The 72,089-nt window shown below is 37.4% G+C and overlaps 1 protein-coding gene across 4 annotated transcripts; it reads right to left on the reverse strand.

Annotated features, from left to right (window-relative positions):
• Positions 1 to 2,160: 2,160 nt before the first annotated feature.
• LOC145984193 (uncharacterized) lies at positions 2,161 to 58,334 on the reverse strand. 4 transcript variants are annotated; one of them, XM_083117713.1, is made up of 12 exons: positions 58,089 to 58,334; positions 43,318 to 43,426; positions 42,429 to 42,640; positions 37,220 to 37,370; positions 30,783 to 30,988; positions 28,939 to 29,176; positions 20,817 to 24,128; positions 15,225 to 15,398; positions 13,343 to 13,395; positions 8,899 to 8,986; positions 7,228 to 7,461; positions 2,161 to 2,496 (listed from the first exon to the last, which is right to left on the reverse strand). In XM_083117713.1, the coding sequence occupies exons 1-12, from the start codon at positions 58,203 to 58,205 to the stop codon at positions 2,414 to 2,416; spliced, it is 4,977 nt and encodes a 1,658-aa protein (XP_082973839.1). In that variant the 5' UTR covers positions 58,206 to 58,334; the 3' UTR covers positions 2,161 to 2,413. The 4 variants fall into 4 exon arrangements, with proteins under 4 accessions (XP_082973839.1, XP_082973840.1, XP_082973842.1 ...); XM_083117714.1 differs by lacking the exon at positions 15,225 to 15,398; XM_083117716.1 differs by lacking the exons at positions 2,161 to 2,496; positions 7,228 to 7,461; positions 15,225 to 15,398 and adding an exon at positions 15,820 to 15,919 and having other exon boundaries at positions 8,920 to 8,986.
• Between the last annotated feature and the right edge of the window lie 13,755 nt (positions 58,335 to 72,089).

Genomic DNA, 72,089 nt, shown 5'->3' on the forward strand with positions numbered 1-72,089 from the left:
TTTTTTTTATACTTGTCCTATGGTTTTTGTTCGTTTTCAAGAATGCATCCAGAACTGGTTGACCAATTTAAAAGTCAAAGGAAAGAAAGAGCGGTCCACTTCCACCCTTGCCTGTAATCAGCCTGTGTGCACACACGAGCAAGAAGACAATCGGCATTGCCCCCCCCCCCCCCCCATAAACGTTTGATGAGAAGAAAAGCAGAAGTCACTCTGCCGATGGAACACTTTTGGCAAATATTACGACATCGGCACAGTCATGAAAATGTAGAAAGTGGTAAACGGGAGTTATGATGCAAGTAAGATCGAAGTGAACTTTTGCGGAAACCTGGATGAAAATGCATTAAGAGTGTTGACGATCTTTAGTTGGCCTATGTGGCTTTGATTATCTATAACAGTTTCACTTCTTTATGAAGTGTTACAGTGAACAAAGAATATGTTTTGAATGAAAGCGGTTACCGGAAGTTGTACGCTACAAAGTCAATTTAAAATAACATCCAAGCATATTCGATCTCTTCTCATGTATCCAAGAGCAAACGAAATGACAATGGCAAAACAAGCCTGCCGTCGGCTGCGGGTAACATTGGTACGCTTGGGGGAGGGGAGGGGAGGGCAGAGGTCAAGTGCTATTGGATATAACTGAAGCGTGATCTGGTGTTTATTTTTAGATCAGACCCACTTGCGAGCGGTAGAGTGCTTCTGAAGGGAATGAGTGCAAAAAAACGTATTTTTCGCCCGATCTCTGTTCATGACCATGTCTAAGGCGAAAACAATTTTTGTGGAAGTTATTTCTCCCGCGAAAAATACCGCTTGATACGTCTCCCGTGTGATGGGAGGCGCGTGCTTGAATGCCGCCAGAACGGGTGCTGCTTTTCTCCATGTCGCAAAACTTTCCATTACTAAGTGACAACTCATGGAAAACGGCCATTTCGCATTAAAAAGTTATTTTTTAAAATTATTATTGCTAAAGAAAGGCAATCTGTAGATATATACATGTTATACGCAGTGACATAGTGAAAAAAAATGCGTGATTTCATTTTGGCTGTCCGAATTATTCCGTGCATAATACGCACCCCAGTTTTGAAGGGCAAAAATTTTGGAAAAAAGTGCGCATTATACATGCGTAAATATGGTAATTGTTTTCCTAATTGCTGTTCCAGTCCATTTTTATTTTGCATATTTTAGTGCATAATTTTTCGGCTTTCATGGCATATTTGTAAATATATTTTTCTAGTGCAAATATATCCTCAGTCTAATCATTACACTCTACATCAGTGGCGGCGAGGGGGGAGGGCAGTTGCCCCCCCACCTTTCGCCACTTTTGCTCCTGCACTATGCTAAACCTTATTTACGAAGGGAAATATACTGCCTTTGCCCCCCAGTTTTGCAACCCAATCGCCGCCACTGCTCTACATACAAGCAACATAACAAATAAATGAGTAGTCCATTACTTTAGTGGATGGAATTAACTCTTCCCATTCTTAAAATGCAAAAAAATGCATGATTACATAAAAAATTATGTTTGTGAATGAAATGTTTTATTATGAATTAGTTAAATCTTCGTATTATCAAATAAGTGTTCAGAAAATGATGCACGCAGATGACAGAAATGTTTAGGGACTATCAAAACAATCTTACTCTGTCACAAACTAAGGAAAGTACTATCATAGGAAGCAAAAGAGCATAACGAGGTTGCAAGATATAGCATTAACAGGAGAAACAACCCACCAATCAGAATTACATACAAGTTAGCTACTTTTGTATGTCAACATCAATTAAGAGCTTCCTGATATAATTCTAATTTCTTGCAATCAGAAATATTTCATATTCTCCACTTTAGCTGTTTGCATTTTTCCTAGTATTACTATCTTCAACTTTTCTGAAAATGTCACACATTACCATTGTTAACATGCATCACTTTCTAAACATTCTAGAACAATGTGAAACAGCATAAACACAAGTGTGTTAACATCATTTCAGAATTTTTTTATTTAGTAAAATTTTAACGAAAACCACATCAATTTGGACCCTGTATGGTAAATTCTATATATGTTTTTGTTCATTGAGTACTGATTGGTACTATTATGTACAAAAAATGACTCTATACATCTAATATACATAAAATAAATTTTCTATGAAATTACTTGATCAATAAATACAATATATACACAATATAATTTATATCAAAAGATTTCATAACAAAATATATGATTATGAAATATAAACTTGCTTAAGCACATGTTAATGAAATTCAAATAATTAGCTACCACAGAAAAGGCTATTCCTTTGTTTAAAAAATGCAGTGAAATACATGGTAACTAATCTTACTTAAAATGCATCATTAATAAACAACTTAAAAAACTAGGTTTAATATCATACATCAAATATGAATGTTAAACAATCACTTTAAAATTAATTATAAGTACTGTTGCTGTTTCTTGAAATGTTGTGGCATATCTCGAGGTCCAGCAGGTTTTTTACTTGGCCTATTTGGGAAACCTGTTGAAAGACAACATATTTACAATAAATCATCTCTCCTTGAAGATCTGTTACCTCCAATATTCATTTATGGGTGAATGAGGACAGGTACACATTGAAATAAGATTTCTATTCAAATTTTAACAAAAGAGAAAAATACATTCCACATAGTAAAACATTTGTAACTTTATGCAATGAATTCACTTGATTTCAAGAATACCGAGTTGTTTTTATTTATTTAGTTATTTATTTATTTCGAACACACATGCACATACCCAATTACAGCATTCACAGAGCATCATGCAAACAAGAAAGTACTACATAAACAATACTAAATCAAGGGAGTCCACTTTATGCACAGCTTAATTGGGACTGGACCTACAGTTTAAAGTGGGATATGAACCACTACAGGTCTCCACCGATATAGAACCAAGGACCCCTTGATTACAAGGCGACAACGTTACCAGTATGCCACCGGGGAGGCCCTGATTTCAAGAATGTGTCATCAGTAACATGTATTCTGGTTTATGCAAGGCATACACACAACATTGTAAGAGAAAATATGTATTTCTTCCACATCTATTTTTACTCCCGAGACCACTACTATCGCCAAAAAACTTTCTTTTTTCACATGAAGACTCTTCTGCTTTCCTTTGGTACCTTGGGTCTCCCAAAGGCAGTCCCGATTATGATCCTGATTATGACTTTGATACTTCCTGCTTTCACCCCTCTATGGTTTCTTTTCATGATCAAAAGGGCCAGGGTACTCAAGACTTTTACAGAGTTTGAAAGGTTGCCAGGAGTCAACAGATATACTATCTGTAATGCTGAGTAATATTTGGCAGTCATAGATATCAAAAAAGGCAGAAAATTCTTCAGAAAACATCTTATCTTGTTATTTGCCTGGCAATCTAGCCATTGATTGTTTTTGGTTCAAGTCCTGACATGGGTATTCATTTGTGTCTGAAGAAAGCTTTAAGATTGAATTTGGCACTATTTGCAATTGTTTTTGGAAGCACCTTGCCAAATATATTGTGTCATGTGTGTTGCATACCCTGTATAAAATGTCATGGCATGCCACTGTGATCTCTTATACCACTTTCACACAAGGCAATCAAATGCCAAGAATGATTGCAGCAACTTGCATGAGACATTGTTATAAACGAAGGCTTTCACACATTGTGAAATGGTCACCAATAATGGTTCACTCGAGCAATGCATCACTTCAGCTGCCTGTGGACATAACCTGAGATTTTCACATGTATCAACTATAACACCATTAAGCCTTGTTTCCATGATATGAAAAACTCAATATGCTGACCAAGGCAGAATTTTATTTTATTATAAAACATAAACTAAACTTAACGTTTCAACCTTCTAGAAAGGTCTTCTTCAGACTCTGCACCAAGTACAAATGTAACAGGACGATATATATACACACAAAAATTACTCCCCTCCAGACTATTAGAAAGTTGTTCTGGAACATTCTAGCAGGTGGCTTTCCCTTGTCAACTGTACTTTCACCTGAAAGGCTAAACATTTTCTTCCATCTGGAATGTGGTTGGACTCTTTTATCTCATGCTCTTTTTCCTTCATTCTTCTTCCTTCTCCTCTCCTCTTTCTCTCTTGTCCTTTCCACTCTTTCTAACACCTTCCATTCTTTGTTTATCTTCAGTCCCCCATTCCAGTTCATTGTGTCTTCTTCACCTTTCTTCTCTATTTCCTTGGACTCCTTCCATTTTCTCACTAGTATTCTCTTCTCCCTTCCTATCTGCTTAGCTCATCCCACTCTATGTCATGTCTTGTTTCTCTCGTGTGTTTAAATATTGCATTTCTCTCTCTCTTAAGTCGTACATCATCCCTATGTTGTTTCAACCTGTCTTTCAGCCTCTTTTCCGTTTCTCCTATGTACACATTCTGACATTCTTTACATCTCATTTCGTAGATAATCCCCTCCTCTTCCTCTTCTCTGTTTTCCTTTTTCTTGTTTGCATTCTTCGCTATTCTTAAGATGCTTCTCCCTCCCTTCCTATAAGTTTTAATGCCCGCTTTCCTAAGCACTTTGCATAAAAAAGAGGAAGAGAAAGGAAAAGAGAGGAGGTTTGGAGTAAGGAGTATGGGGAAGACCACAGAAAAGATATGCAAAGTGCTTAAAAATTTGTTGTCGCATTGGTCCTATGGATGCTAATCACTGCAAACATCTGTACACTTTTTGTCCTGATTCCTGAATACCATCATGGTGGCCAACTTTAGCTAGAAGTTGCTAAATGTGATGAATATGTAACAGCAGTTGGTGACAAAATTCATGAAAAGTGCAAGTAATACATGCAGCAAAGTAATGTAACACAATGCTATAATGCATTGACCATTAGAATATAAGCACATGTTTCACTGGCTGTGAAACTACAGTGCATTCAGTTTGGCTCAGGGGCGAGATAGTGCGTGGCTGCAGAAGGCAAGGCATGGCACAGACAATTTTATTTATATTAAATAAAGAGTGCTACAAGAGTTGCTCAAAGTCGTGGCCAACTACATTCACAAAATCCCGGAATCTTTTGATGAAATTTTGATTGACATGTTTGTTCTTTTCGCAAGTTGTTCTCTTGCCACTAGATGCAAGTTGTTAGTGCAGTTACAGTGTTATTCTTGACCATTCTGTGAAAGAAAACTTCACCACATTGTTGATTCCTTAGGCATGGGGAGAAGACACCAAGCGTCGCACTGTCTGAAGCTCATGTTGCAGGTGTAACTGTTGTTGCCTGCTTATCAGTACAGTTCTGTTCATCATAGCATGCAGTGTAATTTCTTTGCTTAATTTCAGTGCGTGTGTGTGCACGTTCTTCCAGTGTGATAAGTTTCTCATAGATCACATACGTTACTTTTAGTGTTGGTTTCGTCTGTGTAATTTCAGTGTGGGTTTAATAAGTTTGAGAGACTATTGAAATGCCATCTGAAAAGTTCACATTAGAACAAAGAATTTTAATGTATGACACTTTTGTCAAAACCAAACCATGTCGAGACATTTGTAGGCAATTTTCACAAATTCCCTGGCATTGCAGCTCTAGGTAGAGAAACAGTTAGACAACTTGTTCTGAGATTAAGAGAAACTTGATTGTGTTCTTCGACTGGCAGGAAATCAACCATTTGGAGTTTGTGCTGCATGGTTCCACAGTGAATACAGCATTCTACGTTAATGTCATGCAATGATTACAAAAAAAAGTCACAGCACAATAGGCCTCAGATGTGGCAGAACCAGTCCTGGATGGTTAGAGGCACATATTTTTGGTAAATAAAAAAGCAAAATTTTGGTACAAAAACAGAGCCAATTTCGGGTTCAACAGCAGTAAATAAAATAAAATTTCGCTGTTATAGTATTGAAAAAGTGGCATATAAAATTACATTTTAGTTTTAAAAATGTGAATATTATCCCAAATATTATTTAAAAACTGCTCTTACTACACAAAATGAACATATCCCTTCTAATAGCACATCTATGTCATTACCAGAATATTAAGTTTATTCCTGTATAAAGGGGTCCATTTTTGCTCCTCAAATATTTACAGCAGAATTAATCAATTTTCCGTGAATTGCATAACTCTCAGGATAATTCTGACTTCAGAAAGTGTCACATCAGTAGAGGCACATATTTTTGGTAAATAAAAAAGCAAACTTTCGGTACAAAAACTGAGTTAATTTCGGGTTCAAAAGCGGTAAATAAAATAAAATATCGGTGTTATAGCGGTGAAAAATTGGATGAAAGGTGGTATATAAAAAGACATTTTGGTTTTAAAATTGTGAATATAATCCTAAATTTGATTTAAAAACTACACTTATTCCACTCATTTCACTTTTAATAGCACATTTATGTAGTTATCCGAGTATTAAGTTTATTTCTGTGGAAAGGAGTCCATTTTTGCTTCTCCAATATTAACAGCACAATTAATCAATTTTCCGGGAATTGCATAACTCTCAGGATAATTCAGACCTCGGAAGGTGTCGCGTCGGTATATAAACGGTAAATTTCGTGTTTAAGAGTTAATTTCGCTTTTTGCAGTTCATTTCGCATTATTTCGTGACAAAACATGGTCACAAAATGCATCTCACACCTTTCCAAAACATGAAAAATTAACACTACAATGTGTTTTTTCAAATTTCGTTTTTTCGTCAAAAACGAAATATGCATGCCCCTACACATCAGTAAATAAACTCTAAATTTCGTGTTTAAGAGTTCACATTTTGCAGTTCATTTCATATTATTTCGTGACAAAACAGGGTAAAAAAATGCACCTCAGATCTTTCAAAAACATGAAAAATTAACATTACAATGTGTTAATTCACATTTAGTGTTTTCGTCAAAAACGAAATATGCATGCCTCTATGGATGGTTCATCATGATAACACATGTGCTCATTCCTCACTTGTTGTCTGGTTTTTTTGGCATCAGCAGAGTTCTTCTTCCTCAAGTTGAAAACAACCCTCAAAGGTCTCAGATTCCAGACAATAGAAGAGATCAAGGAGAATTCCCTGTGGGTCCTACAGGCCATTCCAAAACTGGAGTTCCAACAGACATTCCAGAACTGGAAGAAATGCTGGGAGAGGTGTGTGCACAGTGGAGGGGAGTACTTTGAAGGAGACAGGTCCAAATAGCTAGTGAATATGACCATTTTTTTAATTTAGTAAAAGTTCGGTATCTTTTTAAACAGCCCTTGTATGCTTTCTTCAACAATGTGTACAAACAAGAACAATACTAACCATACTGTTTTGTTCCAATATCAGATGGTACTTCTGAAGACTGAACACTTGGTGATAAAACAGCTGCATTTGGTCTGCTGCCATGTACTTCCTTCACGTCATTCTTTTGAGAAAACTTTGTTCGAATGTTTGCTGCCGTTGAATGTATCACTTCTAAGGCTCTTGTTAAAGGAGTTTGATTGGTAGGTTGACTTAGCACATCTTGGACATCCCTGGTTATAATATTAGTATTTTCTGTAAGAAATAAGAATAAAATTAATGTGTGAAATAATTTAATCTGAATTTTATCAGCATACATTTCACTAACAACACTGGTATATTGTTGTAGAGTTGTGACCTAGTTTATTCCCAATGTATATAGAAATATTGGAATACACAGAAAATCAACTTTTAATCTGATTACAATACCCAGCTCTTTAAATAGTTCAAATTAGCTCAAGATTTTCTAGTCTAGTAAATACAATGGAACCTTGATTCTATGTCTTTCAGAAGGCTGAAGCACAAATGCAAAATCTAGGAGGATGTATAACAATTGCATTGGGCCAGCAGAATTCTGTTGTTATGTGTAGGAAAATTAATTATCTGGTAATCTAAAATCGATGCTCTACCACATACAGGAACTTACGATTTCTTTGTTTTCTCTTTATTTATGAATTAAATACAGTAGTTAATGTTCCTTATAGCAAATTCAGCCACTGCTTGAACCCTATTGTATGTACAAACTGTTTACATATCATGTAAAATTACTAAAATATTAATTATGCTGCTAAATGAGAGAAAATTTGAGTAAGTATCAAACTTTGCTTGGAATGTGTAGTCGAGTGAAAGATGCCAAAGGCAAGAAGATTGGCAGTGAATCACGTTACTACTACCTAGATTGCAATGTCCCTTATGAGTAGCTCCATGTTCAGAATTCACCACACTGTGCCTATACAAATTGCAATTCTGATTCTGAAATTATTAGAATCAGAACTGCAATTTGTAAGATTTGAAAAACACATGTACAATATTTACAGCCAAGATATTATGCTTACATTTATTATGATAAAAATTAATAGCTTTCATTAATGCAAGTATACTTGGGATAATAAAATTTGTTCATTACACACACACACACATAATGTTTATAAGTTAGTGAACTGATTTGTTTAAACTTTCATTTTTATATACACACAATATTTAGAGGCAGTATATTATCAACTTTTTGTGAAAATAAGTTTTCTTATATTATGTTCATGAAAAATGAACATTTTCATGCATATGTGTGTAGCCCGAGTTAACTCGGGATAATAAAACATAACTTTTATGCATGTAGATATTCTATCTTCTTAGCTATATTTCAGGTAAAATATGTATTCTTAGTAATGAGCATACAATATAGAACAAAGAAACAGGATTTAAAAAAATCCAAAATTTGGGACTGAATTTTGGAAATTGATTTGTAAGGCAAGAAATTAAAGCTGAAAAATAATACAAATATAAGGCAATTAACGATTTTATCTATCACAGGTGCAGAAAAATCACAAGATCTAACACTTAAAAATTTGAAACTGTAACACCCAGTATTCATGAACAATGGTATGCAGTTGGTTAGCTCATCAACATGTGAAAAAAAAAAAAAAAGGATTATGATATGTACTACAAGGATGTATGGAATCAGAAAATCCCTACCATCTACTTGTCCAATAAGCTGACTCTTCATGTTAGCTGCAACTGTATCTACATCCACTCCAGGGGCACCCTGCCATGTCTGAACACCCTGTAATGTAATATTTAGTGATTATTAAAGTATGAAATAAACGTATCATAAGAAAATATTAGTGCTTAATTCACTGATTCACACTGTATTGAATGGTACATCAACACACATGAAGTGGTATCCAAAATTTCAGGACTGGTGCTAACATCTGGTCAAAACTCATCATGTTGACTCATATTGGCCAAAGACAGTTATCACACACAAAGTAGTCCCTTTTGCACATACACATCAGTCCAGTGGTTCTGTCATGTCATAAGAGTGTGTCCAGTACTGCCTGCATTTCTACTTGAACAAAAGCGACAGCCTTTCAACTTGATCTTCAGTCGGGGAACAGGAAAAGTCACATGAGGCCACATTAGATGAGTAGGGTGGATGGTGGGCAACAGTCATGTTATTTCTGGTCAAAAAAGCCCCTGATGAACAAGGAAGCATGGGACAGTGTGTTGTCATGATGTAAAAGCCAGATATTTTGTCGCTAAAGTTTGGGGTGATGTCTTTACACATTCACACACATCTGCTGCAAAACATCATCGTAGTAGGTGGAATTGACTGTTTGGCCTGCTGGAATGAATTCTTTATGCACAATCCCCTTGATGTCACAGAAAGTGATAAGTATGCTCTTGACTTTGGTCTTCCCCTGTCTCGCTTTTTTGGGTCTTTTGTGAGATGGGACTTTTCCACTGGGAGGACTGATGCTTTCTCTCATGATCGTAACCATAAGCCCAGTTCTCATCACCAGCGATCAGTGATAACTCTGAATGAGGGATGCATCATTGGAGACAACCTAATGAAAGCTCCTTGTAGATGTCAACATGATGCTGCTTCCAATCAGCTGTCATGATCCTCAAAACAAATTTGGTGCTGGCATGATGCAGACCCAATTCAGTGGTCAAACTCCATTGGCATGCCCCATAACCAATCCCTACCTTATCAGCAAGGTAATGAATGAAGCAAGTCTTGAAGCTTTCCTGGCGACGAATGATGAATAAATTCTCTCAGGCTATCGACCAGGTCAATTCTGGAAAAGTTTCCAAGCTTTCAATAGCTGACGTCACATCATCTTCAGGGTAGAAGTGCAACCTCTGGGAAAGCATACATTGGGCAAACAGGCAGGACAATTGAACAACGCTGCAGAGAACATCTGAGTTACATCAAGAATTTCCACCTGGAGAAGTCAGGACTAGCCGAGCATTCAATCAATGAAGGCCATAGAATAGATTTTAACAACAGAAATTATCGTTACATCATCAAACTATTGGGACAGAATTATTAATAGCCATCCATGGGGAAAAGCAGAATCTGAATCACGACACAGGGCTCAAACTGGATCCAGCCTGGCTAGCGATAGTCTGCCAGCAGTGGGAACGTGGCAGACACGGCTCCCGATTGGTCCCCCATCAACACCGGAAACAGCCACATCCAGAAATATATAAACTGGGTTGATGCTCTGCACTTCTACCCTGAATATGAGAGTGACGTTAGCTCTTGAAAGCTCAGAAACTTTTCCAGAATTGACCTGGTTGATAGCCTGAGAGAATTTATTCATCAAGGTAATGAATGGTTTGATGTTGATCCTCACAAATGGTCTGTTGAAGATTGGCAACAATGCCAGGCATTGTGCAGCTAAGGAGCCTCCCTGTGTGATCATCCTCATCGGATGTCCGACTGCCCCTGAACCAAGCATGCCATGCAAACACCCATATACCCAAACACTTCTGTAATCATTGCCAGGGTCTCTGTTCCACTTTTCCTGAGATTTGCACAAAATATGATGAACGCACACTGTTCCTTTCTCAAATCCATCACAATTGATTGATTTGCTTTATTTTACTTTGCTATTTGTGCCACTTTTGGGTAATTTGTGAAGATGGGGATGAGTGATGATATGATGAAAGGACACTCACAAACATCCATGTCCAGGCTGGATTCGAACCTGGGACCCCTGGCATCGTAGCACGATGTGCTAACCACTCTGCCATGGGGGACAGCTCAAATCAATCATGAAATCACAGTACACTATATATAGGGTGATTGGTAATTCGACCTATTCCTGGGAAGGGGTAATACTACAAGGGTTGATCAAATGAAAAGGTACGAAACGTCGTAACAACGGAATCGTTTATATAATACCATTGCCGCGATGGGAGAACGTAGCGTGATATGTAGGGGTGCGATTGGAGTCGCCACGCGGCATCGGAGCATGCAGGGGAACGTGCATGCGCAGGAGAGAGGAGAGGTTCCGATACAGAGCGCCGTCCAAGTGACGCGGCAGTGCGTGTTCGGACAGGATGGCGTTAACATTGGCAAATTTGACTGTTGAGGTGCAGCGAGGTGTTATCCATTTTCTGACAGCGGAAGGTGTTAAACTGACCGATATTCATCGCCGGATGGTAAACATTTACGGGGAAGACTGTGTGTCTGGCAAATCAGTGAGGAAATAGAGTGCCCCTTTTTGTGCAGGCCGTGAGAGTTTGCTTGATGACCCGAGACCAGGCCAGACGAACACTGTCATCATGGCCGATCTCCTCGACAAGGTGGACGACCTAGTGCAAAGTGATCGACGTGTCACATTGCAAATGTTGGCGGTAAAGATGGATGTCAGCTTTGGAACAATGTGGACAATTATTCACGACAGGTGAAAAAGCATCTCAAAGGAAAGCGCTTCACCTCAGACGATGAACTCAAGGACACTGTGAAGAACTGGGTTGCGTCACGGCCAAAGGAATTCTGGGAAAAAGGAATCATTCGGCTCATTCATCAATGGGATCAATGTGCTCAGGCCTATGGAGGATACTTTGAATAAAGTATTCATTTACACCGACAGTGTCGTTTTGTACCTTTTCATTTGATCAACCCTTGTAGAGCACATTTGCAACAAATTTGACCCTATGCACCGGGGGTCGGAAATCAATGGGTTTCGAGTTATTGCAGTTTGTAGATTTTCGTGACATATTCTGACTTGCGACCAAAAAACTACTACACCCTGGGCACTTAATCGACACGTTGCTATCAGCTGACGTATGAGTGACTACTGGGAAAAAAATTCATGCCCAAAATCCCCATACCCACAGAAAGAAACAGTCATTGGAGCACACATCATGAAGAAATTTCCACGGGTGTATTTCTCGCTCACATTGTTTGCTTAATTCTTCATGGTCTAGCTACATTATTTCTCACAGATCAATAACCAATGAATCAACTCCTTGTTAGAAAAGGTGCCTCAAGAGTGACATCTACTTAAGAAGAGAATTCAGTCCAGATACAATTAGTTGCTGGTTTACTCAATGCAAAATTATCTATATTGTGGTTGTTTCAATTAAATGTTTAGAGGTATAATAAAAACAATTCTTTAGAGTTTGCCGTACTGTTGTTGTCCATGGAAACGGAGATTGCTAGGGAACTTAAAGAAAGTTTATTTTCACCCCGAAAACTACTGCAAGTGAATTATGCTCGACTTTTGAATTTCAAAATATGAGCATCAGAATTTATTGCAGAGGAGAGGTAGGAATTTGAGGGGAATGACAGAAAACAAATATTTTTCAATTACGTTTAAAATGTGAAAATGTCAAAAGACTTAAATATTGCTTTTCCAATTGAATCTAGTGTCACTATTGAATTAGTTTACATAAAACATCCAACTAACTATCTTGAAACGGTTATTACTTACTCAGTTTATTATTAAGAAAATAGACAATAATATTTTGAATATTTGTCCCATACTCGAGCCCATACACACATAAAGTTACATTCAAAACTTTCCAAATTAGCAAGCCAAGTTGGCGAGCGTACGAGACGTGGCCAAAGACCACATTGAAAGTGCACAAAGTCTATTTTAAAGGAGTATGAAATCCCTGTAGAGGCACGGTGCACAGTAGTTCAACCCCAATTATCCTATCTGAGCATAGAGTGGACTTTAAAATGGAACTTTGATAATTCACGGGGTGAATTTTTACCTCTTTTTATGCTCTGTTTTATCATCCTGTGAAACAGCTTACCAACATGGCTACATTATCTTTAGCAATGTAATAACACAAAACAAAATTGATAAAATGGAACAGATTAATTGGTACTCATCAGTACTGCCTGATAAAGGTACATTGGTGTATCAGTTTATCTGTGAAATTTTAGTAATCTGATATGTCTATAATTAGCCTATATGTAATTTAGTGTTGAATTCTTTCATTTTGATAAACACATAAAAGTTTTGCAAAGCATGAATTACCTAGTCTTCACATTCTATGCAAAACTGGATTCATTTTCAATTATAGTTTTCTTCTTCTTCTAAGCTAACTTCAAAATATATATTTTTTAATAATCTACTGTGTAGATAAGAATACACAAATTACTGCAACAAACCTGTTGATTTGAAGTGCTTGGAGATGCTGTGGAAGTTCTTTGCTCAGTATTACCTGGAAGCAAATTTTAACAGTTATTGCAACTTGGTGTAATCAACATTATTTTGTAATATTTTTCCCAAAGAAAGTTTGTCATACAGCTACATACATCAATAAATAAATGTAAAGTTTTTTTATTTCTTGAAGGCACATAAAGGTAAGCAGTGAACAAGAGAAGTTCCACACTTTCTTAACATTAACCACAATGGGGACCAAGCAAGAAGCATAAGGCTACAGTCACCAAGATGTTTATTTGACAGAAGGTAGGTGTGTGTATACGTACAACATACAAAAGAGAAATAATCATCGTAATTGAGTATGGAGGGGACAGTGGAGCAAGCTTCCATGTGGGCTAAGCTGAATGGATGGTAGAAAACTTCTTGCGAAAGGCTAATTTGTTTGTGGTCCCTTTATAGAAGCAGTGCTTCCAAGAGATTGCGCTAATGTCTGACAGAAGGAAGACAAAAAAGAATAGAGTCAACCTCCATGGAAGAATGGTTAGCACAGTATACTACAATGCCAGGGGTCCCAGGTTTGAATCCCAGCCTGGGCATTGGCATTTTTATGAGTGTCTGTCCCTTCAACAATTTCATCACTCATCTTCATCTTCGCAATTACCCAAAAGTGGCAGAAAAGTGAAGTAAAATAAACCAAATCAATCAATCAAAAAAAAAAATAGAGGAAAAACACTAATTTGTCACTCAGCACAGGCATATTAGTAAATTATAGAGAAGAGACAAAGGGTAAGAGCAGTCAAATTAGAGAGAGAGAGAGAGGAACATTACAGCAAAGGCATTTTAGACATAGAAATGATTGAATTGTAACAACTAGATATAGAAGAAAAAAGGATATGATAGCATGGACAGATGAAGATTTGGAAGACACTATGACAGTAGGGAATAGAGTAGGAGATAGTGTGTAGAGTAGAGAAAATACCACTCGGGGCTGTGTTAAGACACCAGTATGAAAAATTAATGGTTCAGCATCATTAATGGACTAATGCAGGAAAAAGTACTTTTTATACTGCTTTTCAAAATCATAACAGCTGCAATTAACACAGAGTTGGGGGTAAAATTAAAAGAGATGAAGGCACTACTATTTGCTGATGATTGAGTAATATGAAGAAAAGAGGAGAAACACAGAAACAGCAAAAAATTGAGCCAGAAACATACCAAAAAAATAAGGCTGGGAAGGGAGGAGTTGAGGGTCGTGGAGAGTTAAAAGAAGATAACTGGATTCTCCCAAAGTGTATGGAAACTGATATGAAACAAGGACATGTCTATAAAATGAAAGAAGTTAATATACAACACATACTATGTAGGTACATATAATTATGTATTGGGCAGAGAGGGGCAAGCATAAGATGAACTTCTAAGAAGTCAGAATAGATAATGCATGGTTGAGATGGTCTGTACCTACATATGAAGATGATGGGGAGAGGAGGGGAGAGAAAAGTAGGAGTGAGAAAGTGAGCGAGTATGTGAACAAGTGTGTAAAAACCTAGATGCTTTTATCATCTGACTAGCATGTTGACAATTTGTGACTAAACACAACACAAACATTAACTGAGATATTTAATGTACTATTCTTCAGTCATTCTAACAAACATATGATGACACATTTAAACAAATATATGGATATTTCAGATCACCATGAATCCAAGTTCAACATTACACGTTTTAAATAACACAATACATAAACAAGACCAACAATTATTTTTTGAGAAACTTCAGAAAATTACATATCTGGCCATGATGTCTGTGCATGAGAGGGCTAGAACATGTAAAAAAGAAAACAGAACAAAAAAATAAAACCACCACTGCTAAAAAAAAAAAGCAATTTACCTTGGTCTTTCCACACTGATAAAGGGGCAACCTGAATTCCATCTGAATTTGTCTCTATTAAACTATGTCGAAGCACAACAACACTTGCATGGCGTTTAACTCTTGGTGGGGCAGCTGGTCTTAAGTCTAAATCATCTCTTGAACCACGACGAAGCTGTACTCTTGCTACCAAACCTGTAATGTTTATTTTCTCACTAAAGGACCAAAAGATACACATTTTCATCCCCAAGCATGCATTGTTAGATTTGAAGTTAGTATGTAAACACACATATACAAACAAAAAACATATACAATAAACAGACAAATATACACTAATTGATTGGGGGGGGAGGTATACTTCTAAATACATAAGCAAAAACTAGCACTTATGCAAAAGAAAAATGGTTGAAAAGTATCAAAAGGTGTGATTATAAACTGAGACACAGAGGAATACAGAAGTCAAATGTACATAAAATGTGTATCACAGGACAAAAGATGTGAGGAGGCATTTCACTATTGGGAATTTTGATTTTAAGTAATTATCCCAGTGTTCTGAATCAACATAAAGCAAGTTTGGAAGGAACAGTTTGCTCACGTTAAGGACAGTAACTCCTACCTCCTTTTCATACTATACAAATCTGATGAAAACAAGTCTCCACTCCACTCCTTGAACATAACATCAGATCTTTCGAAGATGAAGAATATTTGCACCAAAACTATATAATAAAAGCACAAAACATAACAACGTAACACTTGCTAGAAATGTCTTCATGTATAATTATTAATAAATAAACTATTGATCCTCACTCAACACATAATCTGATTTGTTATTTACTTTGGTACATCTGCTTTATAAGAAGCATGCAACTTTGAAATTATAATTTAAAAAAAAATACAGCATTTCTTACTGGCATTCAGAATACATTTGTTGAAATGAATACTAGGGTTGAGCTGATACCAAAGAAAATGTATCAAAATTAATCGCCAATACTGAACAAAACTTTATTGGTGTAAAAATGTTGCACAGCACTTTTGCAAAGTCTAATTATCCCGAAAATTATGCAGGATGTGTAATTTTCATTTAATGCTACACTATTATTGCATGCTAATTTAGATTTTATAATGAAATGATGGCTACTTTAATATTCTGATTATGTTATGTATAATGCTTCAAATAATTTAAACTAAGGCTCTGGAAGGACCATATGGTATAATTGCAATGGAATACTTACACAGTACTATTTATAAATATTATGAACAGCATTTTTCTATTACAATGTTTAGGCATTGGTATTGATAGGAATCACATGGGTGGAAACTAGTGCAAGTGTCAAAATTACTGTTTAACTGACCAAAATAACAACAACAACAAACAAAATACCAAATACTGAGCAATTTAATTACAACCTGGAAAATATTGGCATTTTAAAAGAATTGAAATTTCATTTACAAAATATTATCTGGTCTCAAGATACCTTGCCTTTGCACATTTTTTTATTGGACACAAAACTATTGTCTTTATGAAGATTTAAAAATGTGTTTTTATTGTTGCACAAAAACAATTAATATTCCAGTTTAGAAAAAAAAATTGAGAATAAAATATATTTACTGGAAGGTAAAACTTGTCTTTATTGAACTTTGTTTTTTGTGGATAAAGTAAGTTATTAATGAACTCTTTCATTTCTCAATAGTATATCTGCACTGCATGTGCATTCATTTCTCTTCTTCCATTGTGTCGGTCTCCATGGCAGAGAGGTTAGCGCAGCTTGCTACGATGCCAGAGGTCATGGGTTTGAATCCCAGCATGTGTCCGTTTCATCATTTTCATCATATCATCCTCATCTTCACAATTAGCCAAAAGAGGCAGAAATGCAAAGTAAAATAAGCCAAACCAATCAATCAAAATCTTCTTTCATTGCTCTCTCCATTCCTTCTAGCATTAGTTTAGCCATGTTCACTCACACATACATTATCTGCAATCATAAACTGTAGTCATTAATAATGACTCTGGGAAGGAGTCAATGACATGGAAGTAATTCTAGTGACTCTTTTATCATGCTGTTTTTGTGTCTGAAAAAGTAATGGTATTTTCCCAGGTATCCCCCAAATGCAATGACAAAAACAAACAAAAAAAAAAAATTTCTGTATTTTTTTATTTAGCATTGATTTTCTGCAACATTTCACTACTGCAACCATAAGAACGAGTGATGATTAGATAAAATTTATGAAAGGACCTGGAAAATTTGGTGGCAAGATCGAAAGTTGAAAACTTAATGCACTGGGTCACAGAACTGGCATGACAAATTGAAATCATCAAAACAAAAAATACAGACTTAACTGTATAAGTTTTTTAAAAAACTGACAAATTACCAAGATGAAAAACTGACTTTTACTGATTTTACTAAACATTTTCCTCCCCTGGAATCAGCATGGGTATCAGCTCAACTCTAATACACCCACTCCATGCATGTGTGTGTGTTCTTTTATACATAAGTGTCTAGAAAGACATGCCACCTGAATTTGTGGCCAATCATAGTTCAGTGATGGCCATCAAAAAATGAATGAGACATTACTGGAATTACATGATATCCCTCCACACGTTTATCATTGCAATTCATATGTAGCAAGTAAGAAACAGATGAACATTGAAGATTTGAATTTGAAATATCTGAATAACTGTATTTTTCCTCCTGAACACCTTGCAAATGATCAGATTACAAGAGTAGCTTATCACACCAAAGAATAAAATCAGAGCTATTGTAGCTAAAAAAACAAAACAGAAAACATTTACTTTATCAGTGATTCAATTGGATGCTGACAACACCACAAATATGAGGTGTGATTGAAATGTTCTTAGACAGGAGTTGTCACTTAACTATTTAGGTTTTGCAGGGGTTGGGTGTGAGGAAAAGAAAGCTCGTTTTGTCCTTGAAGGATCCTGAAAAGGTCATGGCTCTATTTTTATTTAGTTGTGAGCTGCAGCCTGTTGAGTGCGGGCCTCTGTAGTGTTGCTGGCAGATTATTGTGTGTGCAGAACAATGGATGAAAAAAACGGAACAACGCGTGTGCTTAAAAGTTTGCTTTAAAACTAGAAAATCAGCTTCAGAGACCTATGAAATGTTGAAGATAGCTTTCAGAGATATGTGTGTATGTAAGGCAAGTGTTTTTAACTGATATAGTAAGTTTAAAGATGGCTGACAATCAGTTGAATATGATCCTTGGTCTGGTCAACCTTCCTTCCACTTCAAAAACTGTTGAGAGTTTGTGACTTATAGACAAGACAGTAAAAAAAAAAAGAATACTACAAAAGTGTTCTTCTTCTTGAGCGGTTATGTTTAAAAAGTGCAGAAGAAAAGATCTGCATTCTGGCAGGACAAGAACTGGATACTGCACCATGATAACGCACCCGCTTATCATGCATTCCAAATCACTGAATTTCTGGTCAAGTTCAAAATTCCTGCACTTTCCCAATCCCCCTATTCTCCAGATCTAGCCCTAGCAGACTTTTTCCTATTTCCAAAATTGAAATTGCCACTCAAAGGGAAGCAGTTTGTGTCAATTGAAGAGATCAAGGCAAATACAGCAACATGTCTTAACACTCTCAAGAATCACTGACAGGAATGCTTCCAAAAGTAGAAACACAGTAGGAGTTGGTGTGTTCATTCAGGAGGGGACTACTTTGAAGAGGATTCATCACAATAACCTGCAAGTACTGTCATTTGGAAATTACAAGCCCAGTCTAAGAACTTTTCAATCAGACCTCATATACATAAAACGTTCACTGCCATGATGAATCCATCGAATAGCATCAGAATGAAAGGGAAAGAATAAAGGACATTCTGATGCAGTGTTGCAATCCAAGTTGACTTATTTCTAGACTTACTCTAAAATATTTTTACCCTTTCCTTTTCATTCAGAGAATTCTTCAATATCATATAATTTATCTGGTAAAAGTTCTGATACAATGAATTTTCTGACATTCTGTACAACTTACGTAACAAGGCAAAGAAAGCTGAAACCTTTTAGTACAAGTAACACATTAAATTTCTTGTGATCTCTTGACACTACATAACATTATTGTTAACACACAACATTATTATTAACACATAAGCAGTACACTACAAGCTACATCAAAGGCATCAGATTATCACTGAACCATGCAGACAGTAGGCATTAGACACTGATAGGTGACAAAGAAACTGTTGTACTGCCTTCCACAACAGTGTTGTAGGATATCTTCATAGAAATCAGATAAATACAATTCATGTCAATGCTGTATGCTAACAGATGAATTGGAAGCATATAGACTATTTGTACCTATCACAAGACATAGGTATATGCTGCTTAACAAAACCTGTTAACTACAATCTGATTACAGTGGGACTTCGATTTTACATTTTTCAGGTAACCAAGCTGAAAAAAACTTAAAATGCAGGAAAATGAAAAATCGAGGAACATTTTATGACATTTTGCTATGTTGAGACCATCAAGTTTAAATGTATAATGTGGGAAAATGTAAAATCCGGGAACTTAAAAATCCACTGTATGTACATTTGAAATCAATTGTGAAACTAATAGTATGAACATATGCACCTACAATCAAAAGCCCTAAAGCCAATAGAATGGAACCCAAATTTTAATTTCCTGGGTTGTACATTTTCCTGCACTATACATTCAATCTTCATGGTCCAAATATAGGAAAATGTCATAAAAGTTTCTCGAATTTTACATTTTCTTGCATTTTAAGTTTCTACTTTGGTCTCTTGAAAAATGTAAAAATCAAGGTTCCACTGTACTAAATTTTAAGGGCTGAAAGTAATTTAACATAAAAACTAGAACAATAAAGTTTAGACAGACTGAAAGTTTAGGTATGTGTAAGGCTATTGGGTTAAGACCTAATATCAAACATGAGTGCAGGCAATGTGCATAGCATGTGAATTTGGATGTACTTCCAGTGGAATAACAGTAAGATTTATAATTATACTTTATCAGTTTTTACATGAAGTACCCACCTAACACTTGAGATCTATGTTCAAAGTTTTCAACACATGATCGATCAACTGCCATGCAAGAAGTGCCTTTAAAGAGAAAATTTTCAAAATGTTGGCAACTACTCATGAAGGAAGTTTCAAATTGTAAGTACCATTTTTACTTAGAAACTGAGCATAAAAATTTGTTTCATCAATTTTGATACTGGTTATGATATTAATTTCCTGCTGATATTGATCGATTTGGTGTTTTAAGTCCACTTTATGCACAGTAAGGCTAATCAGGACTGGGTCTACAGTTTAAAGTGGGTCTGAACCACTATGTGCCTCCACTGGGTATTGAACCTGGGATCCCTTGATTACAAGGTGACAACGCTACCACTGCGCCTACCTGCTGATATTGAACTATCAGAAATTGGCTTCATCATATGCCTATAGATTAGTAAACACTTTTAAAAACTATTAGCACATAACCAGTTTTATCAACTAGTAATCAACATCAGCATGTTCCATCCCAAATTAATGTTTCATCCCTAATTATTATTATTGCTATAATACCATAACTAAACACAAACATATCAGAGGGCTCCCCGAAATAACACAACTGGGTGAAAAATATACATACCATAACTGAGCAAGTCTTCCTTCCCATCTTGTTGGCCACTTTCAAGACCTCTTTTATCCATTTCTGATGCTCTGTCAGCTGGGCACCTAGAGGAAGCACTTGTAAGCAAAGAACTATTGACTTGTTCAGATTTTCCATTACCAGCAACGGACAGTTTCGCTTCTAGCATCCTGCTGTCTGTCTCTTTTCTTCTCGCACCATGGAATGTAAAATTGCCTTCAGTTGTATTATCACACTGTTCCCCACTGGAAGACTCCTTTAATTTCAGTTTCTCCTTTTGAATGCTTTCTATAACCACCTCATTTTCCTTCACAGATTTTGCTGTTGCTTGCTTCAACCCACTAAATGGAAAACATCCACTGCTAACATCTGCGTCTTCAAGTTCCTTAGCTTTTAAATTAGTCAAATGTGATGATGCACTGGTAGTCCTAGTTTGAAGGTCACGAGGATTATGCTTTTGACACTGAACAATACTGGTATTATTATTTCCTTGTTTTTTTGCATGTGTTCCTAATTCTAACGAGTTATCATTTAACATACTGTTCATTCCTCCAACATTTCCACCACTCCTAAATATAGCTTTTGGGTTTTCACTAACATGTCCCACATCAATACTTTTGACTTTATTCATAAAGTTATCGCCAACTGATTCAATCACTTGTTCTGGAAGCATTGTTCCTAATCCATGTCCCTTCCTGTATTTCACATCTACAATTGCAGCTTGATTCGAGTTTCCTGCAACTGCACACATTGGGTTTGCCTGAATATGTTGAAGCTGCATTCTTTTTACATCTCCCGGATTCACACATTCATTTTGTAGCCATATGGGTTCATAATCTTTGATTCTATTCATGATTTGAACTTGGCTTGTTGATGCAGCACCTGCTTTTGATTCCTTTTCTTTAGAAATTGCTTGCCTGAAACTATTCCTTCTCTCACGTATTCCTAAACCACCAGCAAATGTGTTGATTTTTCTTTGAGCTTCTTTTGCCAAATTTTGCAGAAACTGACTCTGTACTTGATTACTGTTACCACTTTCATTATGTAATTTCTTATGACTGGCTTCTTTTTCAACATTGGCTTTCTGTTCAACACTAGGCATGTTTACGAAGTACTCTTTTGAACCTTGTATTTTTGGCGAACCAATGTTTTGGCATGTAAACTGTTGATTTATATCCTTTCTACTTTCACTGGCTGTAACACACACAGTACTTGTTGGTTTCCTTGGATGAGGCTGGATAATTTTCCTAGTCTCTTGTGTAACGGGAACAACGTGAGTATGGGGAGAATCACCACTCTTTAAATATTTTAAACTCTGTGCCAATTCTCTAATGTTGACATAATCTGGTGATTTATTTCCTGTTTGTGCTGGTATATCTTCCACTGTTGACTCCAAACTTCGTGTTCTTCTAGGTTCATTTGGGTGCTCAAAAGAAGTACCACACATAGGTTTTCCCTTTTTGTTACCCCCTTGATCCTTCCTGTCTAGCGATGACGACTGATCTGAAGAAGGTGAAGTATTTAGCCACACTTTGCTGTCATGTTTTTCCAAACATAAAGGCGTTACCGGTGCATTTACATGTGCAATAATTGGCTTTGTTGTTATGCTTGTACAAATTTTACCAGCTTTGCTTGAGCCTTTTTCTTCTTGTGGATGACTAGTTTTCAGGTTACTTATGTCATTACCACATCCCACATTACCCTCAGTTTTTACTATATATTCGTATGTTGGTAATCTGCGTACTTCTACATCTGTACAGGGAGACATTTCACCTATCACGGAACTATCATTTGGACCTTTACTTTTCCCATGGTAATCTTTTTCTCTCACAGATTTTTTAGGTGGTACAAATGGTTTCTTTTCAAGCAGTAACTCGTCTTTCCTGCAACCACTTGTTTCGGTATTTTTCTTCAGCATCTGTACTTGCAAGTCATTGACACAGCCATAATCACTAAACACTTGTTCCCTTTTCTTGCTAGCACTTGAAGCCAAGCTTGCTGAATCAATTACTGTAGCAAATGGTTTTGAATTTGGGTTTGCAACTGGAAAGTTTGAAGACAAAGATAGCTTGTTATAGTCAGAACTGCTTGATACCTTTAATGATTTGCTGCGCTTCACAGGAAGAGCTGGTCTAATATCTTTACTAATAGTTCCCTTTTCAACTGGTTTGTTTTGGGATGATGTTCTGAAACTCAAAGATTTATTTTCCAACAGCCTCGAATGGGATGCGTGTGCCTTATAAGGCACACCCCCTGCAGGTTTCTTTTCTTCTGCTACGTCAGCAATGCTTGAAGTTAATCGACTAGTATGACTAACATCCTGATTACTAATATTTTTATGTTTAATTTCAACATAATTTGATTCGTTTGTATTTCCCTTTGAAGAATCATTACTTTGATTGATTCTTAAATCAGTAGTACTTCTATGTTTATGTACAGATGCCAGAGTACAGGACTTTTGCATTAAATGAGGCTGACTTGCAGTCAGAGGAAGTACTTTTACTTTATCATCAAAAGGAAACTGGTTAAATTTAGGTGGTTTTCTCACAGCACCAAGAGAATGACTTCGAGTAACTTGCTGTGAACTGCGAATTTTGGTAGGAAGACTACCTTGATTATTCTGACTGCCTGAACTTTTATTTTCCTTTGCAATCTGGTTACGTTCAAACAGAGCTTTTAACTTTGCTATCCTTGGCTTGTGAGACACGTTTGCTGGTGGTGGACTGTAATAGGAACTATGAACTTCACTTTTATGTTCAGAAACCTGATACAATGTATCAGACGAAGCATTCGTCTTTGTGTCAAACACTTCCAGGCTATTATCAGAACTATTAGTATGTTCTATGGACCCAAATAATGCTTGTTGAGTTGCTGTGCCAAATGAAGTTTGTTTTGCTTTCATTTCACTTGCTTGAGAACTTTCAGCCATAGGTTTTATATTTTTTTCCAACATGTGTAGAGTTTTCTTTTCTACAGCAGCTACCGCTGTTGTAATCTCTGAAGCATGAATCAAATCATTTTGGATATTTGTAATAGGCCTGGTAGCTGCTTGTGAAGTATTTGCTTCACAAACTGACTTTTCAATCGAGCGCTGCTTCTGAGTAAGGTTCTCAACTTCTTTCTCCTGTTTTGAAGGTGGTATATGTCCTTTCCTTTTTTTATGAGGGAGAGGAGGGGCTTTACCAGAAGTATCCTCTAAATGTGACTCACTTTTTGATGTGCTGTCAAAATTGTTCTCTTGTTTAGTCGTAGACTGCATGCCCTCTTTGAGAGGATTTGAAGAACCTTCCTTTTCTTTGCTATCTTGTTTTTCTGCAAAGGAAAGAACACATTAGGGAAAATGTGCATAGAGAATAAAGTGACAAAATTCTTTGTAAATATATAAGTTTTCGATAAAGAATATTATACAGTGGACTCTCTTTAATTCAAACTTGGATCATTCAAATTACTAGGTAATTTGAACACAAGTTTATTCCCCTTGAAACCATCTCTACTGACATGATGTTTTAGTTAATTCAAACTTTTTGCATGTCCCCCTTGGAGTTCAAATTAAAAAGAGTCCACTGTATTATATTCTGAACCAAGATAAACATTCATAATACTTATAAAACATTACTTATTCTCCCTGAATACATTCTGTGCTTGCTCATATGTTCAGATCTTATACTGCAAGAAAGAAAGGATTTTGTACATACATACATGTTAATCAAAACATGAAAAAATGGTATATAGACAAAAAAAAAACATATGAAATGAGGGAGAACAATTCTCAGTAAAGTATGATTGTTTAGTGTTTGTTGACTCTTTGAAACTTATCAGAATTGCCAATGGTATCACATAGAATATATTCAACTCATGAGAAATTATTTTCAAATGTAACTGTTTGTAAAATACTTCTCCAAGACTATTACTAGCCAACTAACATATTCCCTTTAACCTGCTGCTCAGTTACATCTCTTTGGTGAAGTATTTTAAATAAACTTCTTGCAATGCTGCCATGAAAAGTTAACATTAGGATTTATAGTTGTAAGAAAATTTAAAACTACACATTGTGTGTGCAGCTTTAAATTCATATTAATTAAAATACCCTCTCATTACCATGTCACAATGAGCTAAAGTCAGACAGAAAAGATTTTTTATTACATTGAAATCTCAATTATACATTTTATGATGGACAGAAGAAAAAAAAAAGGGTATAACTGAGAAAAACGTATTACTGAAAGATCATTAAAATGGTAAAATCAGGCACACACAGAAAGATAAAGAGTACCGTATTTTTGCATGTATGGCGCACACCCTGGTTAGGATGGGGAAAAGCGACAAAAAATTATGTCTCGAATATAACGTAGAGCACAATTAAGGTTCACAAAAAACCTTCTTAGATGTAGGTCATAAAGCTGTTGCTATGTCCATCACGAATGAAACACATGCCTATGAAGTGAGTCACTTGTTGCTATGCTGGCCAAGATGGAATATCATCCATTATACCAATTCACACAAGCCTCCCCCTTCCTTCTCTATGTTAGGCATTCCAAACACAAACTGGCTAGGGAAGATATTTTCTATTATTTCTTGTGCGACAAATACTAATGATATGGCTCCCATATGACTGCCACAATGCCCCCAGTTTGATTGTTGATGCAAAATCAATCTGCTGGAATGTGAAAAATCATGAGAAGCTAATGCTAAAAAAATCCAACCTGGCTACCTAACCTACATACATATACAAGAATATAAAAAAGAAGGTAGAAACACCCGACAGTAAATGTTTACACACTCGATTGCTGCCAGGTTTAGCAGATTTGTCCAGTGCCGAAAAAATGTTCCAATGGAAGGTGAGAAAACACCATGGAAGCAATTTTTAATGAAGTTATTTTCGTGCAAGCATTGACAAACTCAGGGGCATAACTTGCATTTACGCCTGTTGACATATGCATGTTATCAGAAATCACTAGCATCTGCTCGTTATAGTTGCTAACCCAGACACAATTTTGAAGAAGTTACTATCCATTATTTCTCGAGCAAAACATTCCGCTGATTTTGCTCCTGTGTGAGAGAAGGTGCACACTCGTTCACTGCCAGAATGATGATACTGCTGATACAAAATGTTCAGATAGAAGATGAAAAACACTGCAAAAGCAGTTTTTAATTAAGTTGTTTACAATATTTTCCTGTGAACATTGACAAACAAACTCATGGGCATAATGCAGCAATTCTCAAAATGTGCTCCGCGGAGCCCCAGTGCTCTGTAGGAGCTCTGCGATGCTTTCCATGAAAAATCAAACTTGCATATTTAGTCGACATATCCAGAAGAAAGAATGAACTTAAGGTAGGTCTACAAGAAAAGCATGGTACTGTTTTCACGGCATATGACAAAATTTGTGTTTTCAAGAGGAAGGTGCAATTCTCGGCTGAATGGTTTCAAAACCATGAGCTTGGTAGGTTCCCAACAGTCAAGGATTTCCCGAAAATGCATGAAGGAAGAATCTGTGAATCTGACCAGATTGAAGAATTAATTTTGCACTTGCAAGAGATAAGCGATGCACTCATGAAGTACTTAAAATCTCGAAAATGATGCATGAGTAAAAGATCCATTTGCAGTTAAAGACAAGCCTCACAGCCTAACTGCACATGAATGTGAAAATCTTATTGATCTGACATATCACACTTCGGTAAAGATCATGTTTGATAAACTACTATTGGGTGAATTTTGGTGCAGTAACATGAGACTGCAACTCTCCTCCATAGAGCTGGATTTCAAAGAACTTTGTAAGGAGAAGAAACAAACCCATTTGTTACATTGAGGTCAGTAATTAAAATACATTTTCTTATGAATGCTTAACATGCAGTGCAGTTGTAAGAGAATTTTCTTCGATAGCATATTATGAAATAATTGTTTTTACTAGATGCTAGAATATAAAAAAAAAAACAAAGCGAATGCATGATGCTAGCTACAACCAATACTTCTCAGAAAATTAATTTTTGAATTCCCATTGGTTCTAAAAATACAATTTTGCTCAGACGGGCATAGAAAAATGTTGAGGCACCATGGCCTCATCTTTAGGTGAAAAGGGCTCCGCAGTTTGAAAAGTTTGAGAACTACAGGGATAATATGCATTTATGCCTGTTGATATACATGTATGTTACATGCAGTGATGTAGTGAAAAACAAGTGTGGTTTCATGTTAGCTGTCGGAATTATTCCGTGTACAACATGCACCACAGTTTTTTCATCAATTCTGAAGTTCACTGTATTGCACTAATCTGTTCTAAATCATTAATGTAAATGCACAAAAACACAAGGAATAAGCATTCAAGGTGCAAGCAAGGTTTTCCTGCTTATTACAATCAGCCATTCAGGTTCCAGCAAACATTAGGACATTTATCTGGATTTTATGTTTGCCATAACTCTTGTTTCCTGCTTCATACATTTTCCAAGCCAAGCTGATGTCATAAAATTTGCAAGAAAAATGTTTGGTAGACACAAGACCTCTCCCTTGCCTTTCCCTCTTCCTTGCTGTTGCAGCAGTCTCGTGTTGAAGGGGGGAGGGGTACAACTTGCCTTCATCACACTTCCCTCAATTGACAGGAAAGGAAAAAAGGGCACTTCTTACACCCACGGTAAAGTAGGAATTCATGGAGCCTTCTGCCTTGTATTGTCTGGGGGTGTGTGGCATGAGACAGCTTGAAAGATATCAGTTTCCAGTGTACTTCATGCAGATATGACTTGCCCAACACAATGCAAAGAACAAAAGCAGGTTTATTTAGCAATGACAAAGCTGGTTTAAGGGTTCATTGTCCCTCTGATACAAGCAACAAAAACAGATTTCCAAATCGAGTCTCTCATTGCCTGGTTACAGCTGATAAGGAAACCTGCATGTGAACAGGTGGCAAATGTTATCTTCATGAAAATCTTGAACTCAAGAGCAGCATTCTATCGACTAAGCAGTTGTTTAAAACAAGTCACTGAAGTTTTTTCCTTGTTGGGACTGAACTCGTTGAATGTATAACTCAAAAAATCATATAACTGAAATATAATAGTTCACAAACTTAGGGGAAATGGCAGGAAAAAAACAACAACGTACTATTGCAAAACTTATAATTGCGATTTCACTGTACTCTGTACTAGTTGAAAACAATCCACCTTTACTATTGAATTAGGTTCCAATATGTCCTGCAGCAACACATGGAAAGAAACCTGAGACTGCTTACACCAGAACTGAGAACATGAATCACTAAGTAACCCTTGTATTACAACTCATACAATTAAATCATGTGTGTTAGAATTCTATCATAAATTATAGCTTTGCAAGAAGAATCAACTTGTGATATTTTTAAAAGGAATTTTGAAATAGCTATGATCTGCAACACAATACAAGAATACTGCATAGGAAAATACATAATTGTCTATTATTATTTATACCAATAGAAATGATTCAGTTTCGAGTCAGGTTATGTAAGGATTCTTCTTTGTTTCTCACTATGGCTATGTCATCATGACTGAGCATCAGCCCCACCATAACCAGATATTATCCCCAATGTAAGGCATCTGGAGGCAAAGCAATCATATCAAACATTGCTATGTTAAAATCCCTAGCACTAACCATCTGGAAAAGCAAAATCATGCTCTGGCTCAAAAAGATTCTATGTGACTAAGTTTGCACTAATACTGGCAGTAGCCATGCTAAACAAGTAGGGCTGAGCTGATACCAATGTCGATGGATTGGTATCAGTTGATACCAGTAGTACAAATACCCACTGATACTTTTCTGGCATTCTGGTCCTATGCTGGCTCCATAAAAATGCCACATGACACTTTTGCAATCTAATTATCCTGGAAATTATGCAAATTGCACAAATTTGTGTGGAAAAACTGTATTACATACACACATTTCATAATATTCAGATATAATTCTTGAATAATTAGAAGGAAAACACTGATAAATTGATGTTTACAATTAGAATTCAATATCAACACAATCAATATTTTGAACAATTATTACAAATTTCAAGCCTCAGTATCAGATAAGCCCTGTGAACAGGTACTTGAATTTTGCTGTTCCACTACAACTGACTCACCCTACACACATGTACACACACACACACACACACATTATACTTACCATCAACTTTATTTTCTACACAAATCATCTCATATAAAGGTTCTTCTTTCATTAAAGGCATTCCATTCATGTCTATATTTTCATAAGGATGTGCATCTATCATTCTCAATTGTTCCTGAAACAGTTCATGAACTGCCTGATGGACTAAAATATATTGATCCTTTGTCTGAACCATTGCAATTCTCTGCTTCCTCATATCTCGTACAAGGTTGTATAGGCTGAAGTCTTTTGTTAATTTCTGGAAAGTATTAATAAATATTAATTATATTAGAAAACAATCATTTATTTATTAAAATTTTAACAAATTTAATTGTGTTTCTTCTTGTATATATATATTTTAAAGATGACTAGTTTTTATAATGTCATTTTGAATAAGTTATATCTAATATCTTAAGATATCATGTCATGTACTTGCAAATATACATGTCTACATGTACAGGCATTGGCATTAAATAAAATTCAGACAGTAAACAACAGAAAGTAAAATAACTATAGTATGAGTGTTATTTCTGGATTCCAATAACATAAGCACACATGCTGTGAACACATATTATGGCTGTGACCGGCTATTTCATGCACCTGATGTAATATGTGAAATATGCTCCCCCTGTGAGGAACAAATATGTTGCTTGTTTCTCTATAAATTAATGCTGCACAGCAAATGAAGGAAAGGAAATGAGAGGAGCACTGTCTGTTTAATTCTGTGTGTTCATATTATTACTTAATTACAAGAGCTGTGCACATAGAAGTATGTACGTACCGTACTATAACTGCACAACTCATGCTAATTAGTAAAAATATGATGAAAACACAGCAGTTGGCCTGTCTTGTATTTTCTCAGTTGATATGCTGTTGTATACTTCCCCACAAGACATCATTATTTCCATGATCCAACAGTTCAGGAAAGCATGTAATCAGTGGTGTTGATTGGGAGAGGTGGGGGGGGAGGCACCTTTTTGGTCTATGGCCTCTTAATGCTAAGCTTTGTCTGCCAAGAGAAAGTAAACTTGTAATGCGCATTATATAATTGTTTGTTGCTTTTCCCCATGAAAAACCAGGGTGCACATTATATAAATACGGTAATAATATCCAAGTTGGGCAACAGCTGGGGACATGTAAAATATGTCCACAGGTGACAGAACAAACCACAAAAGAATACCTATGTCATACCTGGGATATTACAGTGTAACCTTGATTTTACGTTTTTCAGGGGACCAAGCTGAAAAAACTTAAAATGCAGGAAAATTTAAAATTGAGGAAAATTTTATAGCATTTTGCTCTATTGGGACCGTGAATTTTGAATGTATAATGCGGGAAAACATAAAACCGAGGAACGTAAAATCGGGGTTCCACTGTATCCACAATAGAAATATTGGTTTCCTTGATTGACTGAGTTGGTGTTTTAAGTCCACTTATACACAGTAAGGCTATTTGGGACTGGACCTACAGTTTAAAGTGGGATCCAAACCACTATGTGCCTCCACTGGGTATCGAACCTCTTGATTACAAAGCCAAGATGCTACCATTGCACCATCGGGGAAGCCCTTTTGGTTTGTTTGTTTCTGAATTTAAGGATAAAATCTATTTGCAAAGAACATCAAATTTGACAAGTGAAAATTTAGTTTCTATTGACATAACTTATTTATATAATCATAAATTTTGATTTTTCAACACTGATTGTGTGATACACTGAGCATTCAAAAGTAATCATATTTGTGTAATATCATCTTCCTGTACAAACAGACTTTATGATAGTAATTTTGCTTGCCACTTGCTGCATTGAAAACAGCCAATATAAGATATATCACATATCTGCATACAAATGATTACAATAATATACTTGCTCCTGCTCGAAGTAGTCCCCAAACATAGTCAATTGCACAAATTGTTCCTGTCCTACCACAACCAGCTGAACAATGAATTAATACTGGAAGAGTTTCTGATGCTTGAGTGTCTCTAACAAGCCGAACCATGTCAAGTAGAGGGCGAACTAATGGTGGTACTCCATGATCTGGCCAAGCTGAGTAATGAAACTGGCATACAGTTCTTTCTGTAATCAGAGAGAAAGTTTATTCATAAAACTTGTAAAATGTTACATATGTCCAAATTAAATACAAAGTAAGCATTTATAAGAATATAAAATTTCCTCTATACTATGTGCTAGTTTCATATAAATTATGTATTTAAATACATTGCAAAAATTAACATTAAGGGGCACAATTAACAATCTTATTTTGCATATAAATTAATAATAGATAAAACTCAACATCCCTTCAAATGTCAAGGTCTGCCATTGCTTGATGCATGATCAGTACAGAACATCTCTTGTCTCTGGTTGCAGGGTTTTCTTATTGTTTTCAAGTACCTTCCAATTGTTCTTGCTAGGCTGTCAACACTGAAATGTTAAGTGCTTCCACCAGGAATAAAACTAGGGGTGTGTGGTACCTACTACACTAAGGTAGGCTCTACAAAAGTAACTTTCATTTCACATTTTCTAATTTAAAATGGTTATGAAATAATGAAGAAATTTTAACAGGCTTTGACTTAAAGTACAATTGCTTGGATATGATACTTAAAAGAAACAGGCACATAAGCCACACATAAGTGAATGTCAATGACTCAGATTGTTCATGTTTTGTGACAGCATTGTTGGGATTATTTAAGTTATAAAGGGTGTCTCAAAAATATGGGACATTTTGAAATGGAAAATAAAAGAAGATGAACTTGGAAGCAAGTGTATTCATGCACAAGATGGCCTTCATGTTTTGAAGATGACATCAGGAAGATGGCTACCGTTTGTGCGTACACACTCCTGAAGTCCTCGGGGAACATCGTGCATTGCTCGATGTAACATGTCCACAGGAATCTGGTTGATTTCCTCACGGAATCGTGTCTTCAGTTCTGCAATTGTTGCCGGTCAATGTTCATACACCTTGTTATTGCATTCACAGATGGAACTTGTGCATGCCGTTGCAGTTGATATTGTCGCTGGCATTTTTGACGTTCCGGACTGACACTGTCGTTATTCTTATAATACACTTTCACAGCGTATGCACGCTGTGCACCACTGCACTGCTCCATGATAACCGAATGGCATGGCACCTACTTCATGTTTTGTACGTTACGTGGCACCACATTCCTCACAGTGTTACCAAGTTAAGATTTTAAAAAATCCCATATTTTTGAGAACCCCTTTATCTTCTTTGTTTCACACATTCCTGTCATTAGCAAAAAATAAAAGACATGGCCAGCAAAATAATTTACTCAGTTTACAGCTAACCAGTCTATTCACATTGATGACATTAAAATAATGAAAGCATTCCCTTCCCTTAATTATGTAAAAATTTCAAGTTTGGAAGTGCTGACACAAGTTTCTCTACATTTATGATATCAAGTTTCTCACTGACAGTGCAACAACCAAATGGTTTCTTCAACACATCTTCAATTATGTACTCATGTTCTGCCATAGCAGCACAATAACTTTCACTATCAATGCACAGAGAAAATTTTTAAAAAAGCATGTGGTATGAGGGGTTTGTGGATGCAGGAATTTTTCACTTGCTTTCTTTGTGATGGAAATTTAATTGAATAAAATTTTTAGCATTGGACAGAAGTTGAACTATATTAACATGTAATACCAGGTGTGCCGGTTAACAGTTCTTAATTTCGTTGCTGGATGGTGCACAGTCTCAACTGTTACATCAGTGTGTTGCCAGGACAGTACCTGTCAAAATGCCGTGGATGTGCAACCGAGTGAGAGTGATCGTGATATTGTGTTTGTGTGGGAAACATGTTGACCTTCAAACCAAATAAGGATCATGTGAGGCACGTCCTGCTTTTCTTGTTCAATCAAAAGAAAAACGTGAGTGAAAGCCATCGTATCTTTGTGGAAACGTACGGTGACAATGTCCTAACGCAAGACGCGTGTGTGCATTGGTTTCGACGATTCAAAAGTGGTGATTTCGACTTGAAAGACAAAGATCGCCCGGGCCAGCTGAAAAAATTCAGACACCAAATTGCAAGCCCTGTTGGACGAAGACAATATGCAAATGCAACAACAACTGGCAGAGAAGTTAAATGTTGGTCGCCAAACCATATCTGATTGTCTTCATGCCATGGGAAAGATCCAGAAGGCAGGAAAATGTGACCCACATCATCTGAATGGCAGACAAATGGAAAAGCAAAAAACGGTGTGTGAAGTGTTGCTTTCTCGGCATGAAAGAAAGTCTTTCTTGCATCGGATAGTGACTGGGGACGAAAAATGGATCTACTTCGAGAACCCAAAATGCAAAAAGTCATGGGTTGAATCAGGACAACCTTCAACATCGACCGCAAAATTGAATCGCTTCGGAAGGAAAGCAATGCTGTGCATTTGGTGGGATCAAAAGGGTGTGCTGTACCAGGTGAAACAGTGAATGCCGTTCACTACCGTCAACAACTCATCAATTTGAACCATGCATTGATCGAAAAGCACCCAGATTAGGCAACAAGACACGGAAAAGTGATTTTGCAGCACAACAATGCCTCATCACACACAGCGAAAGGCATCAGACACACCATTTCTGCACTTAGCTGGGAATTCTTGCCCCACCCACCATACTCACTAGACTTAGCCCCTTCGGACTACCACTTGTTTTCATCAATGTCTCACTCACTTTCCCAGCAACACTTCAACAATTACGAAGATGTCCAACAATGGCTTGCTGACTGGATCACCTCAAAATGTGAACAATTTTTCTGGAAGGGCATCCACAATTTGAGGGACAGATGGGCACAATGTATAGCTAGCGATGGCGCATACTTTGAATAAAGCATTTGTTACCTTTCTCCCCAGATACACTTGTTTTCTTTCGGATCAATTAAGAATTATTAACTGGCACACCTGGTAATCCCTTCCTATACTGCTAAGGGACGAGTAATGGAAGTATTATTTGGGGGGGGGAGATGATGGTGCCCAGTTCTTATTAAGTTTTACATTGTAAGGTGAATTCTTGTGAGGAGAATAAGCATTATTCTTTTGAGGGAGGACACTATAAAATTCTTGACTATCGATGTTAATACATTATAGCCCATAGATGACCATGGTCGTTTTTAAGGTATGTGTTTGTTTGCCCGTAAACGACTAGGGTTGTTTAGAATTTTTTTCAGTTTTTTCGCCATTTTCTCCCCCCCCCCCCGCCCCTCTCTGTGTTGATTAGCAAACAAAAAGGGGTGCAGCACGTGACTTTGGGGGGAGGTCTGATGATGTACACGAGAGCATGACAGACGTGCCAAATTACCGATCACTCCAGAGGGGCCAACACGTTTGGATCCTTGGAGGACCAATGAGGGGGGGGGGGGGAGGCATTGGTTTTGGACACCAGCATAGAAAGGCTGGGTTCGTATCTGCTGGACTGAAAAAGTCGATGAAAAAGTGCAATTTCCAGCCTCCAGGGTACCATTTTGAAAAACTCGATGGCAGCTACATTTTTTAAAACTAAGTTTGGATTCAGAAAATGCCTGGGCTGGCCATTTTACCCTTAGACACCAAGGCTGATTTTCCAGGTATTTGCACTAATGCCGAGCATGTTTTCAGCAGGAAATTTGAAATTCTGAATGCTTCTAAATGAAATTTTATATTTCCGGGACTAAGAATGTTAGAGATACAAATGATACCTTGTTTTGTTCAGTATACTTTGGGCTATAATCCTGATGGGAAAAAAATCCATAATCAGTTAGAAGAAGAAAAAAAGGGAAAGTAACTATTTTTTTACATGAAATTTGAAATTCATCAGACCCACACACAGGCTACACCAGGACGTAAATTTCCAAAAGGTACGTGAATAATGCCTGGTATGTTTATCATTGATGTGGAAAAAATTATGCACTTATTGCTAATACCTTCAGAGAAAAAAAAATTCAATGCACTAATGCTGAGTGTGTTTTCAGCGGGAAATTTGAAATTCTGTATGCTTCTAAATGAAATGTTATATTATATATTTACTAATTGTTAATTACATATCTCTAGACTCATGCAAAGCTCAAAACATGTATCTCCGATCATTATTCAAGTTACAGTATGTTAAAAAAAGTAACATACTATGAGAAAAAGCTGCTTGTGACAATATGTCACAAGCTGGCATTGGTGCAAACACCTGCTGTGACAATATGTCACAGCCTGTCCTTTAAGGGTTATATATCCCTCCCAGAGCTGTGTGTGAATGTGTTAAGTCTTAGATGATCACAGGAATTATACTACGAGGGAATTGAGCACTACATTGAAGGGAAAATATACAGATGTGGATATCAATGTTAGATTGGAATAGAATTTCCATAGTATGGGGATCGAACTTTGAAGTTGTTTTTTTTGGGGGGGGGGATATTAAGCTTTTTGGTATAAAATTCATGTGACCATCATTATTTAGCTGTCACTTTCCTCCATCATTTGGAAGTAGTAGAGTATCCAGTTGATTTTACTCTGGATTATTCGCCAAGCAAGGTGGCGGTGGATGTCATAACCATCCACCTTTTCCCCTTCACTTATAAAACCTAACATTGGATATATGATTGATTGATTTAGTTTATTTTACTTTTCTTTCATGCCACCTTTGGTTAATCGCGAAGATGAAGGGACACTCACAAATAACACCAATGCTTAGGCCGGAATCCGAACCCAGGACCTCTGGTATCATATCGCAATGTGATAACCAATCTGCCATGGAGGCCGGCTTAACATAGGATATATGAAAAAGTAGCGAAGTAAAATATAGCATCGACTAGTAAACAAGAACTTAAACGCTATTTTGTTATTTTACGTTGCATTTCTGCTCCTTTAGGATAATGAGGATGAGTGATGGTTTCCCCAATAGCTATGAGGAAGGCAAGGGGGTGCCACAAATGCAGACGCAAAGTGGGTGCTGAACGAGTAAGTAAAGAGAGAAAAATTTGGAAGGAGTAAAGGTTCCGTGAAAATATTGACTCCTTTCCACATTGTACAATTGCCCGTTTCATAAAAAATACCCTAAAAATGTTCTTGCTTGCTTTGCTTGCAATGCTGCTCATGGTGTACCAGGGCAGATTGAGGGAAGGGGGCATATAGTGCTGGAAGTGACCTCTCCTGATAACCTGTATAATTTTCACGGTTCACATTTTTTGATTATTACATACAAAAAAAGTTATTGGGAGTTCTTGATTGTCTTACTATTTACTTGATATTGTACCACTTTTCCATCCCATTTCTTAGTGATGCACCCTTGTCATTGTTGGCACCCATGAGCAAATAAAGAAAAATCATCGCACCCTGTGAAAGTATTGACACCAAATTAATATTCTTGTAAGTTTGCAAAGAAGTAGATATAACATTTTTTATGCTCACTTCGCTTGCAATTATCCGGGTTTGACATCTTGATAAGATGATTGTGAACGATTATAGCATAGCGGCATTATGGTTTGATTTGATTTCAGTTTGGTTATTTAGCGTCAATTTTCTTCCACTTTGGGCTGATTGTGACAATGAGAACGAGTGATGATATGATGAAGGGACACTCAAAGAACACAAAGAGCTATGTTGTAATATCTACCTTTACAATTCCTGTCCTCTCTATTTAAAATGTAAAAAAAAATAATAAAAGTGCGTACACCAGTGGTGCGTCTATTTAGATTAAGGTATCTATCTTATGATAAAGTTGTGGGCTTTTTAACATTTATTGCTCATCCAAAAACACTGCTTATACATATTTTTTTTCTGGCATTTCAAATTAATCTAACCAATCACTGTGCTTGCTATCTTTCTACATGTCAAAAATTTACATTTTAAGATATAACTGTCGACCACTTGGTAGGCTATAGCATTCAAATTAAGATCAGTTACTATATATTTGTCAAAATAATTATGGGGGATTGGGTACAGGATCTTGAGAATGGATGGGCACCCCTGTGTGGTATCATATCACACTATGGCCAGCTGACCTGCAACTAGGTGTAGCATTTTCCTACACTCATTGCAGGACCTGAAAGCACTGCATTCAATAATTTCAATTTAGAGTGGAACCCAGACCACTACAGGACTACAGTATGGCTTACTTGCCTCAAGCAACAAGTAACTGGGGCTAAAATTATGGCTAACTTTAATACTGGCACAGACTGGCTTTCATAGTAAAGAAAGGCTCAACATGTGTGCACTAAACAGGAAAGATAAAACAAGTGTTAATAATAATTTATGATTTTACAAACTTGCAAATTTGTACATTACACCTAAAATAACACTGAACTCGTAACAGTTGAAAAAAAATGCAATTATTACCTTGAACAGTTTGACTGAGAGTATACTTCAGCTGCATTGTTCGTACCAGGAAGTCTGGGCATACTTTAGATGCTTTAATAAGCTTGATTGTTACCATTCCAAATTGTTTCTCTTCTCCTTCCTTTTCGACCCAATAGTTCTCACATTTATGCTGAAAAAAAAGAGAAAAAGCTTGAATAAAATCTGGAGAGCCTGGATGAAAGCTTCATAGAACAAAAGCAAGAACAATAACTTTTTCTGACAAATAGTTCATATTTAATGGTACATACAAACAATTCATTCATTAACACAAAATTAAGATGACAATGATAAATCTTAACTTTTATTAGGTAGATATGCTTTTGACTTCATTTATATTTCTATTTTGCTGATTTTAAGTAAGTTTACTACCTCTGTAGGTTAATTGTAACATTGTGGGTGAAGTATTAGCTGTAAAATTATGAACATGCATACCTTCATGCCTAACTCAAGATTTGAAACTAAAACCTCTGGTGATTATTTTAGATCTATTTGTACTCTTTGATATAAAATTAAACTTGTTACTTGCTGAAAATTCAAACTTTCATAGCTTCAAATATGAGCTAAAACCTTCTGGACTCATGCATTTGTCTATATTTTGAACTAAAATGAACACAGACAAAGAAACTCATGCCCACACATGGACTCAAACAAGATAAGATTGTGAATCCAGTATGATAATATACACAGTCTAGGACTTTGTGACAAGCTAATATTTCTAAAATGATAAAATTTCCAATGTCATTGAATAAAATCTCAATACTTAGAACTTACGTGGGCATCTTCTAGGGATGGAGGACACCTTGAAAAACTTAATAGTAAATGGAGCTGGAGTGGTAACCTGATTAGTATAGATAGAACATATATCATAGGTCCTAAAAATGTGGGATTCTCTTTTGTCTTTTTAAGGATAGTAATTTTCCAATGTCTGGCCAAAGCTATAATTTTTCATTTAAAGCACTGTAACATTGCACTGGTTAAGAATGTTACCCAAACACTTCATGGACAGGCAAATGATGTGATAGAAATCATAGTGAAAAATTAGGGCTGAGCTGATACTGATATATTGGTATTGGCCGATACCAACAATATAGGTTGAAATTTTTCCAGTGATACTATCCAATATCATCATTTTTGAGTTGCTAGAAGTGTGGCCAAGACCAACATTTGTTCCTTTTCAAAGGAACTTCCAACTTACCTTTGGATTTGAAAACAAATGAAAAATATTTGTGAAGTGTTAAATGAACATGGACTCAAGTTTCCGTGAACAGCAAGTACATGACAAAGATCCATACGCAAATAAGAGTTGCAGTTCAGTCTTGCAAATCAAGCGTAACATGAAATTATCCCCATAAGAGTTTGATGCTTCTGTTTAGGTCTCCTTCGAAGTCTACCATGCTTTGTTCATACAGGTGTGGTCTTGCTAACACGGCACCTGTGTCTGTTCAGGAATTTCTTGGTTAAGGTAGTGGTATTCAAAATGTACGGAATGCCTTCCTGGGGAGGTGCCGTAGATTCGCAGGGGATGCGAGAGAACTTATGAAAAAATATTTTCTCTTATAGTTTAAAATGTGTTAATTAAAAAATATATTATTTGGTATTATTGCAACTCACGTTATTTTCCATTGGCATTGTCTTCTCCCATGTTTTTGGACTGAGAATGGAAGTGCAACCATACCTTGTAGAGGATAAGCATGCCAATGCTGAAAACTTCATTGATAGTGTCTTGTACAGAAATTGACATACCTTTCTGATATTATTCATAAACTGAACATTATGAATGTATCTGTACAAGGAATTCAGCGCCATTTACTGAATGATTTTAGGTATCTTTACAAAATTGTCAATGGCAAAATCCGTTGCAAGACACTCCTCCAGGAATTCCACTTTCAAGTGCCTATGCGCACAACACTCAACACAAATCTATTTTACACAATAAAGCCTAGACTGGAAATTCAAAAAAAGATCGCTCTTCCACACACTTCCCAGTCAATATAACGACCTCCCATCAAGTGCTCATGTATTTTCCACAGAGTACCGTCAAACGGGGTTACTTTGCACCTTCAGGGGTTACTTTGCACCAAAGCTGAAAAGAGTTGCAGAGTCCTCTGGCAGGAAAAGCATGAATATGAAGCAGAAAGTTTCAACTGCTACCGCTAGATGGGACATGTAACTGTACTTTGATAATGATGTTGGTGTTTGAAATCAGTTCTAGTTTCCCGCCAGGGTGTTGTTGGTGTGGATGTGTGGAAAGCAGCTGCTGTGAAGGCCCGAAAATTTGGAAGATATCATGTACATGAATTTCTAGCAAAGGTAAGTCATTTCCGTAAAATACATGTTTGCATTATGGAACTTGGAAGCAACATTGGAAATTGAAGTGTGAAACTTTGTAAAGTCATAGGAAAAATAAAATGAGGAGACCGTGGTTTCAGCCTGAAATCGGGGTTACTTTGCACCATAGAAAATAGGTACCTCCTACCTTCTAATTTTTGAAAATAAATTACGAAAATAAGCATACTGGTACATGATTGAATCCTATTGACATGGCATTTATATATATATATACCGGTGTATATCAAGATTATTGATTTTCCGTTTGTTTTCTTCTTTCAGATGCCGAGATACTACAAGAGGCCTCCAGGAGCAAGACGGTATGCTGATTATACAGAAGGTGCCTTACGTGAGTGTTTGGAAGCTGTATCAGCTGGGACACTGACGCAACGGCAGGCTGCAAGTAAGTACAATATTTTGCGGCGAACAATCAACTATAAATTGAAAAAGAAGCACATGTTGCGTTCCTGCAAACAACCAGTTTTTTCAAAAGAAGAGGAATCACAGTTCTTGCAGTGCCTACTTGACACATGAAATTTTGGTTTTCCCTTAGATGAGAGTGATTTAAAGCACATTGTTCAAGATTATCTCTTGAAAACGGGAAGGGTTGTCAAGAACTTCAAGAATGGGAACTTTCCAGGGACCGACTGGGTAAAAGGTTTCCTGAAGCACAATCCAGCTTTGACTGTCAGATGTGTTGCCAATATGAAGAAAAGTCGTGCCGATGTTACCAAAACTGTGCTTAAGGAATACATACAAAATCTCTCTGAAGAAATTAAAGATGTTCCTCCTGACAACATATGGAACTTTGACGAAACTAATCTGACAGACGACCCTGGATATAAAAAGTGTCTTGTGAAAAGGGGATGCAAATATCCAAGTAAGATTTGTAATACATCGAAGACAAGCATCTCTGTCATGCTTGCAGGAAATGGAGGTGGCAAATTATTGCCACCTTTCGTGGTGTATAAATCTAATAAAATGTGGTCGACATGGTGCGAGGGTGGTCCCACCGGAGCACGTTATACAAACACAACAAGTGGTTGGTTTGATGGGTTAGCATTTGAAGAGTGGTTCTGTTCTCTGATGCTTCCTTGTCTCAAGAAAATGCAAGGAACCAAAGTCATCATTGGGGACAATTTGTCTTCACATCTGTCGTCTAAGGTGTTGCAATTGTGCGAGCAAAATGGAATTCGGTTCATCTGTTTACCACCGAACAGCACGCATCTCACGCAGCCTCTTGATGTAACATTCTTTCATCCCATGAAGGTTGCATGGAGAAAGATTTTGCGTGCATACAAGGAGACAACGCGTGGTACGCATTCTGGAGTTCTGCAGAAGCAACATTTTCCTGCCCTACTGAAAGAATTGATGCAAGCAATTGAACCACATCAGGAAGCGAACTTGAAAGCAGGATTCAAGAAGTGCGGAATATGCCCAACAAGTGTTGATGAACTCCTGAAGAGTTTTAACGGAAGGAGATCATCAAGTGGTAGTGATACGTCAGTAGTAGAGGCAAGTTTTAAAGACTTTTTGGAAAAGAAGAGGAATGAAGTCATAGGAGAAAAGGCCCCGATCAAGAGAAGAAAGAAGATGAATGTGCCTCCTGGAAAGAGCATTGCATCCATAGATCATGCCACTGGCCAATGCGAACAGATTGCCTCGTCATCTGCTACCGGTAGCCATCCTGGTACATCAAGGAAAACCAGTATCGATTCAGAATCCAGTAATGGTGATGAAGTTCTTCCTTCTTGTGATTTCTCGTCCACAGAAATGCAGTTCAGTGACCATGAACTTCCCATTGGAGAAAATAACATCACTGTGAACCGTGAACTGAATGGGCATGAACCACCACCAGAATGGGATACTGTGAACCGAGAAGTGGGTGAATATGTTATTTTCAGATATGAGAATGAACTTTTCCCAGGGAAAATTGTAGCAGTCACACAGGATGGAGCAGTTGTTCAATCAATGCAGAGGAGTGGATGATATTGGAAGTGGCCACATAAAGTCGATGAACTGGAGTACAGTTGGGATGATATTCTTGGACATATAGAGCAGCCAAACCAAATCAGTTCAAGGGAGATATTTTCTGTTCCTGAGTTGGCATTTTTGTGGGATAGTATGTGCTAGACTATCAGCAAGTGGTTCCTGTGACAGTACCAGCATTTTATACAACATTTTCTATAAAAGTATCAGTGATTCATACTAAGTACCGGTACTGGTACCTTAATTCTAATATCAGTATTTGCAAACGACATACAGTTTTCTGTGTCGTTATGCAGGAAGTGCAATTTATACACGCTGGTGGGTTAACATTGCACAGAAGCATTATTTTCGTGTGTTGAACCTACTTTTTTGTATCTGGTGCAAAGTATCCTCACCCTATGAGGATACTTTGCACCAAATTTCATTTTTCAATAACCATTGTCATACTCCTCGATTACTAATGCACTTGTAGGAATGTTTTCTTTATGTATTCAGCTATTATATGTTTAAAATACAATGTTTTCCATCTTTGCGTTTGTAAAATACATGCAGTTTTCTTTGACATTCCTTAACTCTGGTGCAAAGTAACCCCGTTTGACGGTACGCCTTTCGGTCAACCATCAGAACATATGTTGCTAAATAATATTTAATTGTGTTATCTTGACTTGTTATTTTTATTTTTGTTATTTTCATTGTTACTGATTTCAGTGTAAAATGGCTACTTGCTGTAATCTGAAATTTTCTCAATAAATAATTATTTCCTGTTTTTCTAAACTTAAGAATATGTACACCATGTTCATGCAACAATTTTGCATGCTGCTAGAAATAAACACAAAACAGCAACAATGCAGATTTTTATCTATATACTAACCTTTCCAGACTCCTTTTCATTGCATGCCATTATAATTACTTGAACATCACATTCCACAACCATTCTCCAAAAATCATTGACTGTGTTTGGAAGTGGTCCCTGGCTGGCAATATATGCCTTGGACCCACTTGCACCCTTAATATAATTTGCATTAATGTAATCACTGCCAGGTATTCCACAATATTCAGAGAGAACAACTCGAGTGTGGTCAACTGCAAATTATAAAAACAAACAATGATTATAATACTTATGCAGCCGTTAGAACCACAAGAGAATACTACAGCTAATTTCATAACAGTTAATTGCAGTTGAGTAGTAACTACACTGATGTAAGATAACATAAAAGTAACCATGTTACTAATTACAATGGTCGAATACATAACAAGAAAAGTGTGCAGTAAATTTATCAATATAAATACAAGATTCTTCAAATATACTCTATTTTATCCTGCTTATTCTATCAATAACTTAACTTCTGAACAATTCAAGACACATGAAGATGTATGCACACACACCCAAATTACACAGAGACAAATGTTGAAATTCAACTTCATTTTGCTTACATGTAATGTAAAAAAAATTAATTTGTCAGGAGAACAAAATTATTATACACATTGAGTATGACCAACAGGCAATGATTTGAATGGCTGACTGCAAGGCATCAAATGTAATTGCAGTGGCAACTATCACAAAAAAGTTTATGTACAGTCTCGAGGTCTGTAAAATAAGTCCCTAAAAAAGAAATTTATTCCTGATGGTATAGTCAAATATGCCACTTTTTAACTGATTGGAATGATAAGGATGACTGTGCACATACATATATTAAAAAAAACAACTTGAATAACATTACATCTCAAAGCTACAGAATTCAAAAAAATCTAATACTCACATGGTAAAATATCCTTGTAGCGATTCTTCTTCCTATTAACTTCTTTCTCTCCCTCAGTACATGCATATTCTTTAAGTGATTTCAAATTTTCTGTAAAAAGTTTTAAATCCTGAAAAGAAGAAGCACAGAAATAAACAAATGCAACTCACAGAAGTGAGTACTGTTAGTTCCAGTCATTTCAATTAAACCATGAATAAGCTTTAGATTATGCATTCAAACAAATGTACATCCTGCAATTTAATAAATTCATAAATACAATAAAACATTTTATTTGTATCTATGTCAAACATAAAAGGCAAGTGAATGTTATGAACAGGGTTTGAAAAATCCCGGTCGCCATGGTGACTAAAAATTTCAGCCTGGCGACAGTGATCTCTTGCTGTAATATTGCCATTCCTTAAGTTTGCAGGTACGAAATTTTGAAGATTCTAAGTTCAAATTGCAGTACAGCATAAGTTAGCAAATGATTTTTTTTTTTATCAACGTTGTGAACATTCCACAGAATCGGTAACAATTTCTTACTCTGTCTCCCAACCCCCCATTTCCTGCTTTCTCACATGATTTAGTGATGTTTTGAATACGGTGATGCTCAGCTTCTTATATAGGGTGTTCCGTATAGGATACCGAATTAGAAAATTAAATAAAAATACAGAAAATATCATGAAAATAGTTATATTTCACATATACGAGTATGTAAGCAGTAACATCTCCCATTTACATATGAAATACAATGTCAGGCATACCACCCCTACTGAGTCTGCATGCATTTATATGCTCCACAAAATTATTGATAACCCTCTGGCAGATATCTGTCCCGATGCCCCCAATCACCTATATGATTTCTGCCTACAGTTCCAAAAGGGTTCGTGGTTTGTTTTGGCTGTGTTTGCCAGTGATATGCACTTCATATCTCAAGTGTCCCACTTGTGTATCTGCCAGTACTATTAGCACAGAACTGCAACCGCCATCGTCCTTCACGATAGCACTTGCGTTTGGTACCGACAATCCTACAGTTCTGATGATTTCTATTTGGAAGTACTTCCCTGCAACATTGCCACAATGAAGGGGTTAACCCTCTAAGTGTGCTAGCACAAGGCACATACAGGTGGTGGACAAATTAATATGAACACCGATATGAAATTGGGTCGCAATTCGTCCTCGGAGTACAGCCATGCCACAGGTATAGTTTCTCAGCAGCAGTTGTATGTGTACGTGAACATTCTGCTACCAGTCAAACACTATTATGTCTGAACTCTAAGACTTCCAAAATAGACTAATTATTGATGCGTGCCTAGATGGAGACTCAGTGATGAAAACAGCCAACCTTGTGGTGGTTTCAACTAGCACAGTGTCAACTGTGATGTCAGCTTACAGTAAAGAAGGTAAGGCATCATTTTCAAAACAGAACAGCGGGTGAAAGTTGAAGCTCACTGACAAGAGATAGGTGGGTGTTGAAGTGGATAGTGGCCCAAAAGCACAAGACAATGGTATCCCAGATAAACTCAAAGATGAAATCTCATCTCCAGGACCCTCTGTCAACCAAAACTATCCAAGGGAACTACGTACTGTGAACATTTATGGCAGAGCAGCCATTCCAAACTACCCGTGAGACCACATAATGCTGTGAAGCCTCAAAAATATTGCCAAGAGCAGAGAGGCTGGACACAACAGCAGTGGCAAGAGACCTTTTGGTCTGACGAATTATCTGCATTCCCTTTATTCCAGACCACTGGGCGAGTTTGAAGTGAAGAACTCCTGTTGAAGTCTTTCTTCGTTGACTGCTTCCTTCCTGCCACTAAGCATGGTGTGCAAGCGTTCATGGAGGGTGTTATGTGATGGTGTGGGGTCAGGCACATAGCTGAGGGAAGGGCTAAGGGGGCTGAAGCCCCCCCCCCCAAATCCTACAAATATCTAATTTAAATAGTGTGTAATGCTAATTAATGTTATATCCTTAGCAGGATTAAATATCTTGCATAATAATTCATAATATACTGCGAAATTCATCTTCAAAGCATCTCCTCCCACACACTTTTTTGCCTTTACATGGTGGCTGCTGATAAGATAAGGGATGATATTTTGGCTCTTTACCAATTACACTTGCAGCCTCAGTTAAGAGGTTTGTAATTTCATATTTTGGATCTTGGTGCAGAAGCCAAGACACACATAGTGGCCATTTCTTCTATAGTTACTAACGTAGTTGTTTTTACCGTATGTGAGTTTGTGCATGTGCCTACCCAATGGCATAGCGGCAAGTGTGTGGTACCTGATATGATCCTCACTGGAGACATATTGCATAGTGATTGATTCCATTTTAAAACTGTTTGCCCAGTCCTGATTAGGCTTTTGAGCATAAAATGAACTTAAAACAAACTTTCATATGTTTGTGCCATTGATGTCATTAAAAATTAAACAAATGTTAATATTTGAATTATTAGATGCTTCAAGACAATTCAAAACTTCACTCTTCACAATGCATAGCTATGCAGAACTACATCAGAGTGGCTACTCCAGGACCATGATAAAATTCAAGTATAATTCCTGGTTTTCAAGGCAAAGTTTCAAAAAAATTCAAGGCCACAAGCAGATGTTTTCTGTATTTCAACTTTGCGTATTACCACCTCTCAACACCCACACACATGCACCAGAGGCGCAACCACAAAATTTTGTCTGGGGGGAGAGAAGTACCAGAATACATGTACCAATAATATTAATAATAATGACATTATTATGACTTATTATTATTATCAGTAGTAGTAGTAGTAGTGTCAAAGACTTTATCATCCTCATAAATTACACAAAAAGGGGGTAGAAGTCTGTGTTAAAGCATTTGTGTTGGAACAAACGATTTTAAAGATTTTTTTTAAAAAAACGTCCAATTTCACATTCATTAATAATGGAAAACAAGTACATAAACTGTATTTTCGAATGGTAGAAATGCATGATAAATGCATTCCGAATATTATTCTTTTTGTACATATAACATGTATAACTTTCATGTACAACATATGTTTTACACATATTCAAAATGGAATGATGTACAATAAGAAAATACATGCCAACACTAAATTGTGTACATATTCAAAGATTCTTTAATACATATAGATATACAGCATATAGGTCTATTATTTATATTCATTACATAATCAATCCATCCACCTCATAACAAACCAACAGCAAAAAATTATATAAACTGTCTCTCAAATGTGCACGCTCCTTTTCCTCCCAACAATTGTTTATGCGTTTAAGACAAAATCCATTAAGAGAAGTTTTATTTCTCTCTCTGGTAATTTACAATGCATTGCAGAAAACAATCATATTGGGAGTGAAGCGAACAAGACAATTTTTAATCATTTTTTTTTTTGCAAACTGAAAACGATATTGATTTAATAGGGTGCAAATAATTTCACGACGTGCCATGGCATTCTCTCTTTTACAACATTAATCATTTAGATTGTGTAACAATGTTTTCAAATTTACTTTACTTTATTTGTAATACAGCACTGTTGAACAGCCATAATAATTCTATGTTTAGAAAATAACATATTTATAAAATTAAGTGATACGTATTAGCAATGTTTTATTATAATAAAGAGCACATTTAAATATGAGATAACAATATATATATATATATATATATATATATATATATATGCATGCTTCACAACTACAGTTCTAAAAACGTCAGTAAAGGGACTTAAAAATGGTCTAATCTGACTAAATCAGGATGTCACATAGCCTTGCATCAGAGGTTACAAAAACTAAAATTTCTGAATATTGCAGACTGCTGATTTCTGCAGCTTGCATCTCTCCACAACAAGCCCATTAATTTATGTAAGGGCGAAATCGAAATTATTTAAAAATCTGAAGACTCATCAATGTTATTTTCGTCAGTATCTGTGGGCTCATATTAAATTATTTCATAGTTTGGGCCTGGGTACGGGCCGGATCATTTCCCATTTTGTCCTCTTTTCTTGCTTTTGACAAAATTTTTGAAGGGATACTGGGCCAAAAAGGGTTTATGATATCCACCAACCCCTTACTGTAGTTGCTGGACGCATTGAATAAATGAACAAAGAAACTAGGTTGTTTTTTTTAATTGAACTACATGGATAAGGATAAATTCTTTAATTTTATGACATTAAGCATAATTAGCTTTTACTGGGATTAGTGAAAGAAAGGCTTGTACACTGCAAACTACAGGCACAGTCTGTCTCCAACACAAACCTATATATGATTGGTGTTGTCAAACAATACAGTAATGAATAATCATATGCTGGCGGTGCATTGAAGACAATCGATTCACGCATGTGCAGATCGTTCGTTGCAAGACGTTCATTGCGATACCATATTTCAGGGGCTTTTGTTGTTGTTGTGTCGCAAACCTTTGCAACTTGACTTGAGTCAAATGTTTCATCTGGTGTGCGGCCGCCCATAAGAGCCTTCCCAAAAAGAGACTGTTTGCAACAAAAATTACTCGCCGCATCGTGCACACAGGAATATTTTCGGGAGGGGCTGATTTCTAGGTGGGCGGTATATACAATAACATATTTTTCACTGTGAAAAATGGCAATCATTTTAAGGGGGAATTGCATTTACCACTCTGTTTTCTCCCGAATTATTCACCGCTTTTAATTGAAAATGTTGATTTTCTCAAAATTATGGAGGGGCTCTAGCCCTCTCCGCCCCTTTCTGCATACGTCATGGTGCTGTGTCACATCGGATCCTGTGTGCGGCTGGCAATATCAAACAAATAAAGTCTTTGTTCACTCTGCATAACGTTTTCCACAACTGATAGATGGACATTTTGACAATGTTGCTGAAAATAGTAAACATTTGTTTAGTATTGAAACGATTATTTGCAATGTTGCTATTCGTTTTCTGAAGCAAGTCTTAGTCTCTCCCATGTGGATCAGGAAAATCATGCAAGATGATTGAGGTAACAAATATAGTTTACTTTTTGTAGAAAGCGATGTGGACACAAGAAGTTCTTCAAAATTGCTACAATGATCAACTTTTGATTAATTTCTTTATGATGAAAGCAACCAGGGCATTAATTTCAGGTAACTATCCCCTTATTCGTTTAGTGACATGAGAAAAATTGGACAATGGACTCAAGATCAAACAAGCGACCTGTCGAATAAGAGGTATGTATGACATGGTTAACCTTTTGGGACCCAAGCATCTCGATCGAGATACCCAAATGTAACCCTCCCGGTACCAAGCATCTCGATCGAGACGCTGTGTCAAGGTCGTAGTTTTTACGTTATAACTTTTCTATTTTTGGCTAGAATTTCGATTTTTTTATATTGTTCCTAACACATGTATTGAACAGAAATGTTTTTTCGCATTTTTTTTGTCTTCATGAAAATGGAGGGGAAAGGTGGGAAAATGATCTTCTCTTTTGCATCTCATCTTTTGCATGTCAAATTTTTGCTGACAAAGGAAGACTGGCTTTGTTGTTCTAAAGCAATGCTTTTTCACTCCCTCCTGTTAACTGCATTCGAAGGAAGCTTGTTTATCAGTATCCGTGAGGGTGCAAGCAGGGGGAGGGGGAAGACTAGTTGTTGAATCTGCATTGTGAATATGGAATTTCAAAGCACGCTGAAGGAAACCTTTGTTTTTTTAGCACAAGTGTCCACAAGTTGCAACAGGGGTTACCCCGCATTGTCTAAAAATAGAATTTCAAGCAGCTGCAAGAATCGGCGCTTATTTTTCACTGCGTTCTAGCTTCTCGTCCGTGAATGTTGTGCGTAGGTGTCGTTTTGTGCCCAAGTGCGAGGACATTTTTTGGGTGAAGTGACAATTTTTTAAAATCATTTTTGGGGGGTTTCTCCCTTCCCTCTCCATATATACACCAAATTTGCATAAATTTTGCATTTTGACATTTTTTTCGGGGGGCGGGGGGAAACGCCATTTTTTAAGAAAAGTATTTTTGAGGGGATTTCCCCCTTTCCCCCTCCATATGTACGCCGAATGTGCATAAATTATATATCGTCTGAATCTGTAATTCATTCTGCGTACAATGGTATATCTTTCATATCTCTAGGCCATTTAGTTTCTGAGCTGTAGTCAATTCAATGTAACTCTGCATTTCGCTCAATTCCGAAGTTTTGAGACAGTGGCATACAAGCCATTCGTTTCAGGGGTACAACTCGGATTACATTGGTCATACGGCAATGATGCAAATATTTTTCTGTTTCTTACATGCCAGCGATAATTTCTATGTGCATTTTGAACTTTTCATATCCTTTTTTTCAGGGGGGCGAAACCCCCATTTAAAAAAAAAGTATTTTCAGGGGATTTCCCCCCTTTCCCCCTCCATATATACGCCGAATGTGCATAAATTACATATCGTCTGAATCTGTGATTCATTCTGCTTACAACGGTATGTCGTTCATATCTCCAGGGCAAATAGTCTCTGAGCTAAACTCATTTCAAGGTACTGCTGCATTTTGAAGCTTGAATCAGTGGCGTGCCGACCATTCCTTTTGGGGGTATAACTCAAGTTACATTGGTCATATGATAATAATGCAAATATTTTTGTGTTCCTTACATGTCAGCAATAATTTCCATGTGCATGTCGACACTGTCATGTACTTTTTTCTTGAGGGGAGGGTGGGGGAACCACATTTTTTTTGCCGAAATTTTGGAATTTTGAGAGTTAGCATCCTCCCCCACCACATATACGCCGAATTTGCTTAAATTTTATATAGTCTGAATCTCTGGTTCATTCCACATACAATGGTATATCACTCATCTCTCTAGGGCAATTAGCCTCCCATCTACTCATTTAATTGAAACTCTGCATTTTGCTCAAAATCAGCTTGGGCATCAAGGGGGTTACATGCGAAAATGGCCTTGGGCACCAAAAGGTTAAGGCACCCTGTAAATTACTACTGCCACTACTATCACTATTATTGTTATTATTATACGAAGAGCACCTCCTCGATGGTGCAGTGTTAGCGTTGTCGCCTTGTAATCAAGGGGTCCCGGGTTCGATACCCAGTGGAGGCACAAGTGGTTCGGATCCCACTTTAAACTGTAGGTCCAGTCCCAATTAGCCTTACTGTGCATCAAGTGGACTAAAAACAACAAATCAATCAATCAATCGATGGTGCAGTGGTAGCATCATCGCCATGTAATTCCCAGGTTCGATACCCGGTGGAGGCACATAGTGTTTTGGATCCCACTTTAGACAGTAGGTCCAGTCTCGATTAGCCTTACTGTGCATAAAGCGGACTTAAACACAAGCTCAATATTACATGAAGAGAGAAATTTGTACAACTTAGTTACTTTATAACATAGAAGTGTAAATTTGTAAAAATAATAATTTACTATATTTTACAAATGAGAAACTAAAGACAATTAATGTAATATATTTGTAAGGAGAAAGAAAAGAAATAATTAGATCATATATTGAAGTTTGAGTGACAAGAATTAATTTGTTACACATAGAACAGAGATAAATGACTTTAAATATGAAGTATGTGCGATTCATTTTGCAAATTAATTTGTTACCATATAATAAAAACTATAATAAAATTAATTATACATGGATGTAACCTGAATAGTTACCACTTCTGTTGCTACATCTGCAAATGTTATTTTTCCATTGCATTGCTTATGAGGCGCATGTCTTAAGAGATTAATACAGAGTGGAAAACAGCACGGTTCTGCACTCTCTGGCTAGTTCCACTCGAAAATGATCTGCTACAGGCGCTGGTGTTGAACCCGGTGCTTGGTATTCGACGGCTTATAATGGAAGTAAATGGAGTTTTCGCTGCAATGTCTGATTCTTTTACATGAAGCATTTCTATGAATGTGATAATTGCTATGATATTTGGTACAGTGGTCGCGAAGATATTAACGAACATTCTAGACAGTCTACCACGTCCTGTTATCGTCATACTTTCGTTAATATTACGGGAGAAAAAATACGCATGGAATGCTCTTGGCAACTAAATTTTTGTGTATGAATTAGGTTCATTATTATTATCATCATCATTTCTTTTAAAGATATACACACTGAAGCATTTGTATTTTTGATATTTACTGTCTCTTTTCTTCCGCTTTAAACCAATCGCGGTGATGATGATAATGATGATTCCATGAAAAGACAAGGGGAACCCCACAAAACTTTCTTAGTGCCATCGACATGAGTGTAAGGAAACTTTCAAACCAACGGGACAAGCAACACGGGATGTTCACACTGTTACACTAATAACACACACTTCCAGACTGTAAAATATCATTCATTGCACATGAGGGTCCAAACAGCAAACGCCACGTTCATATGGCGTATTCGCGTGCTACTTGTTACTTCGGTTGGAAAGCTAATTAAAGAAAGGGTGCTGAGACCGAAGCGACGCGCTACAGGGGGAGTTCCCAACTAAGTGACAAGCGACATGGTGACTTCAGTGTATTAGCAAGAGTAGCTTGCGAACAACAGATAGGCGACAAGATAAACCGCACATTACAACAACAGATCTAGGCGACATGATAAGCCACACGTGTCGCTTTGTCACTTCTGCATCGCTCAAACTGGGTAATTTCCTCAATAGCTTGCAACATGTTGCCGTGGTTTGTTGTTCGCGCATACGCAATGCAATGAGTGTCTTGCTTTACTGAGATTGTGCACCAAAGCGACAAGCAGCACGCACCACTTATCGCTTGAGGATTTCACCAACCGAACGCTGGCCTGTGCTTCCAGTCATGCTGCTACGATGTGAAATGTTGCTCTTGATTGGCTCCTTTCCAAGCAACATGTGTCGATTCGGTATGAAAGTTGCCTTGGACCGAATGAATCTTGTCACTTTGGTGTGATATCCTCGTATCGTTTGTCGCATGTCGCGTGGTAAAATCTCCTTGAGGAAACGGTGCAGTCAGAGCTTGTGTCCCTACAGTTCGAAAGGCTGCATTGATTTCAGACTGCTCGCTTTCAAGCGACACTTGTGGTTTGTCGCCTCGGTATGAATCTCTCAGGATACTATTTATATTCTAATAACATAGAAAAATAAACTCTAATACACAGTCCAAGACCTGACGTCCGGAATCACATTGCGATGTTTCTCTTTGTGTTACGCATGCATGCTATTTATTTATTCATTTTATTTTACTTTTCTTTCCAAATTAATGCCATTTCATGACTGCAAATCACTCCACAAATATAACTGTTTCCATCAATTCACGTACCGCATTTCAAGACAAACAAATCTACATAATATATTCAAAAAACTAACTAAGCCGCATTACTTTCATAAGAAAATTAGCACCGACATTGATCGCACTGCCATCTACGTTTCTCATCCGTCTGGGGAACCAGTTTCTTGGGTCGTTTTTCACACTACGTTATTCAAGGCGCTATAGTAAAACAAATCTTAACATTTTTCGTGAGCTCTTTCATTTTGTTTTGTTTTCTGAATAAGGCAAATAAAACAAACACTATCAAGCAATGAACGACAGTTCAAAATCGAAAACCTTGACATTCTCATGTAAAGATATTTAATGGTGCGACATTTAGCCAAAGTTTGTAATTTGAGCATGAAATCTATTCAAGTCAATAAGATCCACGAGTCAAATATGCACAATAAATCCGATCACACTTTAACGAAGTAAGTAGGTCACAAATCCACCAGCCGAGTAATAAATTTTAATGAACGTAAGCGAAAATTTCTACCATATTACTATGGATGATGCGCTACTTAATAATGCAAATGGTAGTATTCATTTTGTAAGGAACTTGCAATAATAATGTCGACCTTTTATTTTACAAAAGTAATAAGGCATTGGCTTGAGAGCCTGCTGTTTTCTTAAGCATTATATATTTACAACATGCTAATTAAATAATGTTACAGAAACTGCAAGTTATCCTGATCCTTTTGGAATTTGTATTTGTAATGTTGGTTTCTTCTTTATAATACACTTCTAGACACTACGCGCAAGCAGGATCTGCACAATAAAATATATTCACCCAGGCAACGTGGGTTTTTGTGCCATGTAATATATTTACAGTTTTAATTAAGAAAAATAATATCTTTATTCCTAAAATACTTTAAGTGTTACTGTTAAAGAACACGTTTATTATAGGTATATTTATATTTAATACCTGCACAATGACTACAAAATAACAGTAATCTCTTAAAAAAGCATAAATTGGAACACAATTTTCAAATATACTTATTCTGCTTTACCGCAGCCGCTTCAAATTTTTATTGTCAACGATAATCACGCACCCGGTGGAGGCAGTTTGGACCCCCCTTTAAACTGTAGGTCTAGTCCCTATTAGTCTTTCTGTACATAAAGTGGACTTAAAGATGGACAAATAAATATGTAGTCAGAAACAAGAGTTTTCGTTCTAATCAAGATGGATGCCCCAGTTTGGCACAGTCCCCCCCCCCCGATGACCGTATACCGGGGTGTCACTCGGCCATGCGACAAGACTGTGTGCAAGGCAAGGAGACAATAAAACAACAATCACTCAAAATCCCGCCTCTTCGCGAGGGCGCGCTTTCCCACAAGTCGCCATATAATCGTTAATGTGAATGAAATGTACATGCTGCATGCAGCAACAAACATCTCACTATCACGTGGTTAAGTCAGCGGTACCAACCTCGTTTTCAGTTGCCACTTTAACGAGATTATGAACGAAGTGCATAAAATCCACATATACGGCGACCGACTGTCTCACTCCAAGCGGAACTAAAAAAAAATACAATCCAGACCTTCTACTACCATTGTGGCAACATGGTCGAATTTTCAATGACAGTTTATTGTACTATTACTTCAAAATTTCACAATCCTGACACTCTGCTATCATTGTGGCATCAATGACTTATTTCTAATGACAGTGTATTACACTATTTCACTATTTCGAGCATCATCAACACAATAAGTAGGTTTCCTTTGTGGCAACCGTATATGGTCATCCTAAACACCCGGTCGTCACATTACATGGAATTTTCAAATTGACGGTAGTCACATTGGTTGTCAGTTAAATATATATATATATATATATTTTAATGTTTTGAGCCAAAAATACAAATGATCACGAACAAAATATTTGGCTTTGTGAAGCCTCTCTCTTCCTCCAAAAAAATGTCTGTGCCACTGCGATGAAGCAAGAGAAAATATTTCTAATTTCTTCTTCCAGTTAATGATCAGAGATTCAGACCATTCTGATTTAGTTTCAAGAAACTAGTACACTGATATATAGACCAGTGGTTTCCAACTTCAAAGGGTCCGAGGGCCAAAATTATATCCAGCAGTTGATTGGCGGGCCGCATTTTTTGGGGGTGGGGATTAAAAATTACAAAAATTGTAAGTACTGAACTGAGAATGTAGTACTTACTTTCGCATGACCTAAATTTCTAAAATGAGGCATTAAAAACAATGGAATCACAAATCAAAATTGTATAATTACAATTTATTTCACAAAAACGCAATACTTACGGATGAATTGAAAGAAATGAAAAACACACCATACAAATAAGAATCCTTCATAGTAAGTGTTCAATATGAAAATTGAGGTCGATCTGCTTCTTTTATTAAAGTTGGAATGTCTACTTCAATTTCTGTATTTGAAAGTCTCAGAAGGTGAAGCAGTGAAGAATGTGCCAGTCGGCTTCTGTAGCGGTTCTTGATGAACTTCATTGAAGAAAAAACACTTTCACACGTGTATGTGCTGCCGAACATCGACGTCATTGTTTGACCAAAACTACGAAGGTTTGGAAAGCGTTCGTTTGAAAGGTATTTGAAAAACTCTGGCCCCTTTACTTGGCTAGTTTGAAGGAACACATCGCCTTGTAAATCACACAATTCAAGTTGGAGAGAAGCTTCTTGTTCTTCGATGTTAACGCCAAGAGTATTGCTAAATAGCTGGATGCTGCTTTTAAGTTCTTCAAAATCTGAAGTCAAACTCATCCATTATTTCCTTAATATTTGCAATGAATTCAGAAAAGTCCAGTATTTCTTCATCTCCTGCTAACCGCCGACAGCTTGGAAAATGGACCAGGTTATTCCTCTCCAAAGTAACGTTGAAAATCTTCAGTTTATTACGAAACTCATTTATGTTTCCCATTGAATCTGACACCAGCTGGTTTCTTCCCTGCAGATTCAAGTTCGTTCATTCAGATGACCTGTGATATCTGTTAGAAACGCCAGTTGTTTAAGGAAGTCCATACTCTGAAATTGTTCCTTCAGTAAAAATAGAACGTATTTTAATAAAAATACATAAAATGTATTTTACAAACTGGCTTCGTGGGCCGCAAAAAAAGGCATCGCGGGCCGCATGCGGCCCGCGGGCCGCCAGTTGGAAACCCCTGATATAGACTATGTCGATGACAAAAATGGGAAGGCGGGGTGGGGTGTTTGCCGTATTTGATTTAAACTGGGGGGAGGGGGTAGCTAACTATTGAGAGTCTCGATATTTTTCTTCACTAACGGGCCCCAATATTATACATGCAGGGGGGCTCCAGAGAACTGCGCTACGTCAATGCAAGGACGCTACAACTGCACCATCAAGGAGGCCCTACCAACCTTTGCAATAAGTCACTGGAAAGAAATACATGTGTCGTTGCACAAGCATCTAAAGAATAATTATATTCTTGTGGTATTGATTTATTCCATCAGCATTATTAAAAATATAGTGCCATACTGAACATACCAACTTAAAAAAGGAACATTGATTGCTTATCAGGCACTGACAGTCCTTGTGTTGCAGAGCAGATTCAGTTTTTGGAGTATGACAATGTTTTACACAGTCGTTCGAAGAATTTTGAGAATATTATGTTTTATCAGAGAAAAAAAAATACAAACAACTGTGGGGATATTTGTTCCTATGAAATCATGGAACATGGGGGAGTGGTTACCACAACACGCTACAACACCAGGAGTTTCGGGTTCAAACCCCTACCTGGACATGGGTGTTCTTTGTGTTTGTCCCTCCATTAATTTTGTCGTATCATCTTTGCGATTAACCAAATGTGTAAAAAAAGAGAATCAAATCAAATCATTCATTGATTGATTGTTTAGTTTCATTTGGTTTATTTTACTTCGCTTTCCGCCATTTTGGCTAATCACGAAGACGATACAATAGAATTGATGAAGGGACACACACAAAGATCACCCATTGCCAAGCCGAGATTCAAATCCGGCATCTCTGGCTCAGTAGTCAAATCAAATCGTTTTTGATTTTCGAAAGTGGGTGGAAGTTATGTGTACAATTTTTTGTACTCATTCCTAACTTTGCAATTTTTCCTGTATTTGACGTTTTTCTTTTAGGAATACTGGGCTCTAAAGAGGGGGGGGGGATTATGACCTGTTGGGCATGCCACTCATTGCTACCCCAAGTGTCGACGTCACTGCACGTCACTGTGTCTGGTAGCTTTTATCAGGCATGTGCATGAGTAGAAGCTACCAGACAGGCGGCAAAATCAATCACGAAAGAAAACTGGATGGATAAATGAAATGTGACCTTATTAAAGTGAAGTATTTTTTTTTTTCTGTAGAGAAAAATCTAATATGCTACATTCAAAATATACCATTCTACATCCACAGTAATTGTGACATTTAAAAACCATGAGACCAGCTTCAGGAAACATTGGTTGTTAGGTACAATGACCCTCTCTGTTAAGATCCCAATTGTATAGTGATTTTTACAAGATTAACAGGTGTGCGAGGAATATATCTAGCATACTGAAAATTATTGTGGAAATGGAAGTTAAGTTTGAAGTTCAAAGAATCTAACTGTTGCATTCTGAATATACAGAAAATATGAATTTGTCAGAAGTCATGTTTGTGAAAAGTAGACTGTGCTTGTGACTCTGTATAGATCAGTATTTTGGAAGGATATTTGTGTAGGATATAATAGGAAAATATAGAAAAATCAAGGTAATCAAGCCTATACTCCTTAAAACGTACAAATAGTAACACCCTCAGAATGTAGCACCAAACCTAACCTGCACTCCTACATTTTATGGAAGAATGGTGGAAAATTGATCTGCACAAAAATTGCGCAGTGAGTAATCCGAAAAACCTATTCATTATGTATCATGATATAATCAGAAAATATTAATCATGTAATTAATAATAATGTTTATATTTCTATTGACACATGCATTATGGTTCCATGTGATTACATATCAGTGATGGTGAGTAAAATAAGGTGCAACTATTTGATGAAAATAACTGTTTCTGCTATTCCCTCACAACCACAGGAAGCACAATCTTTTTGCATTCTCACCACTTAGTGACGGTAATCCTACTTTTACAATAATATCTTGATGCACGTAATGTATGCACCTGAATACTAAATATCGTCTGGTTATGGAATATGACTGCCTGACAAGGACAATGTATTCTACATACAATGATTACAAAGGAAATAAAAATAAAATGTTACTAAAATTAATTTGAGTACCTAAGTGATCATTATTTCCTACACGGCATCGCTTTTACCAGAGCACTTTTCCTCTTGACGAACTGACGCTTATATTGCGTACATTATGTTCAACACATTTGTCAATCACAAATACACATATTTCCGATATTCACACAAGCACATAGTGCACACAATTATATTTTAAACGGTTTTGAAATAACATGGAGAGTAAAAAAGCGTTCTTTGCAGTCACTGATAACGTACTCTATCAACTACTGCTACGAACTGTTAGGTCTCATATAAGGCATGCCTTACAAAGTAGCTTCAAAAAGATAAACAGGGGGTAAATTATGACAGATAATAGCGCCTATTTACTTATATCATACATACACACCTGGAACTCCTTTTCGTAACTGTCCTCTTCGCTCCTGCATATTTCGAGATTTTCTACGTGGTTTAGAAAATTTTGTAAGATTGTTTTTAAGGGAGTCCTTTCTTGGTCTTCTTTCATTTCCTCCCATCACATAAACAATCCTAACACCTCAGCATTTCAATCCCCTGATTCACACTTATGCTTTAATTTGGTACTTCCTTAAATATTCCCAAGGTTTGCTTGCTCCAACAATCACAGAATATTTCTATTTCCTTTCACATATACACAGGTTCTATTTCACGAACATTGTGCGGGGTCTCCCTTATCGCACAACGCTTGAGCAACCTTGCGTTATGACGTCAGACGAGGAATGATGCTTGTTTTAAGGATTAAGATTTTTGGAGGGATTTTTTCCCTTCAAATGATAAAAAAAATAAACATTTATATATTTTTCCAAAATATATGTAAACATTTTACATCTTAAATACACCATATTTAATCCATTCGATGAACAAAAGAAAGCGTTTAAGGGATTATCGAAGGGCCAGGGTGGGAGGGGAATATCCAATGCAATTCTTGTGTATTACTATACTGTTGCGGAAATTCTGGTGTACAGAGAGACTGAAAATTATTTTTTTGGAGGAGGTAAGCCCTATCCACTCTCAATATCAACAGCAAGTCTAAATTTGGAATTGAAATTTTGGTGGTACGATTTAGTATTACATTTAAAGGGGGAGATAGGAAGCTCTTGATACAGTGTTAAATCTTAGATTGTTCAAGGGATTTCTGTAGTGGAGAGAGAGTTCGAAAAGTAAATTTAGGTGACTGTAGCTCTATCCGAAAGGTACAAAGTACAGACTTGAAGTATGGTCTTGGCGGAAGTGACGTCACCTAGTACAGTTCGAAAGCGCCAAGAACAGAAGTACGCAAGTACACACGTGCAGTACAGATGGTTGGTGACTAGGTCACGTGGTTTCCACACTCGTTGTTCATTTGTTTAAAATCACGGAGGTAGAAAGCGAGCAGCACAGGCAGATATACGTTATTGGTCAGCAAGTTGTTGGTTATAGTTCTTCTAATGTGTGGAAATGTATGTGTACGAGCATTTGAAAATGCTGTGATTTCTATTGTGAAAAACAAGTGTTTAAACGGCGAGGAAAACAACGAGTACTGAGTTTTATCTACTGGTCGTATTTAGCGATATGGCATCCACGCGTGCCAAAGGCAGAGTTACAGTTACTCATTTTGAAAAGTCTCTCTCACACACACACACACTCTCTCACTCACTAACACACATACATACATATGATTGAATTAGGTTATTTTACGTAGCTTTTCTGACATTTTTGGCTAATCACGACGATGAGTGATGAACTCATAAAATTGATGAAGGGTCACTCACAGAGAACACTCATGACCAGGGCCAGGCCAGAATCGAACCCGGTGTCTCTGGTGCCGTAGTACGGTTTCCGATGTTTCTGTATTACTTCCTCTCATAAAGTCAAAAAAGTATAGGCAAAATTCCATTGGGCCTGTCAGCCCCCTCCCTTCATTAGGATGTGTGTACCGACATGACACTCAAGCCTACAACAATTAGGGTAATTATTATATAATTAATACAATTACTACATGCCTGCACTTATGTAAACAAGAAATGCAAAGATGCAACATTAATACTTTTTTTCTGAGCTTTAGTGAATGATAAAATATGTGTGCGTAATAATTGGTTCTTATTTGTTATTAATGATGGTAATTTTTGTAGTTATCTGCATACATGTAAACAATAAAGGAAGCAATGAGTAATAAAATAACTCCGACCCCTCCCCCCCTTCTCAGACAAGTAAGTTACTTGAATGGCACAAGTAAACTAGGGTTCCTTCAGAAGCCTCACTCCCCTCCTCCTCCCCCACAAAAGTCTCGAATAATTACAATTTAAGTACGGATTTATCAGTTTTTTTCCCCTGTTTTTGTCATGAGAAAAAAATTCTATTTGGTTCTATATTTCTTGTTAGTTTGTTAAATTTTTGTTGCTCATTTCGAGTCAAGAAAACGAAATAAACAAGTGTCATTCTCTTGCTACAAAGTAAGCTACATATAACTGTGCAAATAACTACAACTAACTCTCTAGCCTTCTTGAACCCGAAGGTTCATGGCTGCCTGCAGCAACACAGGCCTTCCATCTGTCCCTATACTGAGCAAGATCAATATACTCTTTTCCATCCCTACCAATTTCCTTTAGGTCCATCTCAAAATTATCCCTCCATCTTCGTCTTCCTATTGGTCTCTTACCATCAGGTTTCCCAACAAGAATCCTGTAAACTCTTCTTTCCTCTCCCATTCGTGCCACATGGCCGGCCCACCTAAATCTTCTTGATTTAATCATTCTAATAATATCTGGACATGAATACAAATTATGTAGTTCTAATTTATGTAACCTTCTCCACTCACCTGTCTCCTCATCCCTTTTAGGCCCAAATATTTTCCTAAGGATCTTATTTTCAAATACCCTCAATATTTACTGTTTTATTAAATATATTTAAATTTTCAAGAACTTAAAAGGTATCAAATTATATTTTCACAGGAGGGGGGAGAGGGTTGAGGCATATAAAGAGTGTGACAGAGAGAAATAAATTTCAAGTGTTTATGCGTTATCAATAAAGTCAAGGATTACATTCTAAACTTAATCCTCCAGTCCTCCTGTAGAAGATTACATTAACAAGCATGTGTGATGGCTAGGTTCTTCCTCTTCGTTCGATTCCCACACGAGTGTTGCACACACTGCTCTTAAAAAATGATTTCGTAAAAGACTACTGCGCTCGAGAGAAAAATTCCATGTAGGTTATTTTTCGCGTACTATTATTGTTCCACTCATTCATGCAAATAGACGTTCTGAGGTGGATGACCGAATCAGAGTTACAATGACAACTCTCCTATTCACTGCGAAACTATTTTCTGGCAAATTCCATGGACAGAGAAAAGGGCTGAGGGGAGGTTGTCCTTGAGCACTAGGTTATTTTATCTTTGCCTTGACGCTTGCCACTTGAGCAGTTCCAGGAATAGGGCATTTCTTGAGGCTGGAGGTGTGCGGGATCGCGAAAAGTCGGGACAGGGATTGAGAATAAAATTTCCCGTCCCGATCCCTAATTCGGAAAATGACTTCCCGACTTTTCTGGATCCCGAGCAGTCGGGAAGTACCGAATGGTCATTTAAAAAGCTCTTAATTCTCGACGTTTTCTGCATTGCAAGTGTCTGGAACTTATCGGAAATTGTTTGTTTTTATTCCAGAAATGCAAAAACAATCACTTAAGTTGAAAATCACGTGTAGAATTCGAGATTTTCAGAACTCCGGGAAATTTCGAACATATCCCGTCCAGAAAATTTCCCGACTTTGTCGAAAAATGGCGTATTTTTCCCGTCCCGGATGTCGGGATTAAAAAAATTTCCCGTCCCGATCAAAAAAATTCTGTCCCGCGCACCCCTACTTGAGGCTATCGCCAAACACAGCTTCCAACAGTCTGACAGGAAAATGTGGCAATGCAAATGAATGGCGAAGAGGAAAAAAAAAGTAGCCAAAATTGTCAGTAATTTACATCACAATAACAATTTATTGTAGTAAAGTAACTGTTGAAACGTTACTTCTGCTGAAAAGAAGTAACTCTGTTACAATTACAGTTATTTGATTTTAAAAGTAACTAGTTACAGTTACATTTCTTCAAAAAGCAACTGTTACTTGTAACTGAGTTACTTGTAACTAGTTACTTCCAAACACTGGCCAAAGGGGAAGCTGGAATAGACTCTTGCTCGCTTCGCTCGCAATGATGTGTTTACTACACTCCAGCATAATTAACTTGAGACAAATGGCTGCCGGCGTCGCTGCAGGAGTACCAACCTACAGCGAACGCTTGATTTTCAAGCGAATCACGGGCAATAAGCTGCCAACGGGAGATGGGAGATTTGAAAAATAATTACATTGTGTAACGGAAATATCACTGTATCAAGAGGACATGCTAAGAAAATTATAAGCATTATAAGTATTCTATCTTACACAATAAATGGATAAACAGTTTATTCTTTACCTTTAATCAGTAATTTGAAAACACTGCCACTTCGCTTGCTTCACCAGTCACTGTACGTGAGTCCTTTTAACAGTTGGTTACATTTCGCGTGCCCGAACATTAGAGTTTCCGTTGGCCCGTTACAGCGGGAAGTCCCCCGCTCTAGCCAATTCGAGGGCAGTTGCATCACTCACAGAGCGGCCATTTCTCTCAAGTTAATTCTGCCGGACTGTAGGATGCGTGTTTGGCGCTTTACTGAGGTGAATGGGAAGTTTATATACTATAGCTGCATTACAAGACAAGCTATATTCTCGATTACGATGAACGATCTTAGGGGTGGTCTTGAGTGATGGGCACCCCTGTTTAGGGAGGAGGGGCAGATGAAGTGTAGTGTTCAGTAAAGCTTAGAAAGTTACTTTAGGTAGACACGCTGTCGTAATTAAATACTTTGTGGGGATTACGATGTGGGTTCGATTCTCCATCGAGGCAGGATTTTCTCCACGAGTAAAATGTTGGGCGTAAAGTTTATCCACCTTGCTGGCAAATTAATGTTGGTCACTGTATTTCACGAGGTGTAAGAAAGAGGTTTAACATTTTCGGAAGCTATTTCAATGGTAGGAAAAAAACATGTGCCACGTGGAATGAGCAGAATCAAGTTAAGTAGGTGCTAGGTGGTGGTTGTTTAAAATGTTGCGAAATTAGTAGAAAGCTTTTAAGATCAAATACCTTCTGTTGAAATAAGATAAGTATTTTGGATACAAAGCACATGTATGTTGAGCCCGACGGGCTCAAAATGTTCTAATTGTGTTGTATACAAAGCGGAATTATCGGTAACAAGATCCCAGAAATCTCAAATTTTCTTCTAAACAAAAGCGGATTTACCAGCGGGTGATCAGAGCTCCACGAGAGGTAGAGTTCACACAAGTGCTGTCAGGGGTTTATCCAGCATTTTTCCCTTCGGAGGGTGTTGGAAACTTTTGGGCTGAGACGTCGTTAGAGGGGGGGCATGCGGGGACACTGGCCCCGGGAAACTGTTCTGGATTTGCTGGAAATTTTAATTTGATGACAAATATTGCAAAATAATTCGTCAGTAAATTTTGCTTGCAGTTTGAAACACTTCTTCAATTTTCAGTAGCACGAACCCAAGCAAGGCATTTCTTTCTTAATTCCCTGTTTCTTGCTTGTTGAACACAAACAGATGTATCTATTGGGAGGGGATGCAGTTAATGGTTTTGTGGTTCTCGCCTGTCAGGGAAGTCTGAGACCTATAGAAAATGCACTTTTCCTCCCTGCTGCACACCAGATCCAGGATCCCCCCACTTTCTCTTCATCTGGTCCTGCACTGGCAGCATGGGCGCCGAAAGGACGACACAAACAGGAAGATTTAGCTACGGGTGGCTAGAACTTTCTGCGTTAATTATTTTATGGTTCAGAAAAGATATCCCCATGCGTTTCAAATCCCAAGAACAGAATTCTATTGCTTGTCCCTTTTTCGGCGCGGGAATGAATGACATAGCGGTTCTTCTCACATGCACTCAACCCTCCTGCTAATGACCTACCCTGCAAAGGAGGGGAAATGTCACTTTCTGAGAAACATTGGAAATCGGAGAAACATGGAAACGGTCGGTTCATCTGTTGATTTGGTGGACAGTTGATATCTGTCAGTTTGAAGTAGGATTTGTTGTCCGAGCGGTGGTAAACTTCTGTAAACGCGAGAAGATATCATCATGAAGTGTTTGTGATCTCGTTTTCCTACATCGCGAGTAAAATGTCGAATGAGAAGCTGCCAGATTGTCTTCCTCTGGAAACAATGGATCAGGATCGACTGATCGACCAAATATCCAACGTATTGGCATTCTAAAATAAAGTCTGACTACCACACAAGATCCTGGGTTCGACTCCCAGAGTGGTTGATCTCATGTATAATGAAGAATAAACCACGTTTCAATTAAGGAAGGAAACTAGGTATGTAATTTTTTTTACAGCCGGCTGCATGCTCTATAAGTATTATGTCACAAAATTTGTATATCTTTCTGACTTTCTGTGATTTTTCTTCATTTAGCCTCGACCTGCAAATGCGGAAGCTGTTGCTGCTTAGGTGGCAAGGTAGACTAGACATACAAATATAATTAATCCCTAGTCATACAACGAATAATACTTATAAAATAATCATAAGTTATGGAGAAGCAAATAACTTATCAAGCATTTTCTGTTTCTATTTGTTGTGCTGTGGTTAACAAGGTGCATTACGATGCCAGGGTTCCTGGGTTCGAATCCCGGACTGGGTGTGTGTGTTCTTTATGATGGTCCTCTCATTAATTTCACATCACTCATTTTATCTTCATCTTGACGATTAGCCAAAATGGGCCAGAAAAGCGAAGTAAAATAAATCATTTATATATTTCTATATTACGCCGCATATCTACCTCTTGGGTTAAATGCGACGATGAGGATGAATGACGAGCCGAAGGAATGGCGATGGGACAGACATGATAAAACCATACCTCTCCAATGTCCGAACCTTGTACCTCTGGTTTCGTAGCGTGTTATACTCAGTGGAATTCTTAGGAAGAAAAACTGTAAAAGTAGGGTGAAAGAAGCAAAGTTGTACGATGCATAAAAAGCCATGTTTATTTCTTCTAAAACCTTCCAATTATCGAGTTCGTGTTTTAAGTCCCTTCCATACCCAGGGAAGGGGCTCGGGGGCGACAGTCCTTTCCCGAAATCCTACAAATATCTGATTTTAATAATGTGTAGTAGTAATTAACCGGGTTCAGTCTCCGGGAATTTTCGGCCTGTGTATAGGGCCGGTGGCAACCCACCATCGTGAGGAAATTGGGGAGCTCCGAGTGAGTGAGCGTAATCCGGTCGCGAAGTCCTAGAACGGCTGGGGGTTGGTCGGGCCGACCACCCAACCCCCTAGTCTGGCTGCAGATCTCCACGCCCCCCTGGTGGCCAGCGTGGGAGGGAGGCCAGCAGTCGGTAGGTAAGTTAGGGCCCAATATTGGGCTGTAGAGCTATAGGGTTACTTTTTAGTAGTAATTAAATTTACTTCATTAACAGGATTAAACATCTTGTATATGGTAAGTTGCAATATACCAAGAAATTCATTTTCAGCGCATTTACTCCTCCCCTCAACCTTTTCGTCTTTAGATGGAGGCTGCCAATAAGGGATACGCCCCTTCCGAAATCAAATTCTGGTTACCGGCCTGACCACCAGCGATCGAACCTTGAACCTTTCGATTGATTGATTAATTGAACTGGTGTTTTGAGTCCACTTTATGCATAGTAAGGCTAATCGGGACTGGGCCTACAGTTTAAAGTGAGATCCGAACAACTGTGTGCCTCCATCGGGAATCGAACCCGAGCAGGTTGTTGAACCTGCCGAACCAAAGACCAGAGCGTAATTATTTGAGCGTGTGGGAACTTTGTTTTATCCAGTGCCATCATATATTCAGTTTTCCACACACAAATAAGATTAATTTTAATAAATTAGACGTTTGCATATAATTTCTTATCGTCATCATTTCCCAAGTGAACAATCAGATGCCATAGAGACTCGGACCCGCCCTTGAACTAAGAGATACCGGATTCGATTCCGGTATGAACTGTATACATGAGATGCCTAGCTTGAACTCATTACGCACACGTTTCATATTTGCACTCTTGCCAATACTTGTAAACCTTGTTCCAGCACTTTATATCTAAAACCACAGAAAAGGGTTTTATCTACTTCTCAATTTTTTCCAGTCCACTTTATACACAGTAAGGCTAATCGGGACTGGTTCTACAGTGAAAAGTGGGATCCGAACCACTATGAGCATCCACCGGGTATCGAACCCGGAACCCCTTGATTACAATGCGACGATACTAATATGCGCCACCAAGGAGGCCCTTGATCCTTTTATTTTTAAGACATATACACACACATACAAACGTATATAATGTATGTATCCAGCATAGGCTATATGGTGTATAAATAGTTTGTTAATTTATAATAGTTTGATAGAAAAAATCTTACGTTTGCCCCCCCCCCCCCCCAAGTGATCAACCTAGCTACGTCCCTGCTTTTGGGGGGTGTAAGTTTGGACCGTTTTTAAAATGTTCGTCCTAATTCAATTTGTTTCCAGAGTTTAAACCCCCCCCCCTTCTCTTAACATAACATTTCAGTAAAAAATATATGTCAAATGCAGGAAAAGATGAAAAACAGATCTTTGTGATAATGTTAAAATTTCAGTCTAACGTTTCGAATATTGCTTTCCGGTAATGTTCAGTACTTCATTTAATCAATCGTGAGATAAAACACAAGATATGACACTGAAAAACACAAAATTTAAACATATTATTATCAGGAATCATTTCATGCATTTCTTAAGCTAGTAATAAAGAAATTAGAAACATTTGCGCAATATTTTTTAACTGTATTTGTATGGTTCTCCTCGTAGGTGTAACTCGGAGTTCATCTTGGGGGGTGCCCAATTCATCGATGAGACATCAGTGCATGGGTGCGTGCGCGCTTGCCTGTCTGAAAGTAGTAAAAAATTATTTTCGTTTGAAATTTTTGAGTCCAAATTTCCCACCGATTTCGGGCTCCGCCCCTGGGGTGATTGACCTACCGCCCCAACCGCTACCGCGGCCCCGCCTTCGCTCCGCTCGGGCTCCCCGGCTTTCTGTATAGAGTCCCTGTTAAAGGTATGTTAGAAATTGGCCGGAATATAAGGAGATAGCCAGAAGAAGAAGTGGTACAGAAGAGTTGAATCCTCTTGACTATGAAAATGAACCTCAAATCCACCTCTCGCCTAGTGAACATTTCAGAGTGGAAAGTTTTCTACCAGTGATTGATCAAATCACCTCATCACTCGCAGACAGGATTTTTCCCTATGAATCTGTCGCAAAGATGTTCAGTATTCTAAATGAACTTGCAGTAGCAACTCCATCACAAATTACATCTGCAGCTCGCGAGCATCTATGAGGAGGATCTGGAACCCTCGCTAGAGAATGAGCTGATACAGTTTGCACACCTAGTAAGCAGTAGCAATGTCAAACATCAGGAAGACATCCGAATGGAACTGTCCAGGCGCGGAGCGTCCATGTAAGCCGTGTAAGCCGGGCTTACACTTTATTAATTCTAGTAAAATGTATGTAATTATATGGCAAAATTCGTAAAAACTTCAAAGTTCATCTCGGCCTGATACCAGTCTTCGAGATCCTGTTTGTTAGATTGCAACACTTCACACCAGATGGCACATGAGAACTCCCGCCTTTTGCTTGGGGAAAGTTGTAAGCCGTCTGAATGTTGCCTTACAAATTTCTGACCGCGAAGGAGCAGTGCCTACCGTCGCCCACCGTATCTGGAAGGAGAAGAACAGGGAATATAGGGAGAAGAGCGCGTCGAAACCCTAGGTGTGTAAACCTACGGGCAGAGGCTTACAGCAGCGTTGCAAACCTCATGTTTAGAAAAAGTGTTGTTCATGGATGTCCGCAGTATTTCTTTCCACCAGGGAGGATTAAGCAAAGTATTTTTTCAGGGGTTGGGGTAAACTAGGTATATTTCCCTTCTCAAAATATACTAATTCAATTTGAAGTTAACATTTTTCTGCAACGCCCTTACAATAATTAACAATTTGATGTGACTGAAATGAAATTATATGTGTGAAAATGGTTGACATTCATTTTTCAGGAAGTGCCTCCTCCCCTTGCCCCTTCTGGACATCCATGGTGTCGTTTAAACTCCGAAATTATGCTACATACTACTAAATTGTTCTGGGATTTTCATATTATAAATATTAATTTATAACAAAAACAAATATAAATTTGAATGGTTCAACCAACGACATGGGTTCCTCGTTATGTGAAAAGTTTAAGAAAATTCAACCACAACGAAAAGCGGCCCTGTTGTTTTATTTATATCTCCAACTTACAAACGACTTTTTAAACTTGTGCGAGATTTAGCACCATTATGCTTGGGTTGGCTTCACTGAATACGCGGCAGCGAGACACAGGTCCTGCAAGAGGAGGGGCTCCAGCGTTGTCGGGTATGAATGGCTGACTGCAAAGGAAATTTGAGCCGGTGGTGCTTCAAGGAGGTTTTTTTTTTCCAGGAACAGGGAATTCTGAAGCAAAAAACTAACAGGAAGGGGAAAAAGGAGAAACCTAGAAATGAGCGGGATACGTAAAAACTAGATACACATTGATGTGCTAAATTCTTGTTGTTTCTGTTTTTCGCTTGTAGGAGAGCATAAACATTAGACATATTAAGACTCTGTTTTCCGTTTATGTATGAACTCAGCTGGTAATAATTGAGCTAAAAAGTGAAATAAATAAGTAAATAAATAAATAAATGTTAATGAAAACTGAAGATTGAACCAATTTTACAAATTTCATGTCAAATGTGAACCAAATATTATTAATTACATAGTCCGTGATTCAAACACTCTTCGAACAACGTACGAAAAGCCTGTTTCTGATCTTTTAGGTGCTAGATTTGCTTTTACGCTATCCTAAGAAAACACTTACATGTCCTTTGATAGAAATTTCTGGATATATCCCTACAATTTGTGAGCATTTCTTTTATATTTTATATTGTATTTTTTTTTTTTTACTAAATATAGGGAATTTTAAGCAAGAGAGGGAATTTATTTATATCCGAAAGAGATATTCCCCTCACAGTCCGAAAGATCACTGCTTTGAGCAGTGACCGATTTTGGATCTGGTTTCTTTTTGTTTTCCCCTTCTTGCTGTGTGTTTGTTAAAGTCTCGAGGTATTGCTTTTGCGAATTCCATCTATTGAAAAGCGGACTGTCGTCCCTGTGCTGTGGTGTAATACAGTAGTGAAGTGCATTATGGAATAAAATGAGTGTGATTGTGCGGTGGGGTGGAGAACTTGTTGAAGACGCCGTTGTCCAGCAAGGATTTTGCTGCCAAGAAGAAACTTGTGGATATAGGTAGGCCCACCCCTTCCTTCTCTATAGTGGAACCACAAGCAAAACAACCTGCGCAGACCCGCGACTCCTGTGCACCGTACCCCCGCGAGTAGGGGTGGGGGACAGTGGACCATGCTGCCTTATGGCCCGAGGTGGAGGGAAGAAGAGAAAGCTGCGCGGGGACTTTTTGTCCCAAGGTTTTTTTCCTTGTGGTCGATCTATAGCAGACATAGTAACAGAAACGAAAAATAAAGTGCGCCGATTTTGCGATTAATGATACGGAGCTGATACTTGGTTATGGTGTTGTAAAAAGTATTCAGCACTTTTCTGTTTCCTTCTGTTTTCGTTTGTTTATTATTATTAATTTTATCTAACTTTGCATATTTTTTATCGTTACGTTACTCATTGTGATAGGAATAACACTGACTTAATTATCAGATATCCAGAATTTTTAATTTGGTGAAAAATTCCAGGGAAGTGTTCTGAAAAATTGGGGGGGGGGGGGCGGGGGTCGATGTGTGTGGATAAATCACTAACCATGTCAGCCTAAAAATAAGCACAACGGGAAATAGCCTTCGTCATGCTAGGCTTACACTGTTGGAAAGGTCACGCTCCGCCACTGGAACTGTCTATGTATAATATTGTATGTAAGGACCCGTTCCGCAGTACATTTCCCAATGTCGAAATTCTATTTAGAATTTATTTGGTCTTAATGGTAACAAACTGCAGCGAAGAAAGATCTTTCTAAAAAATGAAATTAATGAAAAACAGACTTCGTGCTGCCATGGGACTAGTGTTGCCCACGAGACGAGACGAGACTTTGGTCTGTCCCGTCCCGTCTCGTGAAAATGCTGTCTCGTCTCGTGTCTCGTCTCGAAAATATTCGTTTGTCCCGTCTCGTGTCCCGTCTCGAAGGGTTCTGTCTCGTCTCGTCTCGTTCCGTCTCGTTTTGTCCCGTCTCGTCTCGTAAAAGTGATCCGGGATATCATGCCAACAAAAGTCAAAAGTAACAGAAACACGAAATATTTTTCCAGAAAGTGGGATAAAGCTCCAAATATTTTACCCATTGCGTGGTGAGAATAAATAAGGTTCGTTAATCATGAGGACATTAATATTAAAAATGCAGTTTGTTGGTTACTGATTGCTAGGTATCTTATGAAATCTAGCATGTGTTTTTTCTCGCTTCCATACAACTGTCTATCCATCGTACATAAGTGAGTGCTCTTTTTCATTACTGCTATACCTTTTGGAAGTCTTCAAATGTATTCCACTAGACCTTCTTTCTTTCTCAATGTCGAACTTCCATGCACTATGAAAATGTACATTTTTTCTTTAAATTCTAAGCTTGGCGCTGGGAGCAACAAAAAAGTTTTTAAATGTGTAGTACGAACACAAAAGACTATTTAAAATTTCAATACTTAGCCTAGTATATTACAAATAGAAAGCATTTATTGTTCTTAATATTGTTAAACATCTTCTATGACATAAGTTTAAAAAAGTGTTTCTTTGTGATATCGTGCTGTTTCTTATGTTCAGCTTATGACGACCATACTTCTTTGTTTTCCCTTTAGCCTCTAAGTCCGGTACTACCACCCCTTGATCTAATTTATCCTTCGGTAGCCACGCATCTAGAAATATATGTCGGGGAAGGTGTCCGAGCCAAGTGTTCAGAAAAAATAATAATAATAACATTAACGACAACAATTAAGCAAATGTTTAAATTAATACATTAATATAATTCATAGATCTATTCACTTGAATATGTAAATTAATTAATTCTATTATTGTTATTACATGAAATGTTACAAAGATGGTAGAAGAATAGTAATATAACAGCACGAATATTAGCTAATATCTAGCTTACGTGTAGTTAAGATCGCCAAAATTTGCATAAAAACAGCTGTCCTGGCAAGAAAATTAATGTCAAAAAAGGTGATAAATTGAATATTTGCTGAATAACAAAAAAGGATGTTACATCCAGTTGACGAAAAATAAAGTTCCTGATTAATATTTTATGCTCATTATTATAAGTAGTAGTGTACATCATAAATCTTCATTGATACTGTCATTCAAAGACGTATGATCCCAATGGAATCTTCTTTTCTAGTAAGTTCTGCAGGAATAAGTAACCCTCGATTATGCTAAACTAATATATTTTCTTGTTTAGCTAGGCCCCAGGAGGATAAAAGAAGCCGTACCTGCAAAAGTGTATGTTTCACGAAAGAAAGAAACGTGACAAAACCACCACGTATGGAAGGCAAACCTGCATTTAGTTCATATCGCATATTTACAGAGCCGTGCCTCCTGAAGTTATAAAAATCCCAACTTGAATGATTCTTTTAGACATGCTATAGTTGAAAAAAATATGTTTAGATGCACCAAAAGTGCATCATTATCAGATTATGCATATAACGTGTTATTGGAATCAACATATTTGTGTAAATTGGGTGCCTCCCCGATAGCGTAGTAATAAAGTCGAGGTCTTGTAATGAACGGTCCTTGCGTTCGATACCCAATGGAGTCAAAAAGTGGATCTGATCGCACATTAAACTGTAGGTCGGTTCGTGATTTAGCCTATTTGTGAATCAAGTGTACTTAAATTTTTTTAAAAAATTATCAACTTTAAGAATATTAGAATCCACTAATTCACCCGCAGGTAAGTCAAATTTCACATATCCGTCTTCATCCTCGTTCATAGACTTCCTGCAATACCTTGTGAATGTGTGTTGCATCCTACCAGGTGCGAGAAATGTGCAGAGTTATTCTTTCCCTGTACTGCGTTATTTCTTTTCATAACAGTAAAGCTAAATTCTCGTTTTATCTGAACTTTTAAAAAATATGCAAAATACGTCTCTATCTTTAAACAACCACCCTTTCTCATGTATCTGTAAAATAATCCCACTCTGTCTCAGAAACCTCTTCCCACGATGAAATGAAGGAAACAACTATCAAGTCTCAACAATTATAATTTTTTGCTTAAATTTCCTATCATTTATACAAACAGTAGCACATATCACGTCCTTTGGTGCAACACTGTCAACAGC

The sequence above is a fragment of the Lepisma saccharinum genome, chromosome 2 (genome assembly GCF_977018435.1).
Source record: "Lepisma saccharinum chromosome 2, izLepSacc3.1, whole genome shotgun sequence".
In the NCBI taxonomy this organism is placed as follows: domain Eukaryota; kingdom Metazoa; phylum Arthropoda; class Insecta; order Zygentoma; family Lepismatidae; genus Lepisma; species Lepisma saccharinum.

Excerpts from the sequence above, each read along its gene's own strand:
- LOC145984193 (XM_083117713.1), bottom strand. The coding sequence starts at position 58,205 with ATGAAAGAAGACCAAGAAAGGACTCCCTTAAAAACAATCTTACAAAAT. Across the intron at positions 30,989-37,219 it reads TCTCAGTCAAACTGTTCAAG|AAAGAACTGTATGCCAGTTT; the intron begins GTAATAATTGCA and ends CTCTGATTACAG. Across the intron at positions 24,129-28,938 it reads TGTAGAAAATAAAGTTGATG|AAAAACAAGATAGCAAAGAA; the intron begins GTAAGTATAATG and ends TTTCCTTTGCAG.